General features: G+C 43.5%; 1 protein-coding gene across 2 annotated transcripts; it reads left to right on the top strand.

Annotated features, from left to right (window-relative positions):
* The first annotated feature begins 24,406 nt into the window (after window positions 1–24,406).
* Window positions 24,407–53,953, top strand: PLA2G15 (phospholipase A2 group XV). 2 transcript variants are annotated; one of them, XM_088471831.1, is made up of 6 exons: window positions 24,407–24,743; window positions 37,780–37,936; window positions 38,222–38,340; window positions 41,569–41,667; window positions 49,367–49,591; window positions 52,302–53,953. In XM_088471831.1, exons 1-6 carry the CDS (start codon window positions 24,617–24,619, stop codon window positions 52,811–52,813), a joined length of 1,239 nt encoding a protein of 412 aa, XP_088327957.1. In that variant the 5' UTR covers window positions 24,407–24,616; the 3' UTR covers window positions 52,814–53,953. The 2 variants fall into 2 exon arrangements, with proteins under 2 accessions (XP_088327957.1, XP_088327958.1); XM_088471832.1 differs by lacking the exon at window positions 24,407–24,743 and adding an exon at window positions 31,989–32,108.
* Window positions 53,954–72,089: the final 18,136 nt, after the last annotated feature.

Below are 72,089 nucleotides of genomic sequence, written 5' to 3'. Positions count from 1 at the left end.
AAAGATATAGTGGTAGGTAAGAAAATTAGCCCTACTGTGTGCATCTGTGTTCAGGAATATAAATAGTAATCTCCACTGGGACAGGGACCAAAATAAATTCTATCTGTAAAGCTCCTTGTAATATGTAGGTGCTATAACTGTTAATAAATAAATAAGAGATCCTGTGATGATAGGTGACTATGGGCCTGATTCACTGCTGATCGCTATTGCGATCGCAGCTGCGATAACGCACACAGGTATGCTGCCAAAATATGTTAATGACTGCAATTGCAAAGCTAGTATAGATAGAGACGCCCAAAGTAAGCATGGAGACGCTTTCGCACATTCGTAATACCTTGCAGTCCTGCGTATACATCGGTAACATTGAGTAACATCGGCCCCTCATGCACAATTACAACAGGTCTGGCCTTACTCAGAAATTGCTAACCTTGTCGCATGCAGTGAGTACACAAGCTGCATATGCCGTCACAGTGGCTAATTTATGCACGGGTTCAAACGGACAGACACGCCTGCGTTCCTCCAACCACTCCTCTGTCACTACCCCGAAACACTGACCTCCCATCAGTCACTCTGCGATGGCTTTGTATTTGCGTTAGGTGATCGCAGAGCTATCGCAATGTTAACTCGCGCACACACACTGCAGTGCATACGCATGCACAGTTCGCACCATCGACTATAAACAGTATACACTATCAAGAAAACAGAGGGCCTGATTCAGAGATGGACGCTTTTGTACAGCAGGTGTCTTTGGATGCTGCTGCCTAGCCAAAATAAGCTAATGCCTGTAGGAGGCATCTGAAGGAAAAAATACACCTCTTGCTGGCATCTCAGATTTGATGCCTACTTCTGAAGACGCAGGATCAGATCAACATTGCCGCCTTTGGCTTGTGAGGCCGGTAAATCTGCGTCGGAAGACATAGGCACTGGCCTCGACACTCCCAGACACACCCCCATTTTCTGGAAAAGCAATCAACACCGCCCCATTTCCGCCCCCAAATTGCCACAGCATGTCAATCATGCTGTGGCTTGGGGGCCCTGTGTGCGATCTCGCAGGACTCATTCTGCACATGCATGGTATGGGACCGTAGCATGTACAGTTCTCCTACCATCGGGGTTGTAACAACTTTGAATCAGGCCCGTTATGTTGCCTAGGGGCCTGATTCCTAGTTGTGCGCTAACACGCAGCCGTTGCGTCTTTGTACGCGAACTAGTCCATGCGATCGGGAAGCAATCGCTCGCTGCGCATAGACAGCTCGCTAGACTGAGTGACAGGATGGGCCATTTGAGGGTGGTAACATGGGTTGGTCGATGAAAATGGGGTAGTGGTGGTGCGAACACAGGCGTGCCTGAGCGCCTCAATGCCGTTTCAGAGGCGTGCATAATTAATACGGAGCGTCATAGTACATGTCACTTGGCTGAATTTCACACTGAAGCACTCGCAGTGCTTGCGGTAGGGTATGGTCAACCCAGGGTCGCCGAGAGGGGGGGGAGCGGGTACAGATTACCCGGGCCCGGGCTTCGTGAGGGGCCCGGTATGGGCCCGGCGCCACTCCCCCCCCTCACAGCAGCCCAGCACACAGTGTGTGCTGAGCTGCAGTTGGAGACTGCTCGTCTCCAGCCACAGCAGTCTCCTATGCCTGTGTGGGGAAGCGATCACACTGATCGCGCCCCCCCTGGCTTTGCGCCGGGTTGAGGGGGCTCAGAGCGCCCCCCCTCCCCAGCGCGCAGCGCTGCTGCAAATCTTTTTTTTTTCTCGGCAAGGGGGCGTGGCCACGCCTCCCACGATTAGGCCACACCCCCTATTACCGATGCCCACCACGGCTCTTGGCGGGCCTGGGTCAATCACAAATGCTGCGATCACATCCGATGGTACTCGATGCTACCGATGGTTGCATACAGTTCCTGGAGATGACGTGAATAAGTGGGTGTCTTAATACAGATTAGTGGGCATCTAAATACACCCTGCGACCACACGCCAAGACATAGTGGGCATGCTAATGCCTTGCCGTGCAATCACCTGCCTTTGCCAGATTTGCATACGCTGGGTGCGTGCGAAAGCATCTAGCGAGCGGGTCTGAATCGAGCCCTGAGGTCACACTGTTACAACAGACAATGTGCAGGTCTGACTTACATATTATACTAACCTTTTGTGCATTTACAGTAATCTTCCAAGGGACAATTACCACAATAAGAGATTCTTCTTAACTCTGGATATCAACAGCCCTAAGGCCCTCATTCAGAGGCGCTCGCAAGATGCGAGCGCTCGTTCTGAATAAGGGCGGCCGCTTCATTTTTGAGGTGCGGCCTCCTGGTCATTAGGTAAGCTGTGGGTTACCACCCACAGCTTAAGGACCGACCAGGTTGATGGTCGCGATGGTGAACACCATCACGACCATCAGGGCTTGCGACGAGACCCTAAGGTTGGGCCTCGGCAACCTCTGATGGAGCAGGAAGCTCCCCACTGAAATCACTGATGATGTCAGTGCGGTCGCCCACAAAACGGTAGGCATTCCTTAAGGAACACCTCTGTTTTGGAAACCACCCCCCCCCCGGCCCGCCTACAAAACGGGGCGAGCTGTCGATCAACATCGTCAGCCGCCCCTTTTGTAGCGAGCTCCGGAGCTAGAGAGTTTCTCTCTCGCTCCGGGACTTGCGCACGCGCAGTGCAGCCGCTGCGTGTGCGCAGGGCTACCCATCGATCCGGTTGCAAGCACATCGGTGCTTGCGACCGGGTCTGAATGAGACCCTAAGTTTGTGGCTTATACATACAGTAGTGTTTTATTCAGCAAGAAGGTGATGCATGTATAATATACGAAATGACGGCTAATTATTGAATGCCTTTTGAACTAAACCTCTAGGCTGGGCATACAATTAGTGGCTAATTAACAATTGTCACGTAATTGCTAATTATTTCCAAAATGACCATATGCAGTAAACTCTAACTAAGAATGGTTAATAGCAGAGTATTACTATGAAAAGACTTAATGATTTGCATAAATAATAAGTCTACCCATAATGCAAATGGGGCATTGTAAGACTTGTGGAGCAACTCATATATATTTGGGGGACATTCAATTCTGCGGTAATTGAATAGCGCTGAGAGGGACCTCCCGAAGCTATTCATTTCACCGTGATGTTTACACTGACGGGAAGCAGTTAAGTAATGAATGCCGTTTCTCTCGACTTAACCTGGGTGTTTAGTCGCGAGAACCGATATTCTACGACTAAAGTGCCGGCCGCGAGGCTGATAGCGTCGCGCTAAGCCGGAAAACATCCTCGCGGCCGGCACTTTAGTCAGATTTCTCCTCGTACCCTCAGGAGAGTGCGAGAAGAAATCACTATTCAGACTAAACAGCGCACTGAATTGAATAGCTCCGGGAGCTCCCTCCCGGTGCTATTTAATTCCGCTGAATTTAATCGCCCCCATTAAGTCCAATCCATTGTACATGCGAGCAATCATGAAATGCATAGACGTGAATTGAGATTATAAGGTTAATGCCACTGTTAATTGGATAGTAAGTAATTGGAAGAATATATCTAATGCTGGGCATACGCTATACAATTATCTGTCAGATATCTGTCCAATCTGGCTGGTTGGAATGAAACCTGGTAATGTATGTGAGCAAATGACATTTGACCATGGTCCCAAACACTTACAAAAACAATTGTTCATATTGGTTAAATTATTTAACGACCATATTTGTCTGTTTTCCAGTGTTAAGGTGCATACACACACAACGATTTTTTGAACGATTATCATTAAACTATATCGTTTAACGATAATCGTTTGAAAAAATCTTTCACTTTCTGAGTCAAACGATGAACGATTATTGTTCATGCGCATTCAAGTTTGTAGTTTGTAGTTTGTAGTTCAGTCAGACTTGTCAAACTCAACGATTTTCATTATGTTAATATGCAAAAATCGTTTGTAGTTCATAAAAATCGTTCATTACATTTAAATGAACATAGTAAATGAACAACTTTAGTAAACGATTTTAGTTCATTTTTTCAAGGTAGAAAATCATTTACTAAAATCGTTCATTAACTCAATCGTTGTGTGTGTATGCAGCTTTTGTGAGCAAATGGTCAATTGTCATTTGCTCCCATACACTACCAGATTTTCATTCCAACCAGCCAGATTGGACAGATGTTTGACAGATAATTTTAGAGTGTATGCCCAGCCAAACAAAGAAAAAAAACCACTAACAGGTATGGATTATTCTCCTGAACAAATTATCATTAATAAGAATACATTTGTAGCTAGCCACATAAATGACACGCAGATAACTTCTTAAACAAGAATATTAGTATATAATACATCTTGTAGGATCTAAAGATTTTCTTTGACTAATTGAATACTGGGTATATGGTGCTAATGTTCCCCTGGTCATATTAAGGAAGCTCCTGAATACCCAAACACATACTACTTCATAATATCTTATATATAAAATTAATTGGTTTATATGTTTGTCTGTCCGGTTATGCATTCGGATACCACTGCACCGATTGGGATGAAACCAATGCTAGATGGTCCAGTTGGATCCTGGGCTGGTGGGGGTCGGATCATCGTTTGTGTACGTTGGGCAGAACTTTGATCCGGGGAGCCTGTTCTGAGCCCTCCACTATATGGATTTGGACGATAACTTCAGAGGGGTGGTAATTGGTCTGGGTGGTCCAAACTACATACTGTAACCCGGACAACGCTGGGTACTTCAGCTAGTTTGTTATAAATAGACACAAGATACACAGGAGAACACCTTTGTCATGGTTTGGGTATTATGTAGATTGGGACCCTTTGTGTGACTGATGTGCATAGGAAACGAGGTGGCTTGATGAAACTTTGGCTAAAAGGTTTTAACCACAGAGTAGTGATATAAATTTTGGGACCATGGCCAGGAAACTCCCCAGACCTTAATCCCATTGAGAACTTGTGGTCAATCCTCAAGAGGCAGGTGGACAAACAAAAACCCACAAATTCTGACAAACTCCAAGCATTGATGAGGCAAGAATGGGCGGCCATCAGTCAGTATGTGGCCCAGAAGTTGATTGACAGCATGCCAGGGCGAATTGCAGAGGTCTTGAAAAAGAAGGGTCAACACTGCAAATATTGACTCTTTGCATAAAATTAAACTAATTGTCATTAAAAGCCTTTGACACTTATGAAATGCTTATAATTTTACTTCAGTATACTATAGTAACATCTGACAAAAAGATCTAAAAATACTGAAGCAACAAACTTTGTGAAAACCAATACTTTTGTCATTCTCAAAACTTTTGGCCATGGCTGTACAAACTGCATGCCAGAGCTCCCTCCAGAACAACAGTATGGGTGCAGCCATATTGGACTCTGTCACCTGATGCTCTTCCCCCACTCAGAGTGCTGCTACCAGAGCAGCTGATCACAGCATCCAATCCCCAAGGATCCACCCCTATAAATTCCATTCCCTGACTGGCTGTCATTGTCAGTACAATGTCGCTTCTTGCTGAAGTTACAGCTCAGTGCTGAGCTCCCAGGTACTCTGTATCTGACTGGTCCCAGGGCCTGATTCACTACTGTACACAACTGTGTATGAAATAGTGATAACGCACGAAGTTCAACTGCGATAGTATGCTAATTCATTGCAATCGCTATTCCCTCACAGCACTACACAAGGACGCCCACGTTACTTACCAAACATCCGTAATGTTTAGCAAGACTGCCTAACCATCGGTACAATCGAGCACCATTTCAGCCTCGCACACGCTGGCAGAAGCCCTGACCTTACTCAGAAAATGCTCGCAACCACTATCAGGCCTCAGGCTGTGTAGGGCATCACAGTGGATAATTTATGCATGACCCTTCAATGGCTTTGAAACTCACTGGCACACCTGCGTTCACCCGACCACCCCCATTACCACCCACTAATGGCACTTCCTGTCAATCACTCTACGATGGGTCTACATTGCGATCACATCTCCGATCGCAATAGCTAGTACGCAAGCGCAGTATGCAACAATCAGCCGATTGTGTGCGTATTAGCAACAGAGTTCCTTATTGAATCAGACCCCCAGGCAATTATATCCAGTTCCTACATCTGGTAATCAAGTCTCTTATACCATCTTGCACACCAGTCTGGTTTTTACCACTGAGACTTGGGGACTGATTCAGCTTGGATTGCACGGCTGCGCTCGCACGCACCCGCTAGCTGCAAAAATATGCTAATGAATGCAATCACACGGCAATCGCAGCACTATACCCATCACTGTATAAAGCCACCCGCTTCCCATCCACAATTCAGCAAAAACTTTGTTAACATCAAGTAACATCGGAACCATTAGCACAGATGTGGTTGACCTGACCCTACCTCACAAACTGCTAAACTTCCTGTCGCCATTTAGACCTCTGCCAGTGTATGCAATCGCAGGGGCTTAATTATGTACGCCCCTGTAACAGAGGCCCTGATTCAGAGCCGGAAGCTCTGACAGAGCGCTCGCTCTGAATCAGGGCCGTCCTTCCTAATTTTAGAGTGGCCTCCTGGCCGCTCGCATAGCTGTGGGTGACCACCCACAGCTATAGCGAGCGGCCAAAAAGATGGTCTCGATGGTCAAGACCATCCCGACCATCGGGCTTACGACGAGACCCTTGTGGTAGGGTCTCGTCTCCCGCAAGCCCTGGAGTGCTTTTGGCTCTATCAGAGCCAAAAGCACTCCCACTGACATCACTTGTGATATCAGTGGGGCCGGCCCCAGACGGTAGGCGTTCCAATGGGAATGCCTCCGTCTGGCCAGACACACCCCCGGCACGCCCACCAAAGGGGGCGTGCTGTCACTCACCATTGACAGCATGCCCCCTTTGTAGCGAGACCCATAGCGACGGCTTGCCCGTCGCTATCAGGGTCTCGCGCATGCGCCAACATCGACCCACTTGGGAGCGCTCAGCGCTCGCGAGCGGGTCTGAATTAGGTTCAGAGTTCAAACGCATAGGTATGCCTGCGTTCCTTAGACCACCCCTTTCTCTCCACCCTCAAATGGTCACTTCATGTCAATCACTATGCGGTTGGACTGTGTGCTCACTGTGATCTCTTCCCGATCGCAGCGGCGGGTTCACGCATGCGCACTGTGATGCATATGCATGCGCAGAGCACAAACATCAACCAGCTTTTGCGAACGCAGCCGTGCACTCCAAGCTGACACTCCAAGCTGAATCAGGCCCTTTTTCTTATAGCCACCATCGGTTCGAGCCAATACCTCCAACCATCGGTCCCATCCGATGCCTCCAACATCGGACTCTTACCAATTAAGTTCCTCAATTTATAAACATCGGTTCCAACTGATCAAATTCATCAATTCATCAACATAGGACCTAACATCAATTAAAGTTCTTCAATTCATCAACATCGGTCCCAAACAATCAAGTTAATCATTTCATTAATATCGGGCACATATCAATTAAGTTCTTCAATTCTTCAACATCAGTCTCAAACCGATCAAGTTAATCAATTCTTCAACATCGGATTCAAATCCATCAAGTTCTTCAAATCATCAACATTGGACTCAAACCAATCCAGCTCTCAATCCAGCATCATCGGTCCCAATACAACTCTGCTCATTCATTCAGTATTATCATCTCCAGTTCTCATCCCAACCTACTGTTTAATACAGACAATCTATTTCTGTCCTTGCCTTCGGGCCCATCATCTACTGTCTATCTCCTCACATCATTATATGAGGAAGTCCTGGCTCAAGCCATCCAAGTCTCTTCATGCATCTCTGCCCTCCCCTTCAGCCTCCTACACCTGTTCCTACCCAAGCCAACCCTCAGACGTGACAGTTTGTACTGGCCCAATGGATCCAGGAAAATCAGGCATGCTAGGGTTTACGCCTCATCTTGTTGCTCGCCTAGAACACCAAGAGGTGGCGCAGAGTCAGGTGGTACAGTTCCTCCAAGAACTGACTAACCGGCTGGATAACATCCAATCCACTCTGATAGGCTCAGGAGCTGCAACTTCATCCATTGCGATTTCTCTGGTTTCAGTTTCTTAAGTGGCACCTCGTCTGCACATTCCTACTCCTGCAAAATTTAATGAGAACCCCCAAAATTGCAGGGGTTTCCTAAATCAATGTGAAATACAGTTTGAGCTCCAACCCAGCAATTTTCCTACAGACCGTATGCGTGTGGCAAATATCTTCTCCCTATTATCTGGATCCACCTTAGATTGTGCTTCACCCTTATGGGAAAGATCGGATCCCATTCTAATATCTTACAAAGAATTTGTCATGGCATTCCGCCAAATCTTTGACGAGCCTGGGAGAGTGTCATCTGCATCTTCAGACCTTCTACGGCTACGCTAGGGTTCAAAATCTGTAGGCCAGTATCTGATGCAGTTTCAAATACTGGCATCAGAACTCTCTTGGAATGATGGAGCATTCTATGCAGCCTTCTGGAACGGCTTACCTGACAAAATTAAAGATGTTCTTGTTACTCGTGATCTCCCGAACAAGTTAGAGGACTTGATTCACTTGTGCACCAGATGACAGTCTGAGAATCCCTTTCTATACTGTGCTGCTCCTTCTCATCAGCTCAACAATTGTCCCAAGCATCCGGGAAACTCCTGCTCCTAAACGGGGAAAGGAGAAGCTAAGTTAGGAGTAGTTCATTCCTCTCCAAACGAAACCGATTGTATTCTCTCAGTTTGTCTTTAAGTGACCAAGCGCTTCAAGCAAGTCTCTGCTCTGTTGGATTCAATTACCTGTAATAAAAACAGGGGTTAGACAAGAAATAACATATCATTATTATCAAGTATATTCCAGTCCACATACTGTATCTCTACAAAGAACACCTGTAACTGTGATGTAACTTCTTCTTTGAGTATATCAGCAGGATTCTTTTCACTTGCTATATGGATTACAGCAGTGGTTCTCAGGACCCCAAACAGGTCACATTTTCCAGGTCACTCAGTAGGTGCACAGGCGTATTCATTACTCACTGAAACATTTTAACAGATCCACAGGTTGAGCTAATTATTTCACATGTGATTCTATGAAGAGCCCTTGAAAATATGAACTGTTTGGGGTCCTGAGGACCAAGTTTGAGAAACTGTGGATTACAGCAACAGATCCATTCTCTACAGTCTCACTGATGAAGTGGTGTTTAATTTTAATGTGCTTGGGTCATCCTGCTTGGTGCTATAGGACAGATAAATTGCACCTTTGTTGTCACATTCCATGTTGATGGTGTCATCCTTGTTCAAAGATCCAGTTCACATAACGGGGTAAATTTACTAAGATGGGAGTTCTATTTAAGAAGTGTTGTTGCCCATGGCAACCAATCAGATTCCAGGGTTAGGCACCCCCCTTGGTTTAGGGTGCAGGGAGGGGGAGTTAGGCACTAACGGGGGAGGTTAGGGTTAGGCACCACTAAGGGAGGGTTAGGGAGGTTTGGGGGAGGGTTAGGGTACTTACCACCCCCCGTCAGGATTTCCCTCCTTCTGTCTTCTGGTGTCTGTATATTAGCCGCCACCGTTACTTACCGATTCCATACTTTTGATATAGATTTGCTGATCAATAGATATGACTCCTTTCTCTAGATCTTGTGATATTCTCAGGCCTCGCAAGCAGTGTGCAGGACCTAGATCCTTCATCTTGATCTTTTGTCCTAACAGCTGCTTGACACTTGACATGTGCTGTTCTTCGCCTGCTCGTAACACATGATGGGCATAACTATTATAGCTGCAAAGGGTTGCAGCTGCTATGGGGCCCAGGACTGAGGGGGTCCCAGCTACATGTGTTATATACATTTTTCATCATTAGGTGGTACATAGGGGCCCTTACAAACATTTGCTATGGGGCCTTCTAATCCCTAGTTATGCCCCTGTAACACATCATCTACATACACAATAGTAATAAATAGTTTATCTTCTATGGGGCATATTAAATTGGGTGCGAGAATAACAAAAAATCCTGCACCTGCGAGGTTTTTCCTATAGGTGCGGAATTTTTGCTATTCAATAAGGTGCGTGTTTTTTTTTATTTTGTGAGCCGAGAGGTTTTTTCCTTGCACCTCCAGAGCATGTGTGATTATTCCTAAAATCGTTAATTTTAGGTAAAATCAGTGGGACTTGCTCTGGTACCCTGGCGGCACCGCCCCTTAGGACTAATTAGGCAATTGGAAGTTTACAATTAGCTTAATTAGTCCATGATTACTTACCTTCTGCAGCGCTGTTTTCTGCATCCAGCGTCGGGAGCCAGCTCTTCTGCAGCAGGGTGAGTATGTCAGTGTGTGTAGTGTTTGTAAGTGTGAATAAGTGAGTGTGTGTGTGTGTGTGTGTGTGTGTGTGTGTGTGTGTGTGTGTGTGTGTGTGTGTGATCCCCGATGTATGTTCCCCCCCCAGTGTTAGTGTGGCCCCCCGGAATGGGCACTGGGAGAACTACATCTCCCAGCAGCCCTTGCCCCTCCCACCAGCCCCTGGAGCCTACCAGCAGCCCCCGGGACTCCGAGAAGCCCCCTCTCCAGTGTGAAGATAGAAGGGAGGCCACCGGGAGCTGCGGAGACCCCACAGGCAGGTAAGTGAAGAATAATTTTTTTTTTCTACGTGGCGCAGGGTTTTCAGAGCTGAAAACCCCGTGACCACTATTTTTTTAATTGGCTACCACAGGTATCAGGAGCGCGCATACCCGCGGTATTCAAAAATTGGGTGCGAGGGGCTCGAGGTTTTTTCCTCGCTAAACCTTGTGCCCAATTGAATCTGCCCCTATGTATTTGTGGTAGAAACAATGATCAGTCTTTCAATGTACAAAGTCTTGTAGTACAGAATCTATGTTGATGTACCAACAACGCCCACTCTGTTTTAGACCAAAGCTTTCTTTAAGAGTCAGACTTCTCCTTCTTGGAACATATTCTCTGCAGACCGCCTGTACACACTTGCCGATAGACAGATATGTCTGCATACATATCTGTCCATCAGCTGTGCAGCACAGCCAATGTGATATGTCGGTGAACGACGACGTTCACAGACATATCGCGGATACACACTGGCCGACAGGCAGCAGATATATTGATCGGCCAATATATGTCAGTGTGTACCCAGCATTAGTTCACCATTCCCGGAAGCTGTGTCAAAGTCTAATTGGTATAACAGCATATTGTGTGCCGTACTAGGCATGGTGTGCAACTTGGACATTTGTTATTTGTCTAAAAGAAACTTGATGAGTTTTTCTTGTCATCAGTACTTATTGTGTTTATCTGCTTAACAATAAACTTGAGCAAAAAACCTGTGAAAAGCTCTTTATCATTCGTGACCTTTGCTAAAAGGGTTTTTCATTGCTTTCAGCTATTCATGTACTGGGTTACCACAGAGAAAGATCTATTTTCTACTAAATTTGCTTCCACATACACAAATATGGGGAAAGTGATCTAACCACAATTCATAAAACAACGGCAAGCTCATTATTTTGTAGTCTGTGAAAAAATCATAACGCCATATGAGCATGCCATTGTGACATAGATCGGGGCTTGTTGGAGGAGGAAAGCAGAGGTACATATTCCTGCTTTCTCCCTGTCTGGGTCTGAGCTAGGACCACATGCATCGAGGCTGCCCCCAGTGTCACCCCACTCAGCAGCTGTCAATCTTGAGCTGGTGTTTGAGCTCTGACCCTCTGATACTACTGGTGCCTGCCCCCCTACTGCAGTAGACATCTGGGATCTGATTCTAAATTGCATTCAGACGCAGCTATTTTTCAGCAGCCATGTCTTTATGCGAACGCCGAGGCTCATTTTGTGAATATTGAGACGCCCACTTGAAGCTTCTTGCAGCAGTGCAAATCCATTATGGTGCGGCTTTAGATGCACCATCAATACTTGCTCCAGCCCTATCGCAGGTGCAGTTTCTCCATCTGAGTATGTGTCCTGTGTAAGCGCTTGTGCATCTTTGGACGCAGCCGCTTACAGTGGCACGCCCGCATGTGCTTAGCCACCCCCATATAACCTCCCAGGAAGGCCCACTGAATCACACAGCATTTCCAATTCTGTTCTGTGTCTTTGTGCGCTAACAATTGGGATGCATGCGTAATGCGACTCAGACACATGCACAAACTTAACACATTGGCCAACTGCATGCTGCATAGACACTGAGTGCTACTTAGAATCAGGCCCATGGAGAGGACAAGGAAATGATGCTGGAGCCAGGTTAAGAATCTTGATAAAGGGAGTTGCTGCACTCAGGCAATGATCAGGGAATGATGCTGCCCCTCCTCGCTCATGTCCTGTTATTTAAGTAAATGTAAACTAGACAGTAAAAAAATCTCTCTTTCTGGGCCGAGTAGGCTCTGATCAGGTGCTTCCTTCCCTGCTTTGGCCAGGCAGTGGGGACATGTGGCAGTGATACTGGGGAAAGGGCTGATGCTACAGGGAAAAAAGCACTCGGTGACCACAGTACTTTTGTAATCCGGTTGGGGCTGTAGTCATCATCATTCACCATCTTGGATTCAGATTTCAGTCTTAACTCCCACCAAAAATGTAGCCGCCTCCAGTTCCACTGACATATCTGTGACTTTGGTACTTTTCACATTACCGATCTGCATACATCTGAACAATAGCAGTGCTTCACAGGACAATAAGGAGAGTTATGGTAAAACTTACCCTTTGTAACGCTCTGTCTTTGAAGTCCATAGGGTCCACAGGGAGACAATGGGGTGGAGGACCGGACACCAACAGCAAAGCTTTTTCCTGTCCCATGATGCTCCGGTCCTTCCCCCTATACCCTGCATATAGGCTGAGGGCAACTGTTTTGTTAACAAGCTCAAGGCAGGAGCAGGATAGGAGAGAAGGAAGACTGGTATACTTAAGAATTACATTCTCACTTAGAGAATGAAATAATTGACCAAGAGAAGAAACCCATAAAAGCCAGGAGCTTCAGGGCGGGTGCCCTGTGGACCCTATGGACATCGAAGAAAGAGAGTTAACAAGGGTAAGTTTTACCATAACTCTCCTTTTCTTCTTCAGGGTCCATTGGACTCCACAGGGAGACAATGGGGATGTCCCGAAGCAGTTGTTCAAGAGGCGGGGATGCTCCTGAGCTGAGAGGAGAACCCAGACCCCGAAGGAAGCATCCTGAGTGGCAAATGTATCAGAGGCATAGAACCTAATAAAGGTGTGGACAGAAGACAAAGTGACCGCCTTGCATAGTTGTTCGGCAGACGCGCCACGGCGGGCTGCCCACGAGGGACCCACAGAGTGAGTAGAATGAGCAGATGTTGTAGCCGGCACAGGAAGGCCAGTCTGCGTGTACGCCTGTGAGATAGTCATGCGAAGCCATCTGGCCAGTCTGTTTGTTAGCAGGCCAACCCTTCTTGTGGAATCCATATATGATGAAGAGGGAGTCCGATTTCCTGATGGAAGTAGTACGGTCCACGTAGATCTTCAGAACACGGACCACACCCAAAGAGGCCTCACCTGCCGAGAAGTCTGGTGATTGAAAGGCCGGAACCACAATTTCCTCATTGAGGTGGAAACGAGAGACCACCTTGGGAAGGAAGCCAAGACAAATCCCACGGAGCCACAGGAGAGACAAAGGGAGGTTGTATATGTAGAACACCTTTAAGGAAGGCGTGAACATGCGGTAGAGGAGCAATTCTCCACTGTAACCAGATGCACAGAGCAGAGACGTGCACTTTCAGAGTGGCTAGGCGGAGTCCGAGACACGCTCTGAGCATGGTCTGGACCACAGAGATGGAAATATTTTTAGACCTTAGGAGGGATGTCTCAAGAAACAAGCTGTTAAAGACAGACGGGCCAGGTCTGGATGTAGACAGTGACCCTGAGACAACAGGTCTGGTCATAGAGGAAGTTGGAGAGGAACGTCTATGGAGAGACTTTGAAGATTGGAGTACCAATGGCGTCTGGGCCAAGCCGGAGCTACCAATAGGACAGTGCCCCCTTCCTGTTTGAACTTCCAAAGAACTCTAGGTAGAAGGGAGACCGGAGGAAAGAGGTATGCCAAATGGAATGTCCACTTCACAGATAATGCATACATGAAGGCTGCGTCAGGGTCCCTTGTCTTGGCCCGGTACACTGGAAGCTTGTGGTTGTGTCGTGAGGCCATGAGGTCCACATCCGGTAGACCCCATTTGTCCACCAGGAGCTGAAAGACTCCTGGATTGGGAGACCACTCCCCTGCATGCACATCATGATGGCTGAGGAAATCCGCCTCCCAATTGAGAATCCCTGGGATAAACACTGCGGAGATGGCTGGGAAATGGCATTCGGCCCACGTGACAATGCGGGACACTTCTGCCATTGCTGACTGACTTCGAGTGCCTCCTTGGTGATTGAAGTAGGCCACTGCCGTGGCATTGTCACACTGTACTTGTACAGGCTTGCCCTGAAGAATATCCTGAGTCAGAGCAGTAAAGACTGAATGGCCCTTTGTTGTTGCGGCCTCCTGGCCGCTCGCTAAGCTGTAGGTGAACACCCACAGCTTTTGCGAATGGCCAGGTGATGGTCGCGACCATCGGGGCTTGCGACTAGACCCTTGTGGTAGGGTCTCGTCCGTCGCAAGCCCCAGAGAGCTGGCAGGACTGGGAAGATAACACAGCACACTTAGTAGGTTTACTAGGCAAGGGTCTCTCCTTTTGCAGCATTTGTTGAAAGGCTGTAGAGGTATCCGATCTGGCAGACTCTGCACTGAGCTAGAAAGTACGTCTATCCATGGGGGAGGCAAAGGATTTGCAGGGAGCACCTGTTGGGGCCATCCCATAGGGGGGAGCTACCACAGGGAGCGCAATTTTTGCCAACACCTGTGAAAAAGAAGCCATGGGGAATTTTTGAGGAGAGGACGCAGGAGCTCATGGGCCAGGTGCCATATAATAAGATGCACAAAGACCATCTTGAATATCCTCTGAAGTTAAGCCTGCTAAGCAGGACTTACAAGACACCAGAGTGGGAGCAGCAGGCTGCTTGTTATTCTTGCCTTTGCCAGACATAGCAGCAAGATAATGTAGCACACGATCTGGCACAGTGCAGTGAGCAACCCAGATATATGTGCAATATGGTACAGTGTAGTGCGCAACACCGATATACAGTCAGGTGCATAAATATTGGGACATTGACAGAATTTTCATATTTTGACCTCTATTCACCACCACAATGGCTTTGAAATTAAACAAACAAGATGTGCTTTAACTGCAGACTTTCAGATTTAATTTGAGGATAATTACATCCAAATCAGGTGAACGGTGTAGGAATTACAATGGTTTGTATATGTGCCTCCCACTTTTTAAGGGGCCAAAAGTAATGGGACTATCAACTCAAAAGCTATTTCATGGACAGGTGTGGGCTATTCCCACGTTATTTCATTATCAATTAAGCATGTAAAAGGTCTGGAGTTGATTCTAGGTGTGACATTTGCATTTGGAATCAATTGCTGTCGACTCTCAATATGAGATCCAAAGAGCTGTCACTATCAGTGAAGCAAGCCATCATTAGGCTGAAAAATCAAAACAAACCCATCAGAGAGATAGCAAAAACATTAGGTGTGGCCAAATCAACTGTTTGGAATATTCTTAAAAAGAAAGAATGCACCGGAAAGCTCAGCAACACCAAAAGACCCGGAAGACCACGGAAAAAAACTGTGGTGGATGCCATAAGAATTATTTCCCTGGTGAAGAAAAACCCCTTCACAACAGTTGGACAAATCAAGAACACTCTCCAGGAGGTAGGTGTATATGTGTCAAAGTCAACAATCAAGAGAAGACTTCACAAGAGTGAATATAGAGGGTTCACCACAAGATGTAAACCATTGGTGAGCCTCAAAGACAGGAAGACCAGATTACAGTTTGCCAAACAACATCTAAAAAACCATTACAGTTCTGGAACAACATCCTATGGACAGATGAGACATATATCAACTTGTACCAGAGTGATGGGAAGAGAAGAGTATGGAGAAGGAAAGGAACTGCTCATGATCCAAAACATACCACCTCATCAGTGAAGCATGGTGGTGGTAGTGTCATGGCGTGGGCATGTATGGCTGCCAATGGAACTGGTTCCCTTGTATTTATTGATGATGTGACTGCTGACAAAAGCAGCAGAATGAATTCTGAAGTGTTTCGGGCAATATTATATGCTCATATTCAGTCAAATGCTTCAGAACTAATTTAACGGCGCTTCACAGTGCAGATGGAAAATGACCCGAAGCATACAGCAAAAGCAACCAAAGAGTTTTTTAAGGCTAAAAAGTGGAATGTTATGCAATGGCCAAGTCAATCCCCTGACCTGAATCCGATTGAGCATGCATTTCACTTGATGAAGACAAAACTGAAGGGAAAATGCTCCAAGAACAAGCAGGAACTGAAGACATTTGCAGTAGAGGCCTGGCAGGGCATCACCAGGGATGAAACCCAGCGTCTGGTGATGTCTATGCGTTCCAGACTTCAGGCTGTAATTGCCTGCAAAGGATTTGCAACAAAGTATTAAAAAGTGAAAGTTAGATTTAGGATTGTTTAGTTTGTCCCATTACTTTTGGCCCCTTAAAAAGTGGGAGGCACATATAGAAACCATTGTAATTCCTACACCGTTCACCTTATTTGGATGTACTTACCCTCAAATTAAATTTGAAAGTCTGCAGTTAAAGCACATCTTGTTTGTTTCATTTCAAAGCCATTGTTGTGGTGAATAGAGGCCAAAATATGAAAATTCTGTCAATGTCCCAATATTTATGCACCTGACTGTATCTATATATCTACTGCATGTGTAGGCATCGCTCGTTCTGTTACGTGGTCTGATAGGTGTGTTTTCATTGGGATGGGTGTTTACCTTGGGATGGGTGTTTACTTGCGCTGTTGATTGCGAGCGATTGCTCATTTTGCATTTTCCCGCTCGTAGCAGCTGCGAGAAATTGCCTTAGCGAATGGCTCTGAATCAAGACCTTAATCTGTGCCCTGCACCAGTGCTTGGTGGTCTAGTGGATCCTGGACGAACCGGTGTTCACATCAGCGCCTCCGGTCTGTCTCCTGAGACCGGAGGCAAGACTGCTCATAGACGTGGGTCCCCGCAAGCAGGTATCCGCCTTACCTGTCCCTTGAATCCCTGCTGCAATCTGGGGTATGAGGAGCCCTGCTAGCTAGGTCTCCCCGGAGCCTCGTTGGCAGTACCTAGCCGAGGGCTGGTGTCACGGTGCAGCGGAGGGGTGATGGAGCAGCAGTGCAGACGTACAGGGTGCTCTACAGTATAGGGTGTGGGTCAGCCTGTGGCTGCCTTTGTGCCTGGGCAGCACTGCAGGTGATGAACAGGATGTGGGAATGTCAGCTGCGGGTGGTTCAGGTGTTTACCAGCGCTGTACCAATCTGCCATGCGTCTCTCTCCTCTCTCTGCGGGGCACTGACAGATGACATCATCTGCCAGTGCCCCAGAAGCTCCAATCACCGTGCAGAAGCATTACCCGGATCGCCTCACCCGTGTAGTGTCCGCTTCCACTGCTGCGTCACCTGGGTTCAACCCTGGTTGAGACTCGGGTAGGATTGCCGGGTAAATCAACCTGGGTAATTTTTTTGGGAGCCATTTCCACTGCGGTCCTACCCGATCCCTCCCTTCAGTGCCTGTGCTCCTGTGTCCCGGGTGCAGGGGGGCAGAGCTGGAGAGGGAGCCCGTGAAACCGGTGAGCTCACCCTGCCCGGCTGGAGAGGTGTCAGCGTTGGTCAAGTGCCCAGCAACAGCAGCTGAAAGCCGGACAAGGACAGCTGACAGGGAAGCATCCCACTGATGGAGAAGGCAGAGCTGCAGCCAATCAGCACAGCTGTGATGCTGTGTTAGTGCAGAGTGGGAATGTCCGGCTGTTCAGGAGGCGGAGTGGCAATGGGGATCCACATCGGACATGGCTGCATCTGACAAGGAGGCAGGGCGCTAGTAATCAGTCAGCACATAGCATGACCAGTGCTGTCAGTGTATTCAGTGTTGTAGGCTACCCGAAGGGAGCGTGTTTCAGCAGCACTAGGAGATATGAGTATGAAACTTTAAGGGTTAAATTACTATTTGAAAGTATTGGTTATAGGTATTTGTATAAATTTTTAGTGTAAAGTAATATAGTAATATTCATTTTGTGTGTAACTTTTAGTATAATGAACAAGGGAAGTGAGTTTATGGTAATATGTATATGTTGTTGTACAGGTAGATGGTAGTGCAGGTACCCATTGTTAGTCCTAGCATACAGTATGTAGTAAAAATGCTAATCTGTATCCGATATTAATATGTAAGTCTACTTACTTGACATATTCCATTCCTTATTAATTATTAACAGTTTTCCAAGTCGGCCCACATTGAGTACTAATACTTGGCTGAAGGCACTAACAAAAGGAGGATACACCACTTATTGGGAGGCTATAAGTGGGTACACTAAACCACAAGGGAGTAAGTAACCAATAGTCCCTTCATAGAGGTTAAAGGGGGCTTACATTTGTTTATGTACTTCGTTATTTGCTGCAGAACCCTTGTGATACCATATAAATAAAGGATAATAATAATATGTTAGTGCTTTTAAACTGTACCATTCACTAATGGCCATCAACCTAGAAGATGTAGCTCATAAGCTGAAATGTCAAAAAATATGATCGGTATAGCACAGTGCTCGAAGTGTGCTGGTATGTAACGGTATGACATACCGGCACTTCAAGCTCTAAGCAAATCTTTTTTTAAGAAGTTATCTGGCCAGCAGAGCTTAAAGCGGAGGTGTGGCTTGAGTCTCACTCGTCTCAAGCACGCTCCAGAGCCCTCTGTGCTGCTGCCCCCGTCCCCTACTAAACTGACAGCCTATTAGTGACGTGACAGCCCCTCATACTGCTGCAGTCAGGGGCGACACAACCCTTCCGCCAGTGCACTGCACCGTACCCACCCCCTGTCCGCCGCTGGTCAGATCATCATCATTGATGATCTGCAGCAAGCGGGGAGGACGGTTCCCACTGAGCCGGCTGGCTTTGGCAGGGGGATCACTAAAGTAATCCACGGACCGCGAACAAGTAGCTGTTGTAGGGCCCTTAAGGAAATCTCTACAGGAGGGGGGGCGGAGCCAGTACTCGTGACATCAGCAGCAGCCACTCGAGTCCGCGGCGCGCAGCACAGTCTCCTCCAGCTAGCCAGTCGGGTGCTGAGTTATACAACCGGCAGTGGCCTCCGCTCGTCAGTCCCCTGCCAGCGGCTGCTGAAACAAGGCTTTTGCTGCTAGAGTGGCAGGGAGCTTCAGCGATCACAGGTCAGTGTGGAGTGGACTGTGCTGCATGCATCTATCACCGTCTGCACAGAGCCACCATATATGCAGCTCGGCCTGGCCATAATGTCTGTCTGCACTGCAGGGTTTATGAGGGAAGTGTGGGGGGCACAGTAATATGGGGGGAGGGGTCTGTGCAGGTTCTGTGTCATGTAGTGTGTGACAATACTCCAAGACAAGGTCAGTGCCTGTCCCCTGCATACACAATACATATACTAGTCTATGCCTTATGTGGGCACACTGCCAGACTCCTGCTTATATAACATGTACTATGTCCTATGTTTGCATACTGCCAGTCTCCTGCATATAACATGTACTATGCCCTATATGGGCACACTGCCAGTCTCCTGCATATTTCATGCACTATGCCTTATGTGGGCACTCTGCCAGTCCCTGCATATAACATGTACTATGCCCTATATGGGCACACTGCCAGTCTCCTGCGTATAACATGTACTATGTCCTATGTGGGCACACTGCCAGTCTCCTGCATATAACATGTACTATGGGCCTGAATCAGCTTAGATCTCAAGCTTAAATTTGCACGCAGCCGGTCGATTGTTTCGCTCATTTGTGGGTGGTAGGGTGAACGCAGGCGTGCCTGTGCGTTTAAAACGCTGTTCTAGGGGCATGCATAAATAAGCCTCTGTGTCTGCATACGTAGCCAAAGCTGTAGATACCAACAGGAAGTTTAGCAATGTCTGAGGGTCAATGTCAACCACAATTGAGCATATGGGTCCGATGGATCTCGATGTTTTCACAGTCTAGCTAAGTATTACGGCTATGAGTAAAGGGAAGGGGGCGTCTTTATGTAGTTCTGGGTGTCTGCATATTATGCTGCAATGCAGTGCGAATGCATTCATTAGAATAATTTCACAGTGGACAAGTACATGCATGTGATTTGTGTTGAATCAGACCCTACGCCCTATGTGGGCACACTGCCAGTCTCCTTCATATAACAATTATTTACTATTCTCTGTGTGGGCACGCTGCCAGTCTCCAGCATATAACAATTATTTACTATTCTCTGTGTGGGCACACTGCCAGTCTCCAGCATATAACAATTATTTACTATTCTCTATGTGGGTACAGTGCCAGTCTCCTGCATGTATATATAATGCTCTATGTGGTTAGGTACACTGCCAGTTTGCTTTATATATCCTCTATAAACGGGATGCGTTCGGCATCCCGGCGGCCGCGATGCCGGCACTGATATTACCGGCACCGGAATCCAGACGCCTCTGACAATACTGGCGCCAGCATCCTGACCACCGGTATACCGAAGGTAAGTAGCGGGGTTGGGAGGGATGGTTAGGGAGAGACACTAGGGTTAGGAACTATGGGTGGAGGGATAGGTTTAGGGTGCAGGGAGAGGAAGGTTAAGGTTTGGCACTAGGAGGGGAGGTTAGGGTTAGGCATCGGGGAGGGAGGGTTAGGGTAGGGAGAGGGGGAGGCTTTGCATACTGGACAACAAGTATTGGTATGTTAGCCCTGATGGGATGCCGGTGTCAAGATTCTGACAGCCGGGATCCCAAGCATCGGCATCCCATACCTAACCCTGTATAAACTATGCTGTATGTGGGCCACTGATACCGGGATAAATACACCTATTTTTTAAGCAGTCACCTTCCCTGGTATGTAATGCACAGTGCCCAGTACACACTATGCATGTACTGTGTTGTATGCTGACAAAGTAGGACTGCAGAACAACCATAAGTACCAGAGTGCCCTGTAGCTGGAGAAAGAGTATACATGCTTGTGTCCCGGGACATGGGCAGTAGGTGAAGGGCTGTCCATATTTGTAAGTCTGTTTCACAAAGCTCGGCCAGCCTGTTAGAGGCACACTCTACACTACCTCTGTATTGGAGACACCCACTGGGTACTAGGACCCAGCGCTTGCCAGAGGCACGACCACCAACCTGTGCCGTGTCTTGCTCTCTCTGTCCAACATAAAGAATGTGCCTCTGAGTAAAGGCCCCCATACATCAGCAATTGATTGTGTATAAAAATCTTTCCCTTTTTCAATCGATTGTGGCAATTCTGCAATCGATTGAAAAAGGGAAAGATTTTTATACACAATCGATTGCAAATTGCACTATTGCTGCAATCAATTGCTGATGTATGGGGGCCTTTACTCCCATAGTGGGAGCACCTTAGCAACCCCGTATTGGGGCATTTTCATTTAAACTAGGAGAATAAAATGTTTTTGTCAAAAGCAACTCTTCTATGTAACTAAATATAAAATACTATCTATATTAGATGTATAATGAAAAACTAACACAGACTTTAGAATTAAACAATTTCTTTAATATAAATATCCCCATATTGTATAAGTATTGGCACACCGGTAACTGTGCCAAACTTTTCTGGAAACCCATCCAAGCAATGTGATCCTGTTGTAACATTTCTTGTGCAGTTAAGACAATGAAAGCATAGGTTGTAATAGCTACAGCACTTTTTTCCTGCTTACATTTTCAGATCTGTCTGTGTCTCCCTTTATTTTCTAGGGCTTTTTTGGCTGAACCAAACAAGTGCCTAGCAAATGCTGCATAAAATAATTTACAATGTTTCATTGGATTCATCATCTTATGTAGAATTTTATTTTAGACAAGTAGGCAGACAACTGCATAAACCCAGGGATGAAGCTATATGTCCGCTGCTGGCAGCTGTTGCTTTATAGTCTGCTGAGTCCCGGACTAGCTTCGTAATCTAGGAACCCACCAATACATGTATGGGGAGCATCTCATTGTTGACCGCTGATCCTATACTGCAGCAAGCGACGGCGCACCCACCACTGCTGCTGCATGGTCAGCTGTGTCCCGGGAAGTCTTGTCTGACCCACGTCATCATACAGTGCAGCTAGCTGGCTGCGGGCTCTAGACACTGGTGACCAGCCAAAACAAAAAATGCAGAAGAGCTCCTGTGGATACTGCAGAGCCAAAAGGGTGCCTATTTTAGAATGGGTTAAATTCCCCTTCATCCACAAGGAGATCTAACATCAGTATGTACTTGGACTTCCCTGTAATTTATATTCCAGCACCCACTAGCAGATACTTTTTGCCAGCTATTATCCGACCCCATTCCTCCCCCCACCCTGCTCTGTTATTTCCCCATTGTTATTCTGTTTGTCACACTACAGTATTGTCACCCCCTCTCCTCTCCTTCTATCTCTCCCTGTCACTTTCTGTTCATCTGCCGCTGCCCATAACCCTCTGCTTTTCCCATTCATGCTCTGCAAGTCACCCTCTGCCTCTGTCCGTACCCCTATGCCTATCGCCATTACCCTCTGTTCATCACTTTCTGCTACTGACCATTAACCCATCTGTTCATCACCCTCTGCTGTTTTCCCTGTGCCTCTCTCATCACCCTCTGCCCATCACCCTCTGCCTCTGGCCATTATACTCTGCCTGTCAAACCCTGCCCATCACCTTCTGCCCATCATTCTTTGCCTCTGCCCATCACCCTCTGCCAGCAGACCCATCTGTGGAGCCTCGAGGAGCACCGCTGAAATCAGGTCCTGTTGAGTTCAAAGGTGGCACATATTATTAATTGATCAAAGGGAGCATAGATTATTATTATTTGATCAAAGAGGGCACAGATTATTATTAGACAATGGGATGTTTTCTGTATTGTTTGGTGGTTACATTGCACAATACCATATGCCATGGTATATTAATTTAGCATGGGGTCTAGAAGGCTTGGGCCCAAAGCATTTTTTGCACCTGGGCCCACCACTCACAAGTGACTTTGTGCGGCTGGCAGAGCAATAACTCAATCTTACTCAGCCACACTGCGGAGTCCTGCAATGTGCTGCCACCAGCCTATGTGTGACCTTACTGCCACCCGTCCCCCATCGCTAGTGCTGCCCTGACAGCCTTTCTGTGACAGGGTAGTCCCTCATACTGGCCGTTGCGGTGACTGTGTGCGCTGGCTCAGCCCTGGAGCTTGTTCTTGCTGCTTGGCCTCTTAATTGCTGGGGATTCCGCCCTTCCTTGTACCACATTTGCTGCCACTGGCTCCTGCATTGCTCGCCTCCTCATCTCCACTCGTCCGGATGGATCCCTCTCCACTCAACCTTTACAACACTCAGCCAGAGTAGAAAAATGAGGGGGATTTAACCCCCTATTGTTCCTCAGCACAATGAATAGTACTTGCAACAATATATGAAGACTATATGGTCATAGAAATTCAGAGATATTGGTTGCATGCATTTGTAAATACATAGGAAGCTGCTAGGCCATGTCACGGCTTCTCTGTCACTAGCAGTCCCTAACACTAAGGGGTTCACGTCCGGGGCGCAGTGCACCTCGAAAAACGTCCAGCCCAGGACCCCCCCAGGGCATCACACGAAAATTGGAAAAAGGGTAAAGGGTGATAGTGCAATGTAAAGTATAGATGTGTAAGACTAATTAATGAGTGTTTGAAAAAAGTGGTTAAAATATATGTGAAATATTACATGAAACTATGTGTATTAAGTGGTGATGCCATGAGGGGGCCCAGCCAGACCAGCCCCGGGGGCCCTACGCCCAAACGCTCACCCCAAATGTAAAATGTACCAATTATAAGGCCTCATGATAAAGGCACATATACATTTTGTCAAATGTAAGGCCTCCTGATAAAGGCACATACATAAATGCATCCACATTGAGAGCCAGCTTACCTGGGAGTCACCCCTGGGAACTCCAACTAGCACTACTAGAACCAGCATGCCCTACTAATGCTGGCTCCTTCCTGCAACTCATACCAAACAAAAATGGCAGCTGCTCAATCAGCCAGAGTCAGACTGCCTCCTTCTCAGCTCTGTGTGATGCATGGCCACACTCATATTAATATTGAGACATAGGTTCTACTTACATCACTGTCATGACCTCTAAATTTTCCATACCCCCACTTCAAAATTCCCACTTAGACCACTGGTATAGCATATAACCAAAGTCTGGTCAGCAAAATGTTGACATAACCCAGCTCACACTCCGGAGGAGCTGCTGTTATTGCTGTTGAGACAGAGACTAGTAGATAACATAACAGTACACAACTCGTGACCACTCTGATGATGTGTCTGCCAGATCCAGAGTCCAGTAAATGTCAATGCACAGGCATTAGTAATCGAGAATCCGGAGGGCTTTAAAAATGATGTTGTGGGTGATCTGCTACTTTTGTCTGAACTTGTTGGGTAAACGGAAAGGTTATAAAATGTGTGAGGGTGACGGGAGGACGCGAGGGACAATGATATACAGCAGCGCACGGTGCATGGGGGCAGGCGGTATCTCTTGAGCGAGGGGAGTTTGCGTCTACCTGGTTGTTGTTTACGGTAGTGTTTCCCCGGCTGCTGTCTGCCCGACGCTCTCCCGTCTCTCCCTGCGGTACACTATGCTCGGGCAGACATGGCTGCTGGAGTAGGGCTGCCTGGCTTCGCCTTTATCCTCTCGCTATGGCTAACGTTCACCTCCCATGCCTCCTCCGCCTGCGGGGTGAGCGGCGGCTGCAGCCCGGGGCCACCTGTAGTGTTCGGTAAGTTCCTCTGCTGTGGAGACATGATCTGTGGGGCAGCGCTGTGCCTATACAACGGTGGTGACTGATTATATATAATTATACAGCTGGATGGGTCTTTGATATATTTTATAATTGCCACTTACAACTAATTAATTGTAAGTGTAGTAATAAAATGTGTCATAATAAATCGGATATATGATCAGTATCTTTCATAATGTGATGCAGGCTCATACCATACTGCAGCCTTCTATATGTAACCACAATAAAGTTTTTGGGGCCCATACATCAAGAATAGCTTTTGCAATGCCATCAGGGTATGCCAGTATTGCCCATGCACATCTGCCATAGCTGGGGATGGTTCTGGCGGATCTCTTTTCTGGAAAATAGAGTGCGGTGTAACCTGTAGGGTACAGCGGCTGGCGTTAGCTGCTGGAGCCAATATCTGGAATGCATTGTATTCTGGATATTGGTAAATTTGGCAACATTGCTTCCCCATAGAAACCTATGGGGGATGTGACTGCCAGTGCCAATGGAGGTATCACAGCAGGGGGGATACTTAGTATACACTTGGATAAATTGGCCCCCTTGTCTTACACTTTTATTTTATTTTTTTTACATATAGTGAATATGTATTGACACATACTGTGCATATTTCTTTTTTTTTTTTTTTTCAGAAATAGTGTGTGACTAATGTTGAGTTGTATATCAAGAAATGAATATCCATAAATTAACTATGTATGAGGTTGGTTAATGGACACTTTGAGGCAAATGTAATAGTATGATAGTTGGGTACTTGATCCCGGCGGTCAGAACACTGACAGTGGCGTCCTGACAGTCAGAATCAGAACAGAATTTAGTAAGTATAATAACTTTCCCAAAACTACATCCTGAAGAGGCAGACCGTACAGAAATCATATATTTCTCCAACAGTGCCTTTGGCCTCTATTGTTAATGCTGTAAGTGCAGGATTGACACCTTACTTTTTGGGGCTTGTCACATAAAACCGCTCCATCTCAGGCTGGTGCTTTGGGAAGCAGCAGCAGGACAGGTAAGTAACACAATGTCCTTTCATATGTGTTGTATACGCACAGTGCGGTCTAGCATTATTTGCAAGATGTCGCGCATGGCTAGGAGTCTGCTGGGAATAGTTTTGTAGAGATTGACAGAGAGGTGAGTAATCGTAACACTTTAATACTTTCAGCACTAAAACATCCTGCATTACTGTGATAAGCTGCAATATATAGATTGTATTTTAGCATTAAGAAAAGGGACACATCACTTCATTTTCCCCTTTTTTCCAAATGCCTTATTTCTTAAGATTTGGGTGAGGCTCAGATCCCCCAAGGGTCTACCCACTTTCAAACAATGGTGCCAGGAAGTGAAACTTTGGGCACTTTTAAGGCCCTCACACACGGTGCGATTTTATTTTTTTTAAATACATGTTTTGGCTGTTATCTGACCATTGGAGCGACCAATTGTGTTAAGTGCCGTGTGTGGGCATGATTGCAACGCCAATACGTGCTTTTGCTGATCAATTGAAGCTGTAGAAAGATATCGACCTATCTTTCACGATTTGGCACACATCGTTTCGTGTGTGTGCACGATGAACGATGCGATGGATGATTTGTTGTCAATTTTCTTGGACCTGCATAGTGAGGTTGTTTGCTGCAAACGATATATATAGTTAACGGGGGCCTTTAGAGTCGGCCACCGCAAGCCCTAACTTTTTCAGCAGTGGAATGTCTGAGAGCCACATGCTCTGTTACTCTAGAGTTTACCAACTTTATGATGTCGTCATTGCCTGCAAATCACAGGCAATTAAATTTCCCTCTGACTTTATCCTTTAGATATGTGATACGTCCTACTTAAACTGGGTACACAATTTTTTCGATTGCAGGCTGATCGGTGAAAACTGTCCCGATCAGCCGTGCAGTCTGTCCCCAGTGTGACCCCCTGTCAGCTGCGTACACACTGTGCAGACATAGGACAGTGTGTTCGGGCTTCTATGGGATCGGGAGGTCGAACCGATAAATATTAAACAGTACATAAGATGCGACCTCCCGACTGTTGCAGTAGCATTAAAAGCGGTCTAGTAGCATTAAAAGCGGTCTATCGGCTAACACGCCTGCATCGGGACAGCATAAATACCTATACAATCCAATGGGCGTTGTCTCGATATTGCATGAACGTCCCGATTATTGTATAGGTGTGTACCCAGCTTATTCTTAGCACTGAAACGTTTAATTAAAGAAAATAAGGTTGATACACTCTGATTGATAGTTAGTAGCAATTTATGAAGTCTGATGAGCTTAAAGCATATGGTTTTTTTTGTGTTGGTTTTTAGATTTTGTTCGGCTGACTCCTATAAACTATCACAGTACATTTACCTTCATTATTCTTAGTGCAATGTGAGACATGGAAACAAAAGGGAGTTATAGCTGGTCAGGTTTATTTTACAAGCCATGAAACACAATATTCAACAATATGCTGTTACAGTCATAGGGAAACTGGCCTGATGGCACTGTACATAAGTCAGTTTTAACAATCTTAAGACCGGTTTCATATCACTCAATAAATGAGTCAACCCAAGCTAGAGGGAATATGCATTTCATTTTATTACCATTAATTTATACAGCACCAACATATTCTGATGCGCTTTATAAGTTACAAAAAAAAACAATATTTTAGGAAAGAACACTGGGTGTTGTCAGTCATTAAAGAGTCTAAGCAGGGCAGTGAGAGACCTTGTATAATTCTCAACATTGGGCAATCTAGCCTGCTGCTGTCAAACATATCTTTAGTCTCTACAGGAAACCTCTTTACATGCTCTGGGCCTGATTCAGAGGAGTTGGCTAATGCTGCCGCAGCTGCGAATACATGATAATGCAACAGCGGCTGGAACTTGTACCGAGACGCCCACCTGGGCCATTGCAGCTGGCCGCAACTGAGTGCACATATGCAGCAGTGGACAGAGATCATGCAAACATAGACTTCCTGTACGAGTCTATGGTCACGCAGATTAGCCGCCGTAACGGAGATGCCGGAGTCATGTTTCCTGCGTACAAGATTACAGTTGGTGGCTTTTACAAGCCCCAAAAACAGTTGCAATATGTCAGCATTTTTCTCTGTTACCTGCTTCAAAATGCCCCCTGCCTGTCACTCACTTGCTAATAAATCCTCTGGGCTTAGCGTATTTGCACTTAAAACACCGCGTATGTACACTGCGGCTGTGATGCGTGTGCAGCCGGTCTATAATCACTGAACTGCATGAACATTGGCATAGTGTACAACACTGTGCCTCATTCTCCTCTATCTCCCTGTTCCCTTCTCTCACTATATACATGTGAATCTTTATCCCTCTTCACTCCCCAGGTACCGTTTTGTCTTTTTAGTAACACTGTTCTCCTCAGGTCTTCTCTCTTGTCCTGTGATCACTGAATGTAAGCACTGCTCAATCTTCAGGATCCCCATCACCTCCCAGTCCCGTCACAGCCGCCTTATTCCTTACGCCTATGTCCCAACCACGCACTTCCTCATGACCGTTGCAGTTAGTGTGTATCTCACATATGTCTCACCGTCCAGTTCGATTATTGTACCTACTTGCACGATCAGTCATGCTGTACCACTATAAGTTTTCCTTCTGCCACTTCATATGGTATACAATCGGGAATCCGGCTGCCTTAATACAGGCAGCGGGCTTCCCGACTGTCATATCCCGGCTAGGGTGAAATGCCAGGCGTCTGTATCTAGACGCCTGACATTTCACCGAGACCGGCGTCCAGCATCCCGATCGAAGGGACGCCGGGCGCCGCGGGGGGAGGGTTAGGTTTAGGGCACCCGGGGGGATTTAGGGTTAGGCAAAGGGGAGGGAGGGTTAGGGTTAGGCACCCCCGGGGAGGACTTAGGGTTAGGCACCCCCCGGGGGCCTTAGGTTTAGGCCGCGGGAAAGGGGGATTAGGGTTAGGCACTTGGGGGGGAAGTTAGGGTTTGGCACCCCTAAGGAGGGTTAGGGTTAGGGAGGTTAGCTTAGTAGATACTTACCTTAGGATGATCGGGATTTCCAGCGCTTTCGGGCTGCCGGGAATCGAACTGCCGGCCATGTGGCAGCCGGGATATCATACCGATTCCCTTCATATTGCTCATAACTCTCCAACTCCACATATGTTATGCACATTGGTCCACACACTACTGTAGTTTTTAGTGGTTAGTGTACTTTAATACCCACATAGAATTATTTACTTAGGGCTCGGTGCAATTCAACGCAAATTGAATAGTGCCGGGAGGGAGCTCACGGAGCAATTCAATTCAGCGCGCTGCGAAGGATTTGTTCTCGCATCCCTCCTGGGGTGTGAGCAGAAATCCGACAAAACTCCAGACGCGATGATATTTTCTGCCCTTAGCGCCGCGGAAACCGTTTAGTGTGAGAATGCCGGTTCTCGCGACTAAACACCAAGTTTAAGGCGTGAGGGGTGCGAGAGCTGGCACTCTCCGACAAAACAGCACGCTGGATTGAATAGCTCCGGGAGCTCCCTCCTGGCAGCATTCAATTCGTGTTGAATTGAATCGAGCTCATATAATTTAAAAATATGATCATCTTTACGGTGACACAAGTCCAGTTTCACTGTGAGGATTTTAAGCTACATTAGATTTACTGACTCCCAATAAGCAATATCAAGAAGAGCAGGCAACAATTTTAGCTCTTGTTGGGTTTAATATCCATACTCTACCAGTAATTAAAAACCATTTAAAGTGAAACGAGAAAACCGAATAATCTTCACTTGAAAATCTAGCTCTAAACTATACATTTCTGACAGCAGGTAGACAAAATCAGCTAAAAATATTTTAATTCATTTGCTAGCACAAACCTCTCCAGTTGCCACAAGATTTTCTGTCCTGAAAATAAAACGTTAAAGTAACTGACTTTGGCCCTGATTCAGAGCCGGACGCTCTGACAGACTGCTCGCTCTGAATCAGGGCCAGGCTATTTTTTTTTTTTTTTTTTTTTTAGAACGGCCTCCTGGCCGCTCGCATAGCTGTGGGTGACAATCGGGCTTGCGATGAGACCCTTGTGGTAGAGTCTCGTTGCCGCAAGCCCCAGAGAGATTTCGGCTCTAACAGAGCCAAAATCTCTACCACTGACATCACTCGTGATGTCAGTGGGGCCGCCCCCAAACTGAGGCGTTCACATGGGAATGCCTCTGTTTGGGCAGCCACTCCCCCGGCCCCCCCACCAAAGGGGGCGTGCTTTCACTCAACATCGACAGCACGCCCCCTATGGTACGAGACCCGGAGCAATGGATTGCCCGTCGCTATCCGTGTCTCGCGCATGGGCACAACGGAGCCGGCTCCGTCGCGCGCATGCGCTCTGGGCCACCATCGATCCGATTGCAAGCACTCAGCGCTTGCGACCTGGTCTGAATCAGACCTTTTGTCACAATTAATTTGTATACTATGGTATCTGCCTAGTTTGTATGCTTTGTGTACTCCTCATGGCTGTTTTTTTATGACCCTGTTGTGTGACCATATGCCTTTCCTTTTGTGTCTGCCTTATGTGGGCTATATATCTACTGCCTGATTGCCCGTTTTTCCGACGCCGGTGTAACCTTCGGCATGGGGGAAATTCAACATGTTTAAAATTCCCAACTTGCCGATTCAGAACACTTCAGGGTCTGAATCAGGGAATCGAGATTGTCCAACATGTTGAATTTCTCCGATCCCCCAATCCCCGTGTTAGCAGAACGGGGAATTGCCCCGATACAGCCTAAATGTATGGGCACCTTATGAGTCACAATTTCATGTCTTCATGTTGAGACTGGACAAATCACTTCTGCTAATTTACCCTAAACTTGTGTCTTCATTTGGCAATGTGCAATATTGGGAGCTTTGCTTACTATAAACAAAAAATAAAGATAAAATGATGCACCATTCACTGGCAGAGATCAGAATAAATAGAAACCGAGAATTTGTCGGCAGATAAGAACCATTTGGCCCATCTAGTCTGCCCCTTTTCATGTATTCTTTAGGCAACTTCAACCCTATTTGCTCCTTACATCTCTCTTTTGGACAGTCTTATGCCTATCCCAAACGTGTTTAAATTGTTCCACCGTTTTAGCTTTAGAACTTTAGGTATTCTCTTCCTCCTAAAGCCAATAATGTATCTGACCGTTTCATAGGGAGTGGTGAAGAACTCATGACTCAATGTACTGTACAGAATACTTAAGGGTTTTTTCTGGATTGATGACAAACACTCCCTTATCTATAGTAACATACAAAGCATTCCTATCCCAAAACAATTGTTAATATATTAACCCCTTCGTGAACAAGAGCTAAATATTTGGGATCCTACTTAATTATTTCAGGGCTCCATCATAATTTGTTATTCAGTTTAATACATATACTGTATATCCATCAGACCTCTACACATGCCTATTAAATTCCCCCTGAGCTCACCACATGTCCTGTAAATGCCCCTCGGACATCTCCACATGCTATGAGACCTAAATGTTCCTCAGTGTTCACTCTAGGCTGTTTTAGCAGAGCGCTGCACCCTGCCTGATTTTTAAAGGGCAAAATGCACCTTGCCCCTTTTAGTGACGCCTTGCTAAAACAGCCTGGCCGCTGCAGTGCTATCGCCGCATGAATAGATGCCGTGCACATGCGCACGGCATCTATTCACATTAAGAAACCGCTTTGGGGGAAGCCCAGCACCTCCCGTAGGTACTGGGAACGTCCCTATTAATGAGGCCGCCGGCCGCCCCCAACAGTGATGTTGGCGGGGCTGCGCCCCCTTTTCACTCGCACCTGCCCCTGGCCATCGGTGCCCTGCCCGCAACTGATTCTTGCGGGAACGTTATCCCTCAGACCTCCCCACATGGCTTCAGATTACGCAACACCGCTTGAATGCTCGTCAGATTCCATACATACCCTCAGATGTCCCCATACGTCCATTGGATTAACCATACTTGCCCTCAGACCTTCCTGCGTGCCCCTTGTAATGCACATGAAATCCTTCTAGATAACAGCGTCCTGTGTAAGTTGCACAGTCATGTTATATCTGCCTGCTTATTCCCCCCCTGTCACCCACTAGCTACTTGATATGTATCCCCCCCGCACATAGATATAAAAGACCCTGCTAGATGATATAGTGTGTTGGATATACTCTTCTGAAGAGTGTATCTAACATGAAACTTAAATTTACATTTCCCCTCTGTCTCCTTCTACTTTACCTTAGGCTCTATGTATACGGCCGGCATCCGCTGTTGACAAGAGCAACTTTTGAAATCCCTGGTGTGAAAACCTATTCACGCTGAGCATTTAACAGCCCATGAAGTTGGGCAGATGCATAACAGTTGGAAGGAGATAAAGGAGAAATGTTAATGTAAGGTAAGTGCTGATTAGGCCTTGGGAGCCAGGTAGTCAGTGCAGCTATATAATTATAATGAAAGCTAACATTTGACTGGTGTTAAATTCTGAAAAATAAGACACTGGGGCTTGTGTAGAGATGTGTAATCTTCAACTGCACATGCACACCAAGAATTATTGTGCATCCCTTATAACGACTGAGGTACATTTTAGGAAATTACGACTCATAGCAGCGCCCAGGGAAGTGGAACAGGGGATGCAAGGGATGAGTGAGTGCAGCCGAAGTACAGTAAGGGTGTGTTTGTGCAAAGTACGCCCCATGCTGACTGCAAGAAAGACTTGTATGCTTCTGTTTGGAGGCTTATCTTTTGTGTGTGCGCGAACCCTGGAGCAAACTAAACTGATAAGTGGGTGCTTCTGATTGTCTGGATGCATCTGAATACCTTCCACTTATGCTAATACTATAGTAATGTGGCTGTTTCATCTATTAATATTAATAGTGATATTTGCAATTGTCCCTCAGCAATAAAGCATATTTCCACTTGATCTTGTAATGGGGAATGCAGTGGATGTTTACTGATTTGAACTTAATACTCTATTTTATCTTGTTCAAGCTTCTTTTAATGCATACTTGCCGACTTTATTAATATTCTCTCCGGGAGAAATAAAGAGAAAATGAAAACCACATCAGTGCTCCTAGATATGCTGCCCGAGAAGTTCCAAATTGTACCCCTAGTACAACAATAATACCATAATTAGGGGTCTATTTACTAAGCAGTGTTAGGAGACAGAGTGAAAAGTGATAAGGTGCCAGCCAATCAGCTCCCAACTGTCATTTTTCAAACACAGCCTGTGAGATGGCAGTTGGGAGCTGATTGGCTGGCACCTTATCACTTTTCACTGTCTCCTAACACTGCTTAGTAAATAGACCCCTAAGAGAGGAAATACTATATTACTCCTTATATAGATAAGAGAGAGCAAATTCATACAATATGTATGTATTTGTGTTTGAAGACAAATAAAGGTGTAGTGTGAGTTTAGCAGTTCATCACGATTACTGACCAGTCACACATCGCATGTAAACCAGGCGATATATAAAACTGGTTTCTCCTGGCCACAGCCTTGCATGTACTGTATAATACTGTGCTCTAAAAGTGTAAAACTGGTGCAAAAGCTTCCCATGCAGAGCTCTGAAAGCTGAGATCTATCTATATAGATAGAGAGTTAGAAAAAAAAAAGTAAAACCTTTTTGGTTTAAACCAGTTTTTTTTTTTTTTTTTCATTAGTGAAAAAAAAATGAACCCTGCTTATCATATTAATACTGTGAAACATTTATGTATTGGAAGCCTTGATCACTCTGGATTGTTAATGTTAGAAAGCATTAAAACAGTTATTAAGATTTTTTTAATGTAATCAAAAGAGCCAAACTAATGGTAGCTACACGCTATACCAGTGGTTCTCAAATGTATAAATTAACTTGAGTGTTGGGCAAATTTACTTTATTATGTGATACAAGTGTGTACTTAAACATCTTTGCTGCAGTTGTGCTAAAAAGCCCCTCTGCAAGCAAGGTCCTGTGAGACTCTGCTAGCGCCGGGCATCTCATATGCTTCTTTTTTTTTTTTGCCAAAAATGTGTTTAACGCTGGGCACACACTGTCGGACCAATTTTCGGATATGATAAACGCATCAGATATCTTGGCCATATACTGACAAATACTTCATCACAACCTACAGATTTATTTTCCATAAATCTGCCAGGGTCTGTCATATTGGTTCCTCAGAGGGGAGGGACAAATGATTTGCATAGTAGGCTAAGAGAGCGTTCATTGGCTGAGAGGTGGCCCTCCGCCTATCGGGCGATAAGCGGTTCCCACCATTGATTCCAATGATGGGGACTGCTGTGTAATGCTTGGTAACACTCAGCCAAAGCGTTTATATAGGAAATGCAGCAGCTGAGCCCCTGATTTGCCAGGTACCTGTCTGTGAGCACGAGATAATTGCGTTTTTTATTTACCAAACACGTGAATGCCTACAGGGATAGAATCCATGCACATCTGATTCACACAAAAATGTGCTTAGGAACGGAATCATAGTTGTATGCAACACCTGCTGGTTTGCATGCAACTACAATGGTGTATTGCTCCCTAAGCTGCAGTCTTATTGTCCTGCTGTGGACGTTTGGAGGTGGGGTGAGTACAATGCATTTCCAAAAAAAGGACCCCTCGGGGTCTGTCTTCCGATGCAGATTTACTGGCCATGGAACCCTGCACAACCTGAGAAACCTGAGGGTTAATCAGATGACCAATGACAACGTAAGTGATCCGATGCTGCGTCTTTGCACGCCGCAAAGAATCACACAGGCATATAGGAGAGGCATCTGTTTACACAAGGCGCCTCCTGCATCATTAGCATATTTTAGCACAGTAGCTGCGTCTAAAGACATGTGGAGATGTTTTATAACAGCACGAGGCGAAGCAGGAAGCACTAACGACGAGATGTATGAACATCCCATCGGCTGAAGCGGGAGGAGTGTAAACTCCCCCCTCCGGCGATCCCTGCCTGAGTACACAGCACATCAGCCTAGAACTGATGCGCTGTGTCTCAGTCCCGGCCAGCTCCACTGAGAATGCCTAGTCCCTGCTGTGGGGACTAGGCAATCGCCAGGCTGTAGCAGTCGATAGCGACAGGCACACTGACCGTTCATACATTGCCCAGACCATCGGCGCTAATGGCATAACGCCCCTGACATTTACCGCCAAAACCCCGATCATACATCAGGGAGAAGCGGTAACGTGCACTGATGCCGTTTCAACGCTTCATACATCTCCCCCCACAGCTACTATGCTATTGCGTCCATCTCTGAATCAGGCCCTTATTTATGTGAATGGTTAAAAAGGGCCTATTTAACATTAATAATTGAACTATTCCCTGAAAATAAGTTTTGTGGGATGCACACAAATACGAAGTATAATCCAAATGTCAGAAGAAGGCACTGTAGCAGATATCTGCTGCGGACCCTGTATTTACGACAGCAGCTGCATACACTGCCCGATGTGGCTGACTTAACTACAGAATATTGCATCGGTCGGACATGCTGGACGATCCAGCTTGCCAGACCGATCAATAGTTTACCATCGATTGCCCACACACAGTACAATTATAGGGTAATCCGCAGATATCGGGCGGATCTCTCAGATAATTGTATAGTGTACGCCTAGCATAAGTCGCGATGCGACTAGGACACACTAGCCAACTGTACTGATTTAATTTGATATGCAACACTTTTATATCTGTGTGCGACTGAGCCTTTGAATCTGTATACGAAGTGGTACAATGTAGAGACCAGTGTTTTTTCATTCCAAGTTATGTTTTGCTTCATATACAGACTCTCTGATGCAAACAGATATAAAAATGTTGCATATAAAAATAAACTGCACTGTCTGCTGATGCGTCCTAATCGCTATTTTGTCAAAAATAGATGCAGGTTGCTAGCAGAGTAGTTTGGGAGCTGGCGGCTGACTCATGCCAGCAAGATAAGCTGCGTGGCTTATTGAGGCTAGATGTATAAGGACACATCTGTAGCTTCTCTCATCAAGACTTTTTCTGCAGTGTATATGAAAAGTCAACCATTGAGGAACCTGGCATATCCTGGCGCGTCCTAATCAAGCACAATGTTATTTTAGTATTCACATATGCATACTATGATTTAAAGTTATATTTGAAGGGTGACCCCCTACACACACACACCCCATTACCTTCTGTTTCATGTCGTTTGTTGTATTCTGATCCCCCTCAATGTACAGTACTGCATAATGTCAATTGAGCAATTGGCAGTCCAGACTCTCTCAATGTTTAGGAGTTTGTATTCTCAATATATACACTGAGGTGCCAAGTCATGGGATAGATGCCTTGTATTGTGTAGGACTCCCTCTAACCTGGTGAAGTGCAGCAACTCGACGTGGCATTGATTCCACAAGTGGACGGAAGACCTTTGCATAAATGTAGATCCATGAAGTCTGGATAGCTTCCCACAGCTCCCTGATATTTGTAGGTTCAGGATCTTGGGTGCAAATGGACCTCTCCACTATGTCCCATAAATGCTCTATTGGGTTCACGTCAGGCAAACGTTGTGGCCACACCATTCGTCAGAACTCTTCAGAATGCTCCTCGAGACAATTCTTGACAACTTACAACCGATAATACTGCATTATCCTGCTGGAATATTCGATTGTTGTGGGGATACATGAAGGGCTGCAAATGGTCCTCCAGCAATGCAATGTAGCGGTTACTGGTCAATAACTTGTTCAGGCAGACTCAACTCATGCCACGTGAACACACTGGGGTGCACCACCAGCCTGCACGGTGCCTTGTAGACAACTGGGGTCCATGGCCTCGTGGGGTTTGCGCCGCACCCATATCCTACCGTCAGCCTGAAATAACTGGAACTCAGTGGACCACTCCACATGTTGCCAGTTCTCCATGATCCAATTAGCGACCTCACAAGGTAAGGTGCTGTGTCTGGTATTGTAGTGTTAATAGGGACACCCGGGATAGTCTTCTGCTCCCATAATCCATGGGAGCTAAAGAACACTGCACTGACCTACTGGATATGCGTCTGGTATTTCCTGCATTGAATGTGGATGTAAGTTCAGCCAGTGTTGCTTGTCTATTTCCTCGGATAATAATGGGCAGACATCGCTGGTCACGATCATTAAGCACCCGTGCTCGGCCACTGCGCTATCCACGGTGGGTGGTAATGCCTTACATGAGGTATTCCCCATATACATTTGACACTGTACTGTAGATTGAGGAATGTTGAATGTCTGCACAACTTCGGAAATGTTCCATCTGCCGAGCACCCAATATCATGCCCTATTAGAACTCCAATAATTCACATCGCCTTGCTGTAAGCAGCCTAGCTGGTTTTCAAACTAACTCCCAAGATGTCAGATTACAACTAATGCAGTTCTGGGTATTTTCAAGATGTCGCAGTATGGTGACGCCACCTACCATTAACTTTGCATGCTGCTATCCCATGTCTCCTTCAGTATATGTATTTATGAAGAGGTGGATTAAGGCCCCATGGGGCACTAGACAAGTTAGTAGTTTGGGGCCTATCTATCAAATTGTATTCTAGTAAACCAGTCACTTTAGCCTGCTCCGGCTCGCCCCGCCTGACTGTCTCGTCTCAGTCACGGGTAGAGGGAGCCATTGTGGGGGGCCCTTTTTGTTTTACCTGCCTGATTTCCATTACTTCTCCTTCACTAATTTCATTACGTTTAACTGCCTAACCCCACAACTCCTACTTCTGATCTCATTCTCTTTACCACACCCTTTGTAACTGACCCATTTCCTACAACTCCTTATCTGACTATATTGCTTTCTGCTCCCTTCACACCAGCCTCTCTATTTTTACTTCCTCTTTACCTACCACATTCCTTACCCAGTCCCTCTTTACCGGACTCTACTCTCCAACCCCCCCCCCTCATTCTTCTCACCCCCAAGAGTTATTGAAATGAAGCATAAAAGTAACATATATGTGCCCCACACACCTTTTATACAAACTAGGGAATTCCTAGCTTTATGCAGTCATCCCTTCCTTTAGATATATTCAAACATACATGTGGTTGCTGTGCCTTTTTTATGTCAAGTCCTTCAAGTGTAGTGAAGATGATTTATTTGTGTTTTAGTACCTGGAGACCTTGGAAACCAGTTGGAAGCCAAATTGAATAAACCATCGGTTGTGCATTACATGTGCTCAAAGAAGACAGATTATTACTTTACTCTTTGGCTTAATCTGGAGCTTCTGCTGCCTTTGGTTATTGACTGTTGGATTGATAATATAAGGTGAGAACTAATGCAGACTAATCTATGCGTCCATTGCCATATATTTGGTAAACTGTATTTTGCTATTGGAATTTTTTAAATCATCTCTTTTGTGTGCCCTTCTACCACCAGTTATTGCATATGACACTTGTTTCATTCACCTTCCTATGGATTTCTTAAGATTTAGAAACTGACCACTTAATTTACCTTCTGATAATTTGAGTTTCATACATTGCTTTAAGAGTATAGTTTTGCTGTCCAATTTGTAAATGCAGATTTGTTTTTGAATTTCATTATGTCTCTTAGGTTAGTCTACAACACAACAAGCAAAAGTACTGTTTCTCCTGAGGGGGTAGACGTAAGGGTCCCGGGCTTTGGACAGACCTATTCCTTGGAATTTTTGGATCCTAGCAAAAGGAGTGTAGGTAAGTTAAACAAAATTACACTTTGCTTGTCACATAAGTGCTCAAGAATGAGGAAACAATTTTAGAAATTGCTCATTAACTTATTGGTAATAGGTTGCACTTCCTGTTCATTAGAGATGTAGCGCAAAATTTACTAAGCGGCGGGTTCTAAACCCTGGTGGTTTGGTGGCGGTTTTGCTATCCGCAGATTTACTAAGGCCAAAACTGCTGTCAAACAAATATTAGAATAGAACAGGGCTGTCATTTAGAAACCACCACCAACCCCCTGGGGTTTAGAACCCGTCGCTTAGTAAATTTTCCCCTTAATATTTAATTATAATTGTGAAGCTTCAGCAATCTTCTGTTCTATGAAAATCTGCAAACATTAGAACATAATCGGAATCTCAGACAAGAGCAGGTTAAAAGTTTGTTTAATAAAACACTCTGAAGGAAACTGTGTATTACAGTATTACTCTTTTTGAGAACACTGGCTAATGAATGCGATTTCCATTTTACACTTCTTAAAAACTGGTATGCAAATTAACTGAGGTAAAAAGGTATAACGTTTTATGTAGGGGCTAGATAGAAAGCACATATCAATGACTGACACTGAGGACTCTGTTGGAGCCAGTAAATAGTGTTTCCTGGCTGCTTAAAACCTCTACATTCAAATATTACATTATTTTGAGCCTTCAGAAAATACGTCACTAGATGGGAACTGTAGTGCAAATGGCAGCTTTAGATGGACTGATGTTCAATATTTTTGCTACCTCCCAAGATTTAAGGCAATTACGAATTGCAAAAGATTCTAGTGTTTTACCTTCAACCCCAACTGACATAAAAAATAGTTTATGAAATATACCACGAAAAAATTTAAACCAATGTAATCCAAGAAATTATAAAGAGGGGGATAAAATTCTGCTGCATTTGATGAATGGGCCTATACTGCTAATATAAAATATGTATGAGTATTTTCTTACATGACGAAAACAAATTCTGGAGTTCAGGTCTGGTCAGAGATCATGGATCAATGCTTGCGGAAAAATTTGTTTGATATTTTTAAAAGAACAGTTCAATAAGTTGTATCACTTGAAAATTACACTTACAAGGTCACAGATGGTCCAAATGTGATGGTACACATTGTAAATCCCCAAACACCGGTTTGCTTAGTACATTGGCTTCACCAGTTTGTGGTGATCTCTACAAATAGGTCACAATTAAATATTCGCAATCAACAAAGCCCTCTTAAGCCAGAAGAAATGGCTAATCCGTCCTTCTTAAATTGACTGATGATCATGTAACTCTAATACAGATAGTGATGAGGAATCTGACACAAATGTAGTCTAAATATTGCAGCTGAAGGCGTGGAAAAGGGCTTAATCTTACTGCCAGCCTCAAATGCTATCTTTGACCAATCTGATGAGCAAAACATAAATTATAATTGTCAAAAATGTTCAGAAAATTGCTGTGATATAAAGGTCTACCAAGTAAAAATGTAATTCTACAAAAATATACATAAGAGCAGAGAAATGGTAAAAAAAATCACTAATAGTGTATTGAAAAAGGAAGTGGAACTCAATGTTGATGCTTGAACGCTTAAAGACCCCTATTCAAAAAGCATTGATTAAAATTGTGTTAAGTTCCAGGACAGTTCAAATCCGATCTACTTACCAAAATAATTTGTGACTCCAATAAAAGTTGCTTTAGTCGGCAGAATGCATATTTCTGTATGGCATATACGGCGTAGATTATATTTCTCAGCTATTCAGTAAAGCTAGTTAAACAAAAATTAGTCAAATAAAAAAATAGTTGAGAGCCTAGCAATATGCACAAATAAGGCAGACACAAAAGCATCAGAGAATCTGGAAGAACAGCAAGAAATGCCTCGGGCCTAACTGACGTGAAACAAACTCTGCTGGAATAATCAACTGTAAAAAACAAACAAAAATACTATACGCGGGAGGCGATGGACAAGGCCAGTACCTACAGTCTACTCTGCCCACTAGTGTAGAGCCACAAATGGTTTCTCTGCAGCCAGGTATATTGTGGATAAAATATAAAGTTAATTTGTTGAATACACCCTGGACGCGCTGCTTTTTTTTTTTTTTTTTTTTTTTTTTTTAGAAGGTCATACTTGCAGCAGTTCAAAAAAAGAAACAAAAAATGTTAAGAATGGTGTTTGCTAAGGTAGAGGAGAGGACGGAGCAGAAAAACAGACCTAGGTAGTCCTGTTTTAATCCCTTATGGGCATCATCCACTTTTTTGTTTTTTTTCTCCTACAATCTCAATCAAGTGTTTATTTGTTTTATTTATAAAGACTTTAAAGCCAAAATTATATGCTTTGTAAAAACGTAGATGTTTACATTTCATTTATATTTTTATAGCTATATGCAGTATTGTAGTTTAAAAAAAGTTTAACCACTTCGTTGTCAGGGGTATTCTTCCTACTCTTTTTGGTAAGAACTAATAAAAAATATATTTTTTTTTAAATATTTTTGTTTTCTTATCACTTTTTTTCTTTATTCTCATTGGGGATTGATTGGGATCCCTTCTGGGAATGCAGATGGGATTATGCAGACCATAATCCATTATCCTAGGAGGTTGTTAGAAACCTATGGAGTTCATTAACTAAACACATATCATAAAATGTTCTTTTTTTTTTTTCCCCTCAGTCAACATATATGGGTCTGTTTAGCAGTTTTTTTTTTTTTTGTTTTTTTTTTACATAGACTATTTTCGCAGTGGGATTTTAAGTAGATTATCTTTTTTAAACTTAATTCATGCCACTTTTTTTATCCTGTGGCAAAACTGCTGAACGTCTAGTTTATAAAACCATTGCTTAGTAAATAAACCCCATATAGTGTGTTCATGTTCTAAAATTGGCTTTTTAGAAGACTTCTTTTTCTCCAGACCACTGATACAGCCAGTCTAAATCTTGATATCTAGATGACTTCTCATCCGTCCTGAGCCTCGCGCCTTTTTCTATATGAATGTTTTAATTACATATTTGTTTTCTCCAAGGTTTAGCTCTGTTTGAAACAACCAGTATTTTGTCAGCGTTGATACTATTATATAATAAAACAAAGGTATTATGGTTTAATGCAATGTGCCACGATAGTCTGATGGTCTCAACAGTTTTTTTTTTTTTTTTTTTTTTTTTTATGTAATCACCCCAAATTGGAACAACAAAATCCATTGAATTTTATTTTTTTTTCCCTCATACACATTTGTTTGAATTTTGCTTTGCAGGTATATATTTCTACACCCTTGTGCAGAGTATGGTGGATTGGGGCTACGCACGTGATGAAAATATGAGAGGAGCTCCTTACGACTGGCGCAAAGCTCCCAGTAAGTCTCTTCAGCTAATATGGAAACCATAATCTTTTATTTTGCTGTAAGGTGGTGTCATATGGGTGCTTTTTAAAAGCATAATTTAAAGTGTGTTTAAATGCCCACAAACTTATGGAGCAGATGTTTTTGGTTTTTTAGTCATGTTATTTTTTAAATACAGGCAAATGTACAAATTGATTGTAACTCTCTAACTGAGATTAATGTAATTTAAGCATACCCGGTTACCTGGAGCATGTTGATTCTTTATTACAAGCTGTAAAAGTGCTGCACAATAAAAGCTTTGCAAAAATTAGGCATGAAATGCCTCTGTGCACTATGCTTATGGTGTTTTTAGTGTAAAGTGTTACAAATATACATGGTATATCATGTATCTTCCGATCCCTCTTCTGCGGCCTGTGGTCGACTCTGGAAACTGACACTATGCGCATGCGCAGTGTCAGATCCTGCCGGAGGAGTTTTCACAAAGGTGAACGACTCCTCCAATATGCCGGGGAAGTAACTTGCAGAGACAGTGGTTGTTGCTACCGTTGTCTCTGCGGGTTCAGTTTAGTACATAGTGGGTATATTTTCATTCAGGTATATAAATGTGACTTTAGGATGTTTTCATTCAAAATGAGAATATCAGCCACCATACAGATTAATATCTGCAGTACCGCGATTATTAATACATAGACCCCTAAGCCACTTACACAACCAACCATTGAACTTAAATAACCATAAAAATACATATAAACACAAAAATGGTAAAATTTACAAACTGCTCCTTTTTGTGGCCATCCAGTAAATGTAATAGCTCTTTTGTGAACTGATTGTTTGGAGCACAAAAGATTATATACTGGATAGGCTCTCCCTAAACGTCTCTCCAGCCCCCTCCCCCCGGTGTTCTGCTGCATGTAGTGTACAAGTGCAGTGTCCTCCTGCTTGCGGCATGCAGTTACAGCAGGTGTGGCATCGTCCTTCCGTTCTTACAGTTGGTCGCTGTGTCCTGTGGGAATCGGTATGAAATGCCGCATGGCCAGCGGTTCGATTCCCAGCAGCGCCTGGCCGACAACAGCAGAGTTCGATCGTGGATAGTACTATCTAACCTAGCCTACCCCTTCTTAGGGGTGCCTAACCCTATCCTCCCCCCCAAGTGCCTAACCCTAACCCCCCCTTCCCTGCTGCCTAAACCTAAGTCCCCCGGGGGGGGTGCCTAACCCGAAGTCCCCCCCGGGTGCCCTAAACCTCCCCCCCCCCCCTCTCCCCCCACGGCTGTCCACTCGCTGCGCCCTGTGTTGGGGAGATGTCAGGCGTCTACATCTAGACGCCCGGCATTTCATCCCTCGCCGGGATATGACAGTCGGGAAGCCGGCTTCCCGATTGTATACCATCCTGTGAGATGGGACCTGAGGTGGCCGGCTTGTTGAACCGTGTGGTCTGCTTGTCTCCAAAGTGTTTCACACGAAATGTACTATTCCGTATGAAACTCATTTGAAACACGCAGACCTTTAAACTTGAATCAAATTGATATGGTCTAGGAATGCCTCAGGATATGTTGGTATCCTTTTATTTCTTGGGAAGCATGGGAATCCACAGGGATACCATGGGGATATTATGGTTGGAGAGAACCAAGCACCAAACAGTTAAAGCTTCAGCTTCCAGGATGTGTTTATTTTTTTTTCCTCTAGATCCCGCTTTAAATGGTTTGGTGCGGCAGGATCAAGACGCACCTTTGTAACGGGATTGCAGTCCTAAGCTTTTATTTTATGTTTTATTTTGTTTTTGGGTTGGCAGTACTAAACGTCTGAATCAAGACGCATGTACTGTGACTGTATCTACATCTGCCGAGCCGCAACGCGAGTAACTGGGCTGGTGATTCCGGCATGTCGCGGCTGAGCTTCGTAGCAGCAATGCTGCGACCTGGATTGCAACCAGACGCACAGAGATGTCTGGTAAGGAGGTTCCCCTCTTACGGGGAATCGTGCGCGGCAGTCCTTGCTTTTGGTGTCAGACACACTACAAGCAGCTGCAGTCAGGGCCCGGGATTGTCCACGTCCTCACTACACCACCGGGGCCTTATCGTCTAACGCCGGGGATCGGCAGCAGACACTTCTGCTGCCACAAGGCTAGCGTACCCGGATGGTTAACGCAGCTTAGGGGAGGTAGGCGCTCCCCCAGCAGCTCCGACCAAGACGCAGTCCCTACAAAGGGTTTCACGCGTCTGGGTTGCTCTGCCTACTCACCACGTGAATATGAGACGCTCACGGTCCACTATCTGTGTGCTGCTGTAGCTGTTGGTCTCTGGAGGTTTAGGTCAGTCTACGTGTATACCTCTCCTGTGGTTAAGGTATACAGGGCTCTATATCCTACCATTCCTGGTGTTTGTAAAGTTGATTTAGAGTCCATTGTAATTATATTATACATGCATTGTATGTGACTGTTTGCTAGCTGCTATTGACATTGTCTTTTTATTTCTGTCTGTCAATTAGAATGATCACTATTTTTTCTCTCCATCCTTTGGGGTGGAGGTTATTCTTTGAGTACTTTGCATTCATTTGAGAATTTGTGAAGGCTGTCACATAGCATTGCACTTATTACCTTTATGAACAGCCCCCTGTGCTGGTTTCAGGTAAATCATGTATGGCCTGTGTGTCCTCTCAGGACTTGTATGGGCACCATCTAATGTTGAAAGCAGACCGGTAGTTACTAAGGTGCCTAAGCGCAAGTTATCTTTTCACCAGTCTGCTCAACATATGGATTCAGACGCAACATCTGAGGAATCGGATGATGCGCAGGGTTCTTCTCCAAGGTCTAGCTTGGGGAAGGAGGATCATCCGTTCAGTGTATGTTCCTCCTTTGAGGGCGGTTAATTCAGTCCTAACCATTCAGGATGATGAACCAGCTTATAGTAAGAAGGCTCCAATCTTTACTCACCACCGGAAGGTAATCAAGTTTCCTGTATCTGAACAGCTCATTGAGCTTATGGATGAGGCATGGGGGTAACCCAGAAACTATTTTTTGTGAATAAAAGAATAACATCGTTGTACCCTTTACTAGCTTCTGTATGTACTAAGCAAGCAGGTGGTATCTCCTACTGTGAATGCTCATGTAACACCTTTAAACAGAAATGCTACATTGCCTAGTTTGTCAGCATCTTCTCTGAAGGATTTCACATAAGAAAATTGAAGCATGTCTCAAGGCAATATTTTCATCATCTGGAGCTGTTACTCGTCCAGCTGTGGTTGGAGCCTGGGTAGCCAAAGCTGTTGAAGAATAGATGGGGACATTGGAAGACACTCTACCAGATGCTACCAGAGAACAGAGGATGTATATATTCCACATACAGGACTCTGCTTCCTATCTGGGAGGAGCTGCAGTAGATGCTGGAATTTTAGCTTCTAAAGCATCAGCAGCTTCAATAGTGGCACATAGAGCCCTTTGGTTAAGATCCTGGAAAGCTGATACAGGTTCAAAGAGGGCGCTGGAAGTCTTACCTTTCTATGGAAAGGTACTTTTTGGAGCAGAGTTGGATCAAGTTATAGCTACTCTGGCGACTTCAAAATCAGCAGGTCTGCCATCTACGGCGACTATTAGGTCTAGGCAGGTTTCTTTTTTTCGGTCCTTCTGTCCTCATAGACGAGCAAGGGAACAGTCTTCCTCTAGGTTGACTAGTTTTCGCAAGGCGACAAACGAAGAGGTCTGGCCCGGCAAGACGTCCAGCTTCTAAACTGGGCAACAAACCTTCGGCCTGATGGGATGGGTCTCCTCCTGTGGGATCCCAGGGTGTGAGGCAGACTTCTTCAGTGTGCAGATTATTGGCATCAAACAGATGCCTAGGTGTGAGAAGTGGTCTCTCAGGGGTATGCCCTCACTTTCCGGAGGCATCCTCCCCAGAAGTTCTTTTGCAAAGATGCGGTCAAGGCCTTGGCCTTTCAGGAGGCCATTCACTCCCTGCTGCAGGTGGGGGTAATAGTCCCGGTTGTTGTTATTCCAATCTGTTTCTGGTTCAGAAACCGAATGGGGCTCATCACCCTATACTAAATCTAAAAACCCTCAAGTTTATCCATGTACCCAAGTTGCGTATGGAAACTATCCGGTCAATTATTTTGGCAATGGAGCCAGGGGATTACATGGTTTTTCATTACATTCAGGGTGCATATGTGCATGTTCCTATTATACCATCCCACCAACAATTTTTACAGTTTGATGTTTTTCAGCAGCATTACCAATTTCAGGCTCTACCCTTTGGCCTATCTACAGCTCCCCAGGTATTTACCAAAATAATGGCAGTCATGATGGCCTATATCTGGGAGTCGGAATTCTGCCATATCTGGACGACCTTCTGATATTGGCACAAACTCAGGTTGTTTTACAAAGCCATCTTCAACTGACCATAGCCTGCCTACGAAATCACGGCTGGATAATTAATTGGGAGAAATCATCACTTTCTCCAACACAGCAGATGGTACATCTGGGAGCATTGCTGGATTCTCTGGCACAAACTGTTTCTGCCAGAGGACAAGATTGTGGCGCTGTCTTTACAAATATTCAAGCTGCTATGCAAGCAAAGGGTATCCATTCTGTTAGCAATGCAGGTCCAGGGATCAATGGTATCCACCTTCGACATTGTGGGGTATGCTCAGTTCCATTCCAGGCCTCTGCAAAAGTTGATTCTCTCCAAGTGGAACGGACAGGATCATCGAATAAGGTTTCCGAGAATCATTCTAACTCCAGAGATTCGTCACTCTCTCCTGTGGTGGCTGAGAAAGGATCATCTGAACAAAGGGCACCCATTCTGGATTCACAATTGGGTGCTTCTTACCACAGACGCCAGTCTTCGTGGATTGGGGGCAGTGACAGGTCATCACACCTTTCAGGGAAGATGAATAAATCAGGAAAGTCATCTGCCAATAAACATTCTGGAACTGCGAGCAGTGTATAAGGCACTTATCATGGCACAGGACCTGCTCTTGGGCAGGCCAGTCCAGATTCAGTCCGACAATGTGACTACAGTGGCCTACCTCAATCATCAGGGAGGCACAAGAAGTTACGCAGCCATAAAAGAAGTGACAAAGGTTCTGATTTGGGCAGAACGTCATCTTCCAGCCATCTCGGCAATATTCATACCGGGAGTACGCAATTGTGAAGCAGACTTCCTAAGTCGCCAGGGCATACACAACGGAGAGTGGTCTCTCCATCCGGGAGTGTTTCAGCTCCTGGTAAACAAATGGGGTCTACTAGAAATGGATCTCATGGCATCATGTCTCTACACCATCTGCGGCTCAGATCAGGGTCCCTGCAGCATACACACAATTTGTTAAAGGCCATATTCCAAAGATATCCTACATACTTGGCTCCATCTTGTCTATAGAGCCTCACGGAACAACTTGACATCACCTGGGGTATGCCTCTCACAAACCACGCTCCCGCAGCTTGTTCAGTGTGTGAGATATATAATCTTTCAAAAGCGGCAGCAATATCTGACTCTTACATCAAGCTGCAGACTTACCGAGAAGCTTATCAGGACTGTTTTTCCACTGTGGTGCTAAATACAGTAGTAAGTACATAAGACTTTTTCAATGAACTACTCTGCTCCACTGGTTACAGCAGCAACGTGTTTTTTTTGGCTCACTTTGATTTGAGACCCCTCATCACAAGCTGAACTATCTGACTGATTTTTTGTTATTAGTTGTCTAAACACTAGAAACCTATTAACCATTCTTTATATGTTTCATTTTATGCTGCTACAGTGTTACAACGCTTTTTACTAATAGAATGCTGGTAACTATATTTTTTAATTAATTATTTATCCTGATCGATTAATTTTTTGTGTTTTAGTACATTTTTTTTTTTTGTTTTTTGTTATAAGACACCATCTATTATGTTTATTTAAAGTGTATTGGTCTCTATATACCCATTTATTATTCCTTGGATTAAAATATGCTTTTATGAGTACTTTACAGACTTGTTGGCTCTGAATAGTCTTGAGTGCGCAGTCTATATTTTTGTTCTCAGGATTTCCAGGGTACTGGCTTTTCTTCAGGCGGGGTAGACAGCGGTCTCCGTCTGGCCACTTTGACAGTTCAGAAACTGGCACTCTGTCTGGTTCCAGAGGAAGTTTGCCTCATTACCAGATGTCAGTTTTTTGTTTTTTTTTTCTAAGGAGATCTGCGAGTTCAGCCTCCTTTTTGTTCCACCGGTAGTCTTTGATTCTTAAGGGGCTACAAGCTTCCCCATTTGAACCCCTAGACTCTGAAGATTTGAAGTGGTTGACGGCGAAGACCCTTTTTCCTGCTATCTCTTCTGCCCGCAGAGTCTCTGATTTGGCAGCGCTTTTTTGTCGCTCCCCATTTTCTATTTTTCACCAGGATAAAGCTGTTCTTCATACAAAGGAGGGTTACCTTCCTAAGGTAGTGTCCCGTTTTCATGTAAATGAAGAAATTGTAGTTCCAGCTTTTCAAGCTCCAGCTCTTTCTGTAGGTGAAGCCTCCCTGGATGTAGTTTGTGCTCCCCGTATTTATGTGGAGCGCACAAACTGTTAGAAAATCAGATGCTATTTTTGTATTATGGTTTTCTCAAACGAGGATGGCCAGCTAATAAGCCGACTCGGGCGAGATGGTTACACATGACTATCTCTCAGGTGTACACACAGGCTGATCTCCCTGTCCCGAGCACGGTGACAGCACATTCTCCTCGATCTGTAGGGCCATCGTGGTGCCTCTGCTGAACAATTGTGTAAGGCACTTTTGTTAGGTTCTATGCCTTTGATACTTTTCCCTCTCCGGATGCTTCCTTTGGGCGACGAGTTCTCCTTTCTGCTCAGGAGTGTCCCCCACTGTAGGGGAACTGCTTTAGGATATCCTCATGGTATCTGTGGATCCCTATGGACACTGAAGAAGAAATGGTTATGGTAGACTTAACCTAGGGTCCATAGGGCACCCACCCTGACGCATCTGGCTGCATGGGTAGTTTTTTCTTTCGGTCACAGATTCCTTCATCTTGTGTAAAGGAGCATACACACTAGACGATATGCTCCCTAAGTGATATGGTCTGGTGTGTCCCTGGCAGGGTGTGCTCAATGTCGTTCATGACATTGAGCACACCTGCTGAACGATATCATTAACAATATCGTTCAGCGCCGGGCTCTCTTCCCCCATTCCCCAACATGCAGCAACTTGACAATATCGTCAGTTTGGCCTGCATGTTTGCCCGATGAACGATAAAGATGAACGACCTGCGTTGTTCGTCGTTATCGTTCATCATTTAGGTAAAAAAATGGATGATAAAGATATCGTTATCGTTCAGTTGTCCACTTTAATCGCCCAGTGTGTACGCACCTTAAGAGTTTTTGGTGTGTGATTGCTCTTCCTTCTTCTCTTTCCTTCTCCTGCCTTGAGGCATGATAACTAAACCAAAGGCCTATGGCTAGAGGTGAGGTTTATATGGAGGAGGACCCAAGGCATCCTGGGAGCTGAATCTTTAACTGTTTGGTGTCTGGATCTCTCCAACCATAAAATCCCCATGGTATCCCTGTGGACCCCATGGACCTTGAAAAGAGTTATCTAGGTAAGTCTACCATAACTCTAATTTTCCTAGTAGGCTATAGTGCACATCATTATATTGAGATTTTAGATTTACTGTATTGTTTTTGGTTCAGGTTATGTGATGCAACGTTTTCAAGATGAGTTTTTCCTAAAATGCATTTCCTCTTTCTTAGATGAGAACACAGAATATTTTGAAGCTTTACAGAAGCTAATAGAAACTATGTATGAAACATATGAGAGCCCAGTGTCACTCGTTGCACATAGTATGGGCAATCTGTACACACTTTATTTCCTCAACCATCAGACCCAGGATTGGAAAAACAAATATATTCACTCCTTTGTGGCTATTGGAGCTCCTTGGGGTGGGGTGGCTAAAACTCTACGAGTTCTTGCTTCAGGTCAGTACCATATTGGATAAATCCTAAAACTTTAATGTGAATTTTAATCGGGTGGGAGAGCTGAACTTTTTAACCTCCAAATGAAATCTAAACTTATACAAACTGGATTGTGATTGCATAACATGTCTAACAATATTGGATTTGTTAAATGTCCTTTCACATGTAGAAAACAAAGCCTTTTACAGTTTCTGTAATGACTGTGGGCCTGATTCACTAAGGATCGCTATTCTGCTTATATGCACACAGCGCAGTTGCTAAAATCAGTGATTACCTGTAAATATTTGCATTGCGATCGCAGCCTCACATAAGGACGCCCACTTTCCCTTACATCCGTATACTTGGCCAACATAGAGAAACAATCGTTAACATCGGACAGTTAATGAAGCCAAGACCTTACTAAGGAATTGTTTGCTTCAGGACACACTTTGAGGCCTCAGGTGGCATTAGGTATCGCAATGGCTAAGTTATGCACGCCCACGCAGTGACTGTTGAATCGCACTGGCACACCACCCACAAACGACACTTCCTGTCAATCACTCTGCCATGGTATGCGATCGATGTCCCAATCGCAGTGGCTAGTTTGCGCTCTGCGAAGCATGTGCAGTACGCAACAACCGACCGATGGCGTGCATATAAGCAACTGCGTTCCTTACTGAATCAGCCCTGGGCCCCTACATTAGTTTTATAAAATGCTTATTTTAATTGAAATCCAAATATGATTGCTGCATAATGGAATATAAATTCATAGATTAAACATATGTGAAATGAGGTCCTAGATTTTTCAGAGCTTTATCCTAACAGCAGGAGGGGACATTATTATGTTAGGGATAATTTACCACGCACTGCAAATTAGAAGACTGCTTTTATAAATGTAATGGAACGATTTGTCTTTTTCTGTAGGGGATACATATTACTTATATTACACAAGCTTTAATGATACTGAAGCAAGGCAAATCTATAAAATTACACATCCTGACACGCATACCAGTGCAATTGAGACCTAAATTAAAACAAAACACACTGCATACACACCACCCCAGGTAGCCAGTATTCCATACTGATCTCAGCCCAGGTCCTCATTCCTTTTAACTGTACAATTCATAGCCCAGTGGTGCCATCCAAGCTCCATTTCCACTCCTGCTCTGAACTGAAGCAGGGAATCGGAGCATCAGACAGGAAGCAGATTGCTGTGAGCAGCTTATAACGACGAGCTTCCTCTCCCCTTTCAGGCAGAAGCCCCTGCACAACAGATGGGGAGAGAGAAAGTACCAACCAATCGGCTCCTAACTGTCATTTACAACCTGTTTTTGAAAAGTGAGTTAGGAACGGATTAGTTGGTATTTTCTCTATACACTTTCTCTTAGGTTTGATACATGGTTACGTATACCGTAATTACTGATAGGCAGGGGTCAAAGTGGGGCAGAACTGCGTTCTGTCACTTCTATTTGGAGACTGAACCAGTTCTGCCTCCTCCGGCCCTCCTCAGCCCGGCGCTGCACGGAGGCTCCATTTGCCGGGCGCCTGCTGAGATTTTGTTACCAGCGGGCACCCGGCTACTTCCCCCACAGCGCTAGCCGGAGGCTGGAGTTCACTCCTGAGCTACGACTTCCGACTCCCGCAGTGTGCACTATGGGAGAAACATCATGACTTCTCTCCCATAGTTCCGAGAAGCAGCCAGGCGGACCAGATGTCAGCGGACACAGGAGCGAGGCTTAAGGTAAGTATTTTTGTGGCTTTCTTTTTCTTTCTTTGTGCATGCGCGCATGGCACCATTTCAGGGGGTATTACTTCCATAGGGGGCACTGCATAAGCGGCACCACCACTGGGGGCACTGCATAAGGGACACAATGTATAAGGGGCACTGTTGTGTGTCATAATAAGGGACACTACTATGTGGTGTAAGTTGAATTTGGAATACTATTGTGACAACGTCCCTCTCTTTTGAGACTATGCCCCTTTTTTCGGCACGCTTCTACTTCGCACACTGTCCCTTTATTAAAGAAGCACCGGGGGGGATGAGTTCCACCACTTCTCTAGAACCACTTAAAACACTGCAGATAGGTAATCTAGCTCTGAATGTTTTTGTGCTGGTAATATTTTTATTTTGAGTTAATGCAATAATTTTTCAATTATACTGATGTTCATAAAGAATTTGTCACTGAATTTTACTTTTATTTAAAAACAAAAAGTATATTACTTATTTTTAAAAGGTCCATACGAGTAGAGTGAGATTAAATTCTCTGTGGTGCTGTTAACATTCTAAAACTCTATATAGTGTTCTTTCCAATTCGTATATCCTACTTGTGGTACACATTTAAAGAAATTAATTGTAGTTAAATGCAGACAAAAAAAACCATTGATTATTGTAGATTTATCGTGTGTTTTTTCCAGTGGTGGTGGTAGAGTTTCTCTGCCCACCAGTAGTTTGTAGTTATGCTGATGTCTTTGTTATAAAAGTGGCGAGTAGCGGGTATATTTCTACTGGATGCCAAATGCACCTCATCATTCTTAGTGTGCGCTCTGCCATTTCACACAGTTACAGTAGTGCTTTCCATTTTTAGGTATGTCTTTGTTTAAACTAAACTATTGTAAACCAGTGTTCTGTAATAGATTACAGTAACCAATACTTCATGTATACAGACTTTTTCATTTTAAACTTATATATTTTTTGTACCTGGGCTTTTTTTTAAATTTGAAATCTGCCTTTTAGGGGACAATAACAGAATTCCGGTGATCAGTTCCTTGCGGATCCGTGACCAACAGCGCTCTGCTGTCTCCACCAGTTGGCTCCTTCCATATAGTAACACATGGTCCCCTGACAAAGTGTTAGTAAGTACACCCAGCACAAACTACACCCTACAGGATTACCAGAAGTTTTACAATGACATTGGCTTCCAGGAGGGTTGGTTCATGAGGAAAGAAACACAAGAACTTATATCGTCTCTTGCTCCTCCGGGGGTTCCAGTACATTGCCTTTATGGAACTGGAGTGGACACCCCTGAATCATTCCAGTATGATTCTTTCCCAGACAAGGACCCAAACGTAATATATGGACCTGGAGACGGGACGGTGAACATAGAAAGTGCCTTACAGTGCCGTAAATGGCTGCACCGTCAGAAACAGGCAGTGTCTTTATTAGAGCTTCCAGGGAATGAGCACATTGCAATGTTGTCAAATGTCACCACTATATCCTACATCAAAACAGTCCTTTTAGGTGTGTAACCTGCACCTCTGAGGCGTGTAAAGTCTGCCTTTTGTGCACTGTGGTCAATGTAGTAAATGAACAAATGTTTTTCTGTACTAGGGCAAGCACAACAAATGTCCCTGAAAGTGAATTTATATACAGTATCTACATTTTGATTAGCCCTCATCCGTTGACTTATGTTATGTTGCATATAAATGCACTTGCTTTGCTAGGAGAGGTTTTCCAATGTTACAATTTTTTGGATATTGTATTTTTTCTCTGGCTGTATTTGTTAGAAAATTTGATTGTCAACATATTTCCTTCTTATACCTTTTGAGTAAAATGTCATTTCTCAAGTACTGTTTTATTCAAAGTGACTTTAGTTAAAAGAAAAAAAAAAAACTGTTTTAAATTAACGAAGTGAGAAACACAAAGCTAGTCATGTGAAAATGTACTTCGGTGCCATCAGAAAAGTATTTACTGTATATTGTGAAAGTGCCCAAATTTGAGTCCAAGAACTGTAAAACATTTGCGCATTGTGATTTTGTTGTGTATCACTAGCACTCTAAACCACAATTCAGTTCCACAGTGATTATAAGAGATGGTTTACAGCTTAGTTGTTTACATCTGTTCGTGTATGATACATGAATAGCTTACAAAGTTTGGTGTTTACATAAATTGCATTTAGATATGTCAGGTCCTTTACACTTTGTACCTCATTTCCGTTTTAGAAGAAATCTTGAAGATTAGCAAATATTGTAAACAGACATGAAGAATAATCAGATCTCACAAGTAATGGTCACACGTTTGCACAGTTTTCATAAATGTTTCATTCAACTACGTTTTTTGTGTTATATAGAGGTTCAAGGTTCATAGGTTCAAGATCTGCCCTGCAGCATCTAAGTAATAAAAATATTGGTGATTACCTACGGATAGTAACTTTCTAATACATAATGTAATAGTATAATATTTCTACTCCTGATCACTTTAGGTTGAAAAAAAATAATGTAAGAAATCTGGTCTTTTCTTAAGCTCATACTGCCAAATTTCTATACATGTTCCAGGTTTTCCTACTCTTGTGTATCGGAATCTATTTATTTTTTTGTCCGAAATCTGTTTTTAATTCAGAAATGTTTGCCTTTTGTGCCTCAACATTGTAATAAATATGTTAAACTTCATTGCACTTTGATTTATTGTGCATTAGCCTATCAGTTATTTACAACATAGGTCATATTTGATATGTAACAGTAATTTAGGTGATTGAGTTGTACACCCTCTGACGCACAAAAAGGTCAACACAGCCATGGCGATCATTTTGGAAGGAGGTGAAATGTTCAAATTGTAACCCATCTAGTTATATAATATTGTTAAAAAATTGATAGTGGGAAAGAATCTTTATATAAATATTTCCATATAGATGCACAATACAATCGGTTGAACGGAATGAGTTCCTGATGCTATTCACTTGTCCCCATCGCGCCCTGCACTTAAGTCCGGAGATGCGTGTTACAACGCCCTAAGCCAGGTATTTAGTCACTGTAGTCTGCATTCTCTGACTTAAGTGCCGGCCGCAATGCTGTTAGTGCATGCGCAAAGTCCGAAACCAGCATCTCTGCACTAGCTTCGTCTGATTTCTGCTCACACCTCCGGAGGGTACGAGTAGAAATCCTCTATTCGGGGTCAACAGCGTGGCCAATTGAATTGCTCCGGGAACTCATTCCTGGCGCTAATCAACATTGCATTTAATTGAATTCCCCCTCATGGAATGAGATTTTTATTAAATGGGTACTCAGTGTCTTATATTGCTATCTAGTTTTTCTGGCATAGCATGAATACAATAAATTATACTTTTCTCTTGAGTCTATGTCCCTTTGTCATAGATTGCCTCCTCATAATTTGAACATAGAATGGGATATTACTAAAACACTTTGTCAATGTAAAGAATGACCTCTGATGAAAACGACCCACTTGATAGGTTGAGAATCATGTCAGGTGACCTCAGCATACCACGAAGTGCCTTACAGACACCAAGATGTAGAAGCAGCAGACAGACTCCTCGCACAGCCGCGATTCTCCACTCCACAGAGGGAGACTGCAGTTCGGAGGTCCTATCGCTACGGGACACTCTGCTTGTGGTTTGTTTTGGGACCCACTCACAAACACGTGTTGGAGGTATCTGCCCTAAGGGTGTGATACAAGAGCAACCCACGGCAGCAGTCATTTATTGACTGGGACTTTGGGATTCCAAACCCCGCCCACTTGAACAGTCCCGCAGTGTTGCGGCTGGCCATCGCTGATCGGGGATGGCAGGCATGTTATCGGGTAATACGGAGACTTACACATGTTTGCTATAAGACAGCTTCACTAGACCACCTGCTTTGACTGGGATTGCACTCCTTGCACCTGGAGACTGCATGCTTTGCTGACTTAGTGTTGGCAACACGCTGAATTCACATCACTTGTAATTGTGTTCACATATAGGGCCGTATTCAATTAGTTTCGCACCCGCGGAAAAGTTTCCCCTTTTTGCCGACATCTCGTGTTTTGGTCGTGGAAACTAATAGCGCGCTTCCCCGCTATTCGCCGTATTCAATTGCAAACCACACGAATGGCAAGCGGCGAATTCAGGACAGGCGGAAAGTGCTGTCAGAATTGGGGAAACCAGCCTAAACCCCCAAAAAGATGCACTAACATTGGGGATCAATGTAGATGTGCCTGAATAGCCCTAATAAAACTGTTCGGGGTACTTTTAGTTATAGTTTTATAAGAGTCTTTGCACAAGTGGTGAAGAATGTCATTAAGCTGTATTTTTTGATGGAAATAAGTAGTCCTGTCAAATTTGGGGTACTTAAATGGGTGCTAGCACCCATTTTAAAGTTTCTAAAGTGAAGTCTTAAAAACCGTGAAAAACGCACCTGTTACAAGCACCTGCAATCCTAAAAACACCTGACCCATCCTTGTCGACCCCCAAGTAGACTATTGGAGACTACATGCTTTGCTTATTAACAGTGCTTGCGACATGTTTTATTACATATCATTTGTGGCTGGGTCTATATACAATTGGAGATTACAGGCTTTGCTTACTAACAGCATCTGCAAATATGCTGGACTCATAACCAACCTATCTTTAACTTCTGCAGATGTTAACATCAATTCCAACAGGATTATTTTGTGTGATAATTTGCTCCAATAGATCTGTCTTGGAGACCCATCATTTTACATTCATTTATGACTATTATGCGGCTCGCTAGCCTGGTATGTTTTTTTTTTTTCTTAAACATTTTTATTGAAACATCTGAAGAATTCACAAGGTTATTAGTGACAACATAAATATGAATATATTTGAAACTGATATAACCTCATATACTATCAAAATAAGGAATTTTTTTTTTTTTTAAACTTGTTCCCTACATAATACAATACAATATTATCAGCTGAGCTTATCAAAAAGATTGAAAATAGGAACAAAGGAAGAAGGAGGTCAGTCTGAGGGGAGAAAGAAAAATACCCGATGTAAAAATAAAGAGCGACATTAGTATTACCAATACTATTAAACCAATCAGATATGTCTGGATATTGAAAGGATCAAATGGAAATATCAAGGTATATAGCACTAGGTCATACAACATGTTGGAGAAAATACCAGGTCGTATTTTCAAATACTTTGTTTATACGAGTCTGCAATTGTAATGGGAGAGTGAGAAGGTACGGCTCCAACTTAGTATAGAATCTCCGCACACCTTGTCCAATATCAGAGCATTATGCCTATCAAAATAGATATGTTCTAATATCCTTGCTTTATGTTCTTCAATGGAAGGAGCTGTCCTCTTAATCAGTTTTTCAAGTATAAGCTTTTTTGCTATCGTGACTATAAGGATTAAGAGTGGTAAAATATGCTGTATACGTGTTCCGTCTTTCCATGCTTCGAAATGTGCAAATAACATTGGGATAGGTAAAAAGGGCAGATTAATATCAAAAGTTTGATTCATAAAATATAACACCTTATGGCAGAAGTTTTTGACCTTATAAAAAGACCAAAAAGCATAACTAAAAGATGCATTGTCAATAGATATCCTCGGACATTGACCAGTGGAGCCCGAAATGTATTTCCGTTGAGTCGGAGGAATAAATGCTCTATGTATTAATTTGATGTGGACCTCTTGTAATCCAGAGGATCCTAATGGTTTCCTGGTGTGTTTTATGATTGTATATGCTGATATGCATTTTTTACTATGATCGTTTTACCTATTCATTATTTAGTTTTTTTTTTTTTATTAAATTATCATCTTTACCCAGCACTCCCTTTCTTCCTTTTTAGTTGTCTGCAATTGTGGGGGATCAGCACCCCCCATTTCTAGGTGAGCAGCAAAAGGTAACTATTGGTTATTGTTTGGTTGGACAGTTCTATATCATAGCGCTCGGTTGTGTATGTGTGTGGTTACAGATGCATATATATTCCCCCCTCATATGTGCTTCTGTGTGCGCATACATACCCTCATTATATATTTGTTCTTTATTTGCCTTACTCCACTCAGCCCAGGAAGATCCAGACTGGGAGGAGCAATTAAAATGTACCGTAAATATACACACAGGAAAAAGGAGGGGCTGGGCTGCACATTCTAGTATTAAACATGATACATTATTAATATTGAATGTGATGTGCACACTATAAGCACTAAGAATTCTAATGATCAAAAAAAAATTATAGGTAAGTCCTAGATAAATGAATTGGTGTGTCAGTATTAGAGATGTTAGGGACCCACCTATATAAGGTTCGCCGTGCCGTGGCAGGTGGGCAAACCGCTTTGGCCAAACGTACTAAGAAACCTTACATTTAAAACCATGTTAATTATTGCAGTTTATTATACATTTTTTTGATCATTAGAATTCTTAGTGCTTATAGTGTGCACCTGCTCCTCCCCCCTTCTTTTTTTGCTGTAGAACTTACATTATTTTACCAAATATATAAAAAGTATTGTGTTTATTTTGCCTGGTGATCTATAGAGATTTAGAGCATCCCATGGGCTGCTAGTTGCTCCAATTCCATGGAACAAAATGGCCTTGAGTTCTCCCATCTCTGGTAGTTCAGTTTAGGGCTGCACCAGTGGAAGGTCTTCATCTGCAGCCGCCTGACTGGGTACTGGGGTGTCCCAGCACCTTTTATCAACCACCTTCAATGTTCTTTGAGGATCTGAAAATTAAGAACAGTATGGCAGTCGACTGGAGAGCAGAAAAGGCACTTAACACAAGTGTGAGTTTTTAAGTTGCACTGAACTACTTCTAAGGGCTCGTTCAGATATTAACTATATTTATTGAAAACATAAAAGGGGTATGGTACAGATTTTAGCCAATCACATAACTTTTCAGATAAACAAATTTCATAAGTACATTCTCATAGAATTGTTTAATATTCCTTTCTTCAAGGTTTGTGATTTATGAACATAATACTTGGTACATTACGAACAAAAACAAAATAATGTCCCAGATGGTGTATTGACAAATTCTACTGTGGTTTCATGTCATGAATGCTGATTGTTTTGTGAACATCGAAGTACAGGCCTTGAGTATAGGCATTTCTCCTGATAACATGTTCTGAGGTTTTTGTAACCTTGTGCAAGAATCGAATGCATAATTTCTTAAGGAATAGAATGGATGTGGTATAAGAGATAGACAGTAATTAATTAGACAATGTCTAGATAGATACCAGATGTTAAACAGTCAATAGTTAGACAGGGAAAAAAGTTTGACACAAACAAAAGTCAGACGCATTAAAGTTAGACATGTAAAAAGTTCGAAATGAAAATGGTCGACAATTTAAAAATTTTTTTTTATAGCCCTAATCTTCAACCTAACCCTCCCATTGGTGCCTAACCCTAATAGAGGAGCCTTGACGTTTGGCCCAGCGCTTATTCATATATTTGCAAATGTATGTAAACCAATACCTCTGAATTTCTATTATCATGTAGGATTCAAGTATTTTTGTTTTTGCTGCAGTGTGCTGGAGGGAAAATCCCTTTTTTTTTCTGTAGCTCAGTGTAAACCCCACCCTTTACGAGCACCTGTGCAATGTCATTAAGTTGATGTGAGCGACCACCATACTTTTTTTTTTGTAGTTCTGTGAGGCATGAAAGGAGCCAGCATTGGGAGGATGTGTTGGTCTGAATAGTGCCATTAGGAGGTTTCTGGGGTACCTTCTAGGTGAGTCTGCTCTCAGCTTATACATGTACTGTTATTATGCAGTACATTAATTTGTAATTATATGACCCAGAGTGGGTGCTACTATTAGGTAGCAACAATTATTTTGGGGTGAGCGTTTGGGTGTGGGGCCCCCAGGCTTGCTCTGGCTGGGCCTTTTTTCAGGGCATCACCACTTAATTCACATAGATATTTTTTTATCACCTTTCTATTTGTCTATTATTTATGTCATTTTAACCCCTTACCATTAACACTTATTGATTTATCTTTACACAACTATACTTTGCACTTCACTTTCACCCTTTTTTCCATTATTCGTGTGATGCCCTGGGGATGGTCCTTGGCTGGATTCTTTGGGGTTCCCTGCGTCTCAGACGTGAACCCCATAATGTTAGGGACGCTGGTATAGAGGAGCCTTGACGTTTGGCCCAGCGCTTATTCATATATTTGCAAATGTATGTAAACCAATACCTCTGAATTTCTATTATCATGTAGGATTCAAGTATTTTTGTTTTTGCTGCAGTGTGCTGGAGGGAAAATCACTTTTTTTTTTTCTGTAGCTCAGTCTGGGTAAGTGCCTAACCCTAATGCTGGCCATACACTGGATGATTGATCACACGATTTGGGCAGTTTCTACAGGTTGGACAGACCAATCATTTGAAAATAGTTGTATTTTGAGCCTTCTGCGACCCCGATGCGAGTCCCCGCCGTCGTCTAGTTGGATTGCAGGTCAGATGGTTTTGCAGAGATCTCAACTGATAGTGTAGGAATTGACACACATTATGTGATGTGATTGATCAAATCATAGGGTCTTACGTGAAATAGTTGCATTTTAAATACAAATCGTCCTGTATCTGAAGGGAAGAATTTTCAAGGGAAATCGTACAACTGATCTGACCAACTTTTGAATCTCACCGTGTATGGCCACCTTTACCCTTCAGTAAGTGCCTAACCCTAAAAAAAAAAAAAAAAAAAAAAAAAGTCGACCATTTTTGTGTGTCTTTTTCATGTTGAACTTTTGACCCTGTCGAACTCTTTACATGTATAACTTTAGTGTGTCTGACTCGAACTTTTATCCTTGTCTAACATCTGGTGTCTATCTAGACATTGTCTAACTAATTACTGTCTGTCTATAGTCTAGTCCGGAACCCGAATAGAACCACGGTTAAGAAAAAAGGTTACTTAAAGCAGAAGAAAAAGATGAATTAATAAACCATATAGAAATTTTTTTTAATCACAAAATCATATAGGAATACCCTCATAAACCCCTCTTGAATAAAACATTCACCTAAAAATCTACCTGAGACACCAAGACGATAGAGAGGATTTAGTTGCTAGTGCCTACTTTCCTCACATGTTATCATAAGGACCACATGCGAGAAGAGCAATACTGTATGTCATTTGACACATACCAATCAGTCTCTATCATCCTGTGCAGAAATACAAAGTGTTATTGTTTCTTTGTCTTTACTAAAAGCCAGGCTGCTGGTTTCTGAATACTTCTGGCAGGGTCTAAACCCTAGTGTCCTAACCCATTACTGGAGTATACCGTATTTTGGGGAAATTCAAGGGCAACCTTTTGTTCTGTTCTTTTGTATAATTTTCTTAAAACTATATGACAAATAATTCCAAATAATATGATTACAATCACCACTAATGGGTGTATTAATATGTTTGTAGCTTTGTTCAGTGACGGTGAGCCATGTACAAACATGTACCACCAGTTGGATTCTAATCCATCCTTGAGTCTAGTGGCCAGATGTTTCAGTTCTTCTACTGTAGTCATTAGGGCACGATTGGTTGAATAATTAATTTTCTTAAGATGTTCTTCCAATTGCTGTGTATTGTTTACAGCATCAATGAGGGGCTGTCAATTAAATGAAATTGCTATATTTATGGAATAACCTATTCCTGTAGCTGAACAGTTTTTTCTTCATCTTTAAAAAATATGTAAGTATGTCTTCTCCAATCTAAGGATGAAATGTTATACATACACCCTGAGAATGGCGCCTGCCTTCCCAACTGGTTCAGATCTGACTGATTTGTGCTAATAACAGACAAATTGGGGACCTAGTTCGATGAACATACCTTTTTCAGGATTATGCAAGGCCCAATTACAGGTAGTTGTATGGATGATCCAACTTGCAAGGTTCATAAAATGTAGGATGCTGATTACATACCATCCCTTGAGATGTAGATATGCAAAGGGATAGATCGCATGTTAAATTTGTGCCTAGATCTATATGTTCCCAACAGGTTGGTGTCCACATTTTAGTTCCTCCTGAAGGGCTATATAATGGGACAGGCAATAGCAAATACTTGCATGCAACTGTAACATTGGTTATATTATATACCTCTATAACTCCTGAACAGGAATAATCATCACATTGTACTGACATACTATCTCAGTTTAACCACTGATTACCTGAAGCATTTAGTAGCACCTTCTAAAACCCTGTTCTCTAACTTAGAAAATATGTTTGCGTAATTTGCTTCTGCATCACCTGTGCCATAACCTGCATATTACACAATGTTCAATTAAACAGCTTGATGATATTTATATCCAAGTTTAGTTGTCCAACCAATGAAGCATTGTATACCTGTAAATATTCATGAGAAAATTTAATATGCTGTAGCTTTGGCTTGTATACAGTAGGCTTCTAATCAGCTTGCATATGTACAATTTTACCGCACCTGCTGAGCTCATTTTCTCCCTGAGTGTTTCTATATCTATACTGTTTAACAGTCCTACTCCTGTACCTGTGGCACCCAGTAAGGTATCATACCATTCTCTTCTTTTTCTATTTCCCCTGCAATCTGGATTTTTGGGAAAGGTAAAATTAAACATGTATTTTGTTGTTTGCCTTCTGGTTGCCAACTTTGTACAGGTGGCTGGTACAGGTACAATGTAGGGGTGAGCGGGTTCGGTTCTACTCTGTTCCGTTCGGATTTAAAAACCAAATCTTATTGGCTATCCAATACTCGTGACAGCTGATAGCCAATAAGATTCGGTTTTTAAATCCGAACGGAACAGAGTAGAACCGAATCCGCTCACCCCTAGTACAATGGTATCATTTTTAATGGACAACTAATTATGAATGAAATGTATTCCATCCACCCATAAAGTTCTATTAGATCCAATACTAGCATTGGTGCATAGTAGGGTAGTATCTGTGTATCTGTTAAGGGGCTATATATTGTATTCAGTCTCCCCTCTTATCCATTTGACCATCTGCCAATTTGTATGATATTCTGAGGCAAAGATACAGCAAATTGTTTTTGGCCAGAAGGTTACAGAAAATGTACCATTCTTTTCAAACTTCCAAAATGATAAAGTGTTCATGGAAGGGGTTCTTAGTTCTTTAAACATTACTCCTCCCATCATAGTTACATTGGTCACCAAACATGACTCCTTTGCTGCACATTGAAATGTGCCTTGTGTTCTGAGTTTATAATTTCTGTTCCAATACCATCGGTACATCAACACATTTTCCTTTTTACCTTTTGAGTCCTTCTGCTCCAATCTCTGCAGAATTTCCCCAGGTGTCCAGGCATAAGTAATAATTGCCCAAACACAACATAATAATAAAAAGGATATACAGCTTCATTTCACTTCCTCAATGGACAAAGTAAATTTTTTGCAATGTGATGCGTGTACCCAGGTGTCTTTTCATTCCAGCTTCACACCTCCTAGGCATTGTCAACTGTACTTGATAAGGACTATCATATCTGGGTTCCAAAGTTTTTCGTACACATCTTTTCAACTATACAAAGTCTCCAGGATGTCAAATATGAGTTCCTGCAAGAGACTCTGGATCTGGAAGTGAAGAAAAAACCTGAACATGCATTTTAGTTAGAATCTGCGATAAAACACATGTAATCAGTTAAATTACCATGATTATACTATAATTGCTGAGGAAAATAACATCCTGTCTTAGGTGGACTCCCAAACAAAATTTCAAATGGTGACAACTTGTGAGGCCTAATTGGTCTAACTCTAACAAAAAATAACGCTAATGGTAGACATTCTAACCAGGTTTTTCCTGTTTCTTTCATGAGATGTTGCATAATTTTGCCTGTAAAATGAGTACCCCTGTCTGACTCTGACTTCTGGTACTCCGTATCTGCATATCACTTCTGAGATCAATATCCTTGCTGTTGTTTTGGCTGTTGCTTTGGTTACTAGCCAAGCTTCTGGCTAAATATGTCCGTAACCACTAACACATACTCCATATGTTCCACATTTTGGTAACTGGTTATAGTCCATTTGTAGTCTTTGAAACGGGTAGTATACTTTTGGAGTGTGTTTTTCAGGTACCTTGACCTTTTTGTCCTGGATTATGAAGTCCACATATCCATCAAGCTGCAGTGTATCTTGTAGCTACCATGTTAAATCCTGGTGCTATCAAATGCTTGTGTACTGTATTGGTCATAGGTTCTTTGGCTAGATGAGTGGGACCATGTATAAGTGACAACATAGCTGGGTATAGGGCTGTTGGTTAACACAATTTGCTTCCTACACACCACATTAGTTCGTCAACTGGGATGCTCCCATTTTAATCCAAGTCTTATATTCCACTTGTGTAGCTTGTTCCTGGAACTGCGTAGAGTCTGGAAAGTATCCTGATGTTCTTTTTGTTCTTCTTGTGGGGATTGTTCTGTAGTATTTTCCAACTGGGCCAGACAGACAGGTAACTCCCTCAGGGCTGCCTCCTTTGCTGCTGCATCTGCAAAAGCATTACCTTTGACTTCTGGCATCTGTTCCTTGGTATGGGCTTGAATTTTGATTATGGCCACTTTAGTAGGTAAATATAAAGCAGAAAACAAATGTCTAGTAAGAGCTGCATGTTTGATGGGTTTTTCATTGGAGCCCAAGAAGTTCCTACTCTTTCAGATTGGGCTGTAGTCATGAGAACTCCCCACGCGTGTCTTGAGTTTGTATAGATGTTCGCTGTTTGTCCTTCAGCCATAACACAGGCTGCTATTAGGGCTTTTAGTTCAGCTTCTTGTGCTGAACAGTGAGCTGGTAGGGCTTCCTGAAGTAGTATTTCATGGTGAGAGGTAACAGCATATCCTGTTCTGGGTGAACCATCCACATAGTATCTTGACCCATCCACAAAGTATCTTGACCCATCCACAAACAAGGTAAGGTCAGCATTGGGCAGACAGTCTTCTGTGACGTTAAATAGTGTACTCATCTCAGTCTCCATAAGTTCCAGACAATTATGAGGAAAAAATTTTGTGTACATTTTCTTCATCCTCAGACAAATATCCAGTATCTACATATTCAGTCTCATCCTGTTGGGTTACTCTTTCAGGAGATATGCTTCAGTATGTGATACCCTTGTCTGATGATTCATTCAAATTTTCCTGTGCATTCCCCTCTTTTGAATCATCAATAGGGAGGAGAGTGGCTGGATTGAGAAGAGTACATCTCTTGATGGTCATATGTGAAGAGCTGAGTAGTGCCACTTCATATTTAGTCAATCTTGCTGCTGACAAGTGTTTTGTTTTGGATAGATTGAGAATTTCTGTTACTGAATGTGGTACTTGAAGAACAAGTGGATGATCGAGGACTATATCCGAGACATTATCCTTTAAAATTGCTGCTACTGCTTTGATACAGGACGGAGTTCCGTGAACAATGGGATCAAGCTGGGCCAATATGCCATTGGCCTTTGCTATGTTTCTGAGTCAGAACTCCTAAGGCATGTCCTTTCATTTCATGGCAGAAGAGATTAAAAGGCTTCTTACGATAGTCTGGTAGTCCCAATGCTGGTGTGCTTGTAATAGCATGTTTAAGTACCTGGACAGTCTCTTGAACTTCCTGTGGATTGATAGGTTCATTTTGTTCTTCTTGAGGGCATCATAAAAAGGTTGCATAAGTAGAGAGGCAGAACAGAGCCATTCTCCAATATCCTAGAAGACTCAAGAAAGCTCTTATCTGTTTTATAGTCTTTGGAAGAGGTGCTTTTTGTATGGCCTCAATTCTGCTGATTGTAAGATGTCTTGTACCATGAGCAATACAGTGTCCCAAAAGTACAACTTTCTTTTGTACTGCTTGCAATTTGTCTCTGGATACTCTGCAATTCTGTAGAGCCAGAAAGGATAGTAAAGATAATGTTTCTTCTTTACACTGATCTTCAGTTTATGTGGTCAGCAACAGGTCATCAACATATTGAATCAACTGTGTGGTTGTCCACTTAGGTCTCCAGCCCTGCAATATCAGGCTCATGGCTTCTGAGAATTCTGATGGACTGGAGGCACCCCCTTGAGGCAATCTTGTCTAGCAATACCGACGTCCGTTATGTGTGAAGACCAATATCTGTTGACTTTCTTCAGTAATAGGTATGGAGAAAAATGCATTTGCCAAATCAATGACAGTAAACCACTGAGATGTTGATGGTATATTAAGCAGGGTGTGTGGGTTTGGAACAATAGGTATGTTGATCACCAACCTTTTGTTGACTTCTCTGAGGTCATGAACCATCCTAAAGTGTTCCTGTGTATTCTCCGGGGATGGCCCTCTTAACCGGAAATAATGGGGTACTCCATGGGGATCTGCATTCTTTTAATACTCCTGAATCTTTATATAGTTGAATCTGTCTGTCTTGTATTCAGTGGGTATTGTTTGATGCTGATAGGTTGAGTACCTGGTTTAAGCCTCAGCACTACTGGGCTGACAGTCAATAGTCCCACATCATTCTTCACTTTAGACCAGACCTGTGTTGGGACTTGCTGAAGCCATACTAAATAAAGCTCTTCCATTTGTTCTTCTGCTTCGAGGAAACCTACTGCAGCCTCAATTGTGTTTTAAGTCTTTGGTCTCCTCCGGCTATTATGATGACCCCATTTGGTGTATACATGATGTTAGCTTGCAATTTGAACAGGACATCTGCTCCCAACAGGTTATATGGACAAGTGGGTGAAGTAAGAAACCTTATTGGGACTTCAATAGGCTCATTTCCAGTCTTTACCATTGTTAGAGTACTTTCCTTTAAAGGGGTTGGTGATCCTGTTAAACCTGTGGCTGTAAGGGTTGAATGGGGTTAAGAGGTTAGCAGGTACCTCCTCATCTCTTAAAACTGTTCGGCTTGCTCCAGTATCAATTAAACAATTGTACTCTTCTCCAGAAGGTAGGCTCAGAGTAACAATACCTTTTGGTGATATCCATTTCTTCTGGAGTAGAAAGTGGGAGGCACACTGGATGGCCTGCTTCCTTTTCAGTATCTTTTTCCTTGTCTCTGTTTTCCTGCCAAGTCTTGTGTTTAGGGCAGTCCCTTTTCCTGTGTCCTTTTTGCTTGCAGAAAAAAACAAAGTCCTTGTGATCTCACTTGTTCAGAAGTAAGTTGTACTCTCTGGCTGTATTGTCTGTTATTTATTTTTGGGATAGCCCCTAATGGATTGTTCAGAGCTTCTTGCACTACATACACTGTTACCTTTTGGAATAGGTTTCTGTTCTTTAGCTTTACGTTGTTTTTCTGTTTCTCTCTCTCTCTTCAATACCTTCCAAAACCGTTATAAGAGCTTGTACCATCATAGTTCCTACTTCAGGCCTGGTCTGATATAATTGTTGCCTGTCGACTTCAGACAAACCATTCAGAAATTTTGTCTTGAACAACCTCTGATGCTGCGTGTGCTTGTCTGTCATAATATTGCCTGACAGTTTCTGTTCTTCCTTGCTTGATATCTGGTCTTGCTGGAACAGTATCCCTTTGCTGAATACACCATACTCTGATTCTTCTTAAATACTGAATTCCACTTGCTTCTGTCTTCTGTAATTTTGTATTTGGGACTGCTCCCACAACCCCTATATCTTCATGATTCTCATTGGGCAGGCCTTCTATTAGTGTACATGTTCCTGTTCCTACCAACGCTGTCATTAATTGTTTGTAATCAGTCCAACTGGGTGTCCAAATAGCATGTACACATTGGATGTAGGCTGAAAAAGCAGTGGGGTTCTTTCTGGGGTTTGGAGCCTTATCTACTATATCCTGCATGTCTGCATTGCTCCATGGCTTGTGTTGTCCTTGTGTATGCTCAAAACCACCTGCTGCTCCTGTGACCCTTTGTTACCTGCACTGGGTAAAATGTCAGCTGTTTCTGTACACAACTATTACATCTGCAGGGTAAACCTCCTTCTTGATCTTTTGTACATGGTCTGTGTATTTCACTCACTCTTCCTCCAACTCCCACCCAGTCTGCAAACATGTGAATAAACCTGTTCATAGTTCCTGGGCTCAAAGAAACGGTTGGTGAATGATCCTTTGGGTTTACTGGGGAGTTATGTGGTGGGCCACATGGAGGAGTATCTGGTGCTACAAAATTGCCACAGAAGGGGCATTTTTCCATTCCCCTACTTGCTGATGTGGGCTGTTGCTGGTCCATGTTGCTGGTCCTGTCTTTGTCAATTTAAGGGTGATACTGTGTTTGGATGGCTAGATATTGACTGCATAGATGTTGCATGATCATATTGTGGAGGTGGTACTGGTGGTGCTCTTACTGGGTTTAATGAGTGCTCTAGTGTGGGATATATCCTGGTATAACCTGGGGCTTGGGGCACTGGTGGAGTTGCTGGTGTGTCAAAGTCAAATAATTGGTTATGATTGTTGTACAATTATTACCTGATGATCTAATTGTCTATGGTCTAATGATGTGTTACCACGATGCTACTTTGCGCCGTGCAATCCGTTGTGCTAAACTGCATATTCACAACACACATACACTGATGCACATAACGCATGCACATATAAATGTGCATATATATATATATATATATATATATATATATATATACATACATACATACATACTCATATGCGTATGCACATACATACTGAGACATATTTGCTATTTCAACACACGGACGCATATGTGCAAGATGGTTCCCACACATTATAGTTAATAACCAGAGTTATTAGAGGTTTTGTTTATTATTAATTATGATGTAATATGTACTTAAATGAGATCTAAGGTTTAGAATATAGTGAACATGTCATGTTTGGTATCATACTAAATCCCTGTGTATTTGCAGACATCCGTATCTATCGGCAAAGAAGTCGCATCATGCGTCTGCTAGTTATGGATGATAGGGAGTTGGTGGATAGAAATGTTATAACATGCATGTAGTGTTGTAGCCAGTATTAACCAGTTGTTTGGCGGGAATCTACACAAAGAGACCGTTGGAGGACTGAGCCATGCCCCTGATGACACCGTATGAATCGACCAATGACTAGATTATCCAGAAGCAAGAACCAATGGAAACTTGTCAACTAGTTCCTTTGTTAACTCTGAACTCTGTAAGGTTTATAAGCTGTGTCCCGGTACCAGTGTTCAGGTATCTTCTTGCGACCACAGACGTCTGGATTGATGACTGTATACTGGGACCAGTGCGCATGCATATGTATCAGCTTGTACTTTATTATTTCTTTTTACTCTAATTTACTCTTCATCGTGTTACTTTTTCTTCTACATAAATAACTTTTTGTGCTTTGGAACTACACGATTGGACTGGAAAGCAATTCTTTCTTAAGCGACTTGCAGTGCTAAATAGCGACTATTAGGAATCAATAGATGGGGGCTCGTGCTTGAAATCACGCTACCGGAAATTACTCAGAGCAGCCGGATTTCGAACCCTCAAAGGGTGGACGCGTCACATACGGGTAAGAACGCAATCTGTTTAAAACCTGTTTTGTACTCTGTGTTGTGAAACCGAATATACATTTTTGGGTTTCTGAGCTCAGGGAGGACAGAAACCTCCCGTGGAGCAGAAGGGGAGATTAGAATCCAGGGACAAGAGAGAAAAGTCTGTTTCTTTTATTGTCACTTTTGCACTGCAATAGGCGATTCGCAAATAGTGTATGCATCTTCCTTGTAATACTGCCACATGTTTAAGCAATCATTTTGATAGATAGTCTTGTATCGCTTGTTAAAATCTCTGAATAGATATTGTAATGGAGGGAAAGCATTTTTCTGCGCAGAAAACAAAGGTGTATGAATGTGAACGTATGCTTGTGATGTGAAGAAAAAGGAAAAGGAAAAACTGAGAGGTTTAGACAGGGGCGGCTAAGGTGTCCAAGAGGCGGATAGGGCAAGCTGAAGCAGTATACATAGCAGGCATAAAAGAGCGAGAAAACGAAGGCGTTTTTCTTGGCCGAACCCCCAATAGTAATCCCAAAGTCCATTGATAAGTTGTAGTGTCTCTGGGCAATGCGATCAGACCGCATGGTGGTGTAAACCGTGATTGTGACTTGGGGGTTGTGGGAGGAAATCACTGGCAAGGCTAAGTGTTGGAATACTTAGATGCTACCAGTGGAGAGTAACTCAAAGTAGGAAGCAGCAGGCGAAGCTTGGTTTAATTAGTCTGGAAGCAGGAGTATTGTATAGGCTAGATTCTGTTTCCTCATTTGTGCAAAACTGACAAAACACACTTAGCAGTAGTTTGTGCACAGTGGGTAGAAGTGTGTGGATGCAGCTTGGTTAATTCGTCCACCGGTCGAAATCTCTAGTGAAACTAGCCAAAGCGTTGTCCCAGATGGGTGCTAAGCAGTCGCTAGGAATGGTCGATGAGATGCTGCTTATGAATGGGCCAACCGGGTCGGAAAGGTGCATAATGAATGTGAAGTATGGTGCGTATGCTACTGCGTACTGTGACATATGGGTCAAGATGACCAAAGGATGTGTGAAACCCTTTCCTAAAGTTGGCAGTTTCGATTCGGAGGTACTAAATACAGTTAGAGATAACATATGTTTAGTCAAATCTCTGAAGAAAAGAGTAAAGTATAATGATTGTTCAAAGTTGTGACAGCACGAGGAGAACACGTGGCACGGTGGTGTATGTGCATCACAAAGCAGCTTACACTGCTAAGCAGCATGCATACGCTGCAAAGTAGCGTGTTCATGCTGCAAAATAGCGCACACATGTGGCAAAGTAGCATGCCACCAGGTAGTGTACCCATGCTGCAAGGTAGCATTATCGTGCATAAAGGAGATGGTGCATGTGCACCTCGGCCGCCATATGCGACCGCAGGTGAAAGTACAGCCGATACCAAAAATAATAAAAAAAAACATATTAAGTAACTTATATCCTGATTTAAGTCCCCTCAAGGAAAATGTTTTGGTAGAAGATGATGAAACTACTGTAATTTCAGCCATTACACATGCTGTTAATATATTAGATGTTCCACAGAGTGGAAAGGCAGCGATCCAACCAGCAGGGCCAGCAGCTGAAATTGGTGAGACTAGTGGAGACCGTACTAGGAGAGCTAACACCCATAGTACTGAAACAATTGTTAATCCTGAACATAGTGATGTGGTAGGTGCACATCCTGTCTGTACAATTGCAGTTCCCAATAGGAAACCGGACAAAGATTGGTTTGCCCCAAGTTATGCCAACATTTTTATGGGCCTTTGGGAAGAGGACTCAGGGCCTGATTCAGAGCTAAACCCACAGCATATGTGAGCGGCCAAAAAGATGGTCGCGATGGTCTTTGACCATCGTGACCATCGGGCTTGCGACGAGACCTTGCGGTAGGGTCTTGCTGCCGCAAGCCCTGGAGTGATTTTGGCTCTATCAGAGCCAAAATCACTCCCACTGACATCATTACTGATGTCAGTTGGGCCGGTTTCAGACAGTAGGCGTTCCCATGGGAACGCCTCCATCTGGCAGCCACGCCCCCAGCACGCCCACCAAAGGGGGTGTGCTGTCCATCAACATCGACAGCATGCCCCCTTTGGTGCGAGACACGGAGCGACGGAGAGCCCGTTGCTATCCGGGTCTTGCGCATGTGCACGACGGAGCTCCCTCCGTCGTGCGCATGCGCAGTGGGGCAACATCGACCCGCTTGCGAGCGGGTCTGAATGACCCCCTCAGTGTGGTATAACAATCCGTTCTGGTGTCATGGTCACGGTATATTGATGATATTTTTTTTATTTGGAGAGGAGATGAAGATAATCTTAATTTTAGTTCCCATCTTAATCAGAATAATTTTAAAATTAATCTTACCTTTTCTATAGACAAAACCACTATTAATTTTTCGGATGTGACTATATATGTTAAGCATAATCGGCTCTGTACCAAAACGTATCAGAAACCGACCGACTCCACATCATACATTTTTTCGGATAGTTGCCACAATAGGAGTTGGCTCAACTCAATCCCAGGAGGCCAATTTAAGAGACTCTGGCAAAATTGTACGGAGGAAGGGGTCTTTGAGAAACAAGCTGAAACAAATAAAGATTTGTTCACTGTGTGTGGTTATAATAAGAAAAGAATAGAGGAGGGCTTGGAACAAGCTAGGAGAATGGATAGAAATGAGCTAATTTCTTCAAATGTAGGACGGGAAAAGGATGATAAGTACAAATGGGCATTATTACTAAATATAATTCCCAGTATAAGGAAATGGAAAGAACTGTTAAAAAAAATTGGTCTATTTTAAATTGAGATCCGGTTTTAGGTAAATATCTGCCTGCTAAACCTGTACATATTTACAAGAGATCAGAGAACCTTAAGATACATTTAGTAAAGATTCTACATCCAGAGCCAAGGGGAAGTAGGGGTTATAATAGGTCCAAAGGTTTTTACAGATGTGGAATGTGTATAGGGTGTAGGAATATACAAGCCCTCACTACTACTAAGATTGAATCCATATGTATCAATGGCCATCGGGTAAAAATAGAAGAATTTATTACCTGTAATACGGCCAATGTTGTTTATGCTATAGACTGCATCTGTAATAAGTTCTATATTGGCCGCACTACTAGACCCCTTAATATTAGAATTGGAGAGCATCTTAGGAATGTGAGACGGGGTGTGGAAACCCATTCATTATCGCTTAATTTCAAAAAAGAACACAACTGCTCTGTTAGTAACATTAAAGGATTTTGGGGGATTAAACATGTAAAGACTAAAGAGAGAAATAAAGACATTATGAGTCTTTTAGCAGAAATTAAATCAATCTACACATATAAAACTCTGGTACCATCTGGTCTTAATAAACTTCGATTTGACTTTAGACTTCGATTTGAAGTGGTTTCTATAAAATTTCAATTATGTGGTTTTTATAAAATTTTAATTACATAGTTTTGATTATTAAAATTATGTTTACATTTTTACATGCC

This window comes from Taudactylus pleione, unplaced genomic scaffold, assembly GCF_031769625.1.
Source record: "Taudactylus pleione unplaced genomic scaffold, aTauple2 ptg000117l, whole genome shotgun sequence".
Taxonomy (NCBI): domain Eukaryota; kingdom Metazoa; phylum Chordata; class Amphibia; order Anura; family Myobatrachidae; genus Taudactylus; species Taudactylus pleione.
The sequence above is the reverse complement of the archived record's forward strand: the minus strand, read 5'-3'. Positions and strand labels throughout refer to the sequence as shown.

What these genes read in the sequence shown, in the direction of transcription:
- PLA2G15 (XM_088471831.1), top strand. Translation starts at nt 24,617, where the DNA reads ATGGCTGCTGGAGTAGGGCTGCCTGGCTTCGCCTTTATCCTCTCGCTA. An exon ending in TGTTGGATTGATAATATAAG is followed by an intron (nt 37,937 to 38,221) that starts GTGAGAACTAAT and finishes TATGTCTCTTAG; the next exon opens with GTTAGTCTACAACACAACAA. An exon ending in CGACTGGCGCAAAGCTCCCA is followed by an intron (nt 41,668 to 49,366) that starts GTAAGTCTCTTC and finishes CCTCTTTCTTAG; the next exon opens with ATGAGAACACAGAATATTTT.